Genomic DNA, 72,089 nt, shown 5'->3' on the forward strand with positions numbered 1-72,089 from the left:
AAATTCCCATCATGCCTGGACAGCCAAAGCTTTAGCATGATGGAAATTTTAGTTTTGCAACAGCTGGAGGGCCGCGAGTTTGACACCTGTGGTCTACAATGTTGAGACCATGCATAGTCTGGAACATCAAGCCCAAAAATGGTCAAGAATGTTGGAACCATGAGTGGTCTAGAATGTCAGGACCCAAATTAGTGTAGAATAGGGATGGGGAACCTTTGGCTCTCCAGCTGTTGTAAAACTACAATTCCCATCATGCCTGGACATCCAAAGCTAACGCTTTGGCTGTCCAGGCATGATGGGAATTGTAGTTTTGCAACAACTGGAGAGTCAAGGTTCCTTATCCCTTGTGTAAAACATCAAGACCATTCACTAGTCTGGTGGGCCTATAAATGGTCTAGAACACAGGTGTCAAACTCAGACCCTCCAGCTGTTACAAAACTACAATTACCATCATGCCTGGACAGCCAAAATCTAAAGCGTTGGCTGTCCAGCTGGAGGGTCTGAGTTTGACATCCCTGGTCTAGAATATTGGGAATATGAGTGTTCTAGAAGATGCTGGGAGTTATAGTGGGACCCCGTAGAGGAAACACTGGAGAATGTGATAAACCATAGGAAGAGCCCAGCACCACAACGGCTTAGCGCGGCTTCTCTTGGCCCCTCCTCCTGCGGAATCAAAACTTCATACAAAAAGACAAGTTTCTAGTAAAAATTAATTTAAAGGGAGAATGCAATATCTCAGATTGTTTCCTGTGTACTAAAAACCAAAAATATAAAAATTCATCTGCATAAAAAGGTGGAGCTATAAAGTAACAGAGTATCAAATACAAAAGCAGGGGCGGTCCTTAAAGGGCAATTCCACCTCAAATTAAATTTTTATTTTTTTTGTGCTAATAAGAAAACAACTGGGGGGTGTGACTAGACCGGGATGGTAAGAAGCTGATGGACACACCACCCAGAGCTTAAAGGGGACGAGATCAGTGCAAATCAACAATGTGATATCCTATCAGAACTTTCCTGTTCTGTGTATCAGTGGTGATCCCTGCTTGAGGGTTCTAGAGGGCGGGAGGTGGAATTCCCCTTTAAGTTAGCACTTAGCACTGTCCAGCATATGCACTTCTATATGAAACTTAAAGGGGTTGTCTGCAGATTTTAAAAAAACAATGGTCCGTTTTCTTTTAGAAACATCGCCCCACCTGCCCAAAGGTTGCGTCTGGTATTGCAGCTCCACAGACGTAAATAGGGCTGAGGTGCAATACCGCACACAGCCTGATGGCAGGTGTGGCGCCATATTTTCGTCATCCTGGACAACCCCTCTGGACTTCCCCACAGTAATTTGTGATTGTCGATACCAAAAAACCCATAAAAACAATATATTCAAATATATACAATTACATAAAAAAAAAGCGCCTTATATAAACCATAAATAGTGATACAATGTATAAAATATAGAACACGCTACTGTGCCATTTTATATACATCACAGCTATATACAGGGTGCGGTTAACCCTATCATTGCTGGGGCTAGACCTCCAAGGCAAGGCTAGGGTTAACCGGCTGGTCAGTCTATATACATGATGGAGGAGGAAAGCTGCCGTATTATAGTGGTTACAGTATGTACTGGGCTCTAGGTGGGAGGGGGCCCGTCATACTTAAGCATCAGGTTAAAGGAACGGGCAAAATTGTTGGACAGGGCGCAGTTCTTGGTTTCCTGGAGAAGAGGGAGAAGAAACGCCAAAAGGAGGAGGAGGAGCAGGAGCAACTGCAAAGGCAACGCCGCGCAACACACCCGATGCAGGAAGGAGCAGAGACCCCCCGATGTCTGCAACAAAGAGGACACCGGTTACCAACAACATAGACAATGGATAGGCTGCATACTGAGTGATGTCACCGCTGATCTCTAGTGATGGATAGGCTGTATTCTCAGTGATGTCACTGATCTCTAGTGATGGATAGGCTGTATTCTCAGTGATGTCACTGCTGATCTCTAGTGATGGATAGGCTGCATACTGAGTGATGTCACTGATCTCTAGTGATGGATAGGCTGCATACTGAGTGATGTCACTGCTGATCTCTAGTGATGGATAGGCTGTATTCTCAGTGATGTCACTGCTGATCACTAGTGATGGATAGGCTGTATTCTCAGTGATGTCACTGATCTCTAGTGATGGATAGGCTGTATTCTCAGTGATGTCACTGCTGATCTCTAGTGATGGATAGGCTGCATACTGAGTGATGTCACTGATCTCTAGTGATGGATAGGCTGCATACTGAGTGATGTCACTGCTGATCTCTGGTGATGGATAAGCTGTATTTTCAGTGATGTCACTACTGATCTCTAGTGATGGATAGGCTGTATTCTCAGTGATGTCACTGCTGATCTCTAGTGATGGATAGGCTGTATTCTCAGTGATGTCACTGCTAGTGATGGATAGGCTGTATTCTCAGTGATGTCACTGCTGATCTCTAGTGATGGATAGGCTGTATTCTCAGTGATGTCACCGCTGATCTCTAGTGATGGATAGGCTGTTATCTCAGTGATGTCACCGCTGATCTCTAGTGATGGATAGGCTGTATTCTCAGTGATGTCACCGCTAGTGATGGATAGGCTTTATTCTCAGTGATGTCACTGATCTCTAGTGATGGATAGGCTGTATTCTCAGTGATGTCACTGATCTCTAGTGATGAATAGGCCGCATACTTAGTGATGTCACTGATCACTAGTGATGGATAGGCTGTATTCTCAGTAATGTCACTGATCTCTAGTGATGGATAGGCTGTATTCTCAGTGATGTCACTGATCTCTAGTGATGGATAGGCCGCATACTTAGTGATGTCACAGATCACTAGTGATGGATAGGCTGTATTCTCAGTGATGTCACTGATCTCTAGTGATGGATAGGCCGCATACTTAGTGATGTCACTGATCACTAGTGATGCATAGGCTGTATTCTCAGTGATGTCACTGCTGATCTCTAGTGATGGATAGGCTGTATTCTCAGTGATGTCACTGCTGATCTCTAGTGATGGATAGGCTGTATTCTCAGTGATGTCACTGCTGATCTCTAGTGATGGATAGGCTGTATTCTCAGTGATGTCACTGATCTCTAGTGATGGATAGGCTGTATTCTCAGTGATGTCACTGCTGATCTCTAGTGATGGATAGGCTGTATTCTCAGTGATGTCACTGATCTCTAGTGATGGATAGGCTGTATTCTCAGTGATGTCACCACTGATCTCTAGTGATGGATAGGCTGTATTCTCAGTGATGTCACCGCTGATCTCTAGTGATGGATAGGCTGTATTCTCAGTGATGTCACTGCTTATCACTAGTGATGGATAGGCTGTATTCTCAGTGATGTCACTGATCTCTAGTGATGCATAGGCTGTATTCTCAGTGATGTCACTACTGATCTCTAGTGATGGTTAGGCTGTATACTCAGTAATGTCACTGATCTCTAGTGATGGATAGGCTGTATTCTCAGTGATGTCACTGATCACTAGTGATGGTTAGGCTGTATACTCAGTGATGTCACCGCTGATCTCTAGTGATGCATAGGCTGTATTCTCAGTGATGTCACCGCTGATCACTAGTGATGGATAGGCTGCATACTCAGTGATGTCACTCTTCTCTTACCTTGGATATTCCTCTGGGCTCTTCTGATATTTTAAGATTCTGAAAAGATAATATACAGCAACATAAGCACAGAGAACATCTTCATTTCCTACATCAGAACGTTCCATTACAAATACAATGCAGATAATTCCCATAAATTGCCCATCCACCTTGGTGTCCCGCTGTAATGGGCGGTCATAGAAGGCCCCCATGAAGGCCAGCCGCATCCCTGCAGATGCTCCTTATACATTGTATCACACAGAGCTCATAGATCAGCAGAGAATAATGACATCTCTTACCGCCTGTTTCCCAGAATCCCGCAGCTTGGATTTATATAACATCCAGATGTAGCGGAGCTCTTCCAGTTTGAGGTTCTCAGTCACCGTCATAGATGCTCGTCTGCTTAGAAGAGATTCAAAGAGTCTTTGGCCCTGAGGGACCCGGAGCTGTAATTTCTGAAAAAAGAGAAAGTATAACAATTATTATTTACTTGTAAGAGAATTCCTAACTAAAAACTTAACAAATGTGTAAAAGACAAACTATGTCCACCGGGAAAGGTGCATCAATATACCTACAACACTGAGTCACCCTGTTCATACACTACTGATCCTGTACTGATCCTGAGTTACATCCTGTATTATACCCCAGAGCTGCACTCATTATTCTGCTGGTGAGGTCACTGTGTACATACATTACATTACTTATCCTGTACTGATCCTGAGTTACATCCTGTATTATACTCCAGAGCTGCACTCACTATTCTGCTGGTGGGGTCACTGTGTACATACATTACATTACTGATCCTGAGTTATATCCTGTAATATACTCCAGAGCTGCACTCACTATTCTGCTGGTGGGGTCACTGTGTACATACATTACATTACTGATCCTGAGTTATATCCTGTAATATACTCCAGAGCTGCACTCACTATTCTGCTGGTGGGGTCACTGTGTACATACATTACATTACTGATCCTGAGTTATATCCTGTAATATACTCCAGAGCTGCACTCACTATTCTGCTGGTGAGGTCACTGTGTACATACATTACATTCCTTATACCCAGGCCTGGCATCCCCTCCTGTATTGTATTATACCTGTAGATGGCTCTGCCGTGTTTTTATTCCATCGCTGCTGGAGATGCGAGTTGCACAGATCTGGTTCAGTTTGGCGCCCTCTATCTGCAGCCATTGCTCAAACTCCAGCAACATCGTCATGTGATCGTCACCTTCCTGGTGTAACAAGAAGCTGTGTCATTACCCTGTACCCCCAGTGTCAGCGTGGGTCCAGTATATATATATATGTATAAGGAATTACCTTATTTCCGCCAGTCCTCTGTGCGCTGGGAGAGTCCACCATGTCTACAGACTCTGCCAGGGACACAAGCCCCCGACTCCTCCGGCCTCTCCCAGGATTATTGGGGGATTTTCCTTTGTTCATATTCTCTTCTGCAACAAAACTTTCCAGCAGAGAAGACGCCATCAGTCTATATGTATAATGTAAGGGTATATACACCTCTGCCTCCTCTGTATATCCTATAGCCGGATCATCACTTACCCAGAAGGCATCTGTAATCTACCCGGACTCATCTGGAATCCAGTTCTGTGCTGAAGATCCTCGTCCTGCTGAAGACTGATCCTGGGGGAGACGAGAAAAACATCAGATCCATAGCTGATCCACGCTGATCCATAGAACAGATTTGTCTGTTTGTAGACCAGTAGGGAGCAGTGTACTATGTAGACCAGTAGGGAGCAGTGTACTATGTAGACCAGTAGGGAGCAGTGTACTATGTAGACCAGTAGGGAGCAGTGTACTATGTAGACCAGTAACGGACCATTATACAGTGCAGACCAGTATAAACCAGTAAACTAACCTGGACGTCAGGTCTCCTCTCATCACCGATGGACTCTTGGATTTTGCTGGTGTATGAGAAGGACTCGTTCTATGGCCTCTACTGGAAAACCTAAATGTAGAGAATGAGGGTCTTATTATAAAATGCAGTAAAGACCTTTCTGGCCCCATGGCCTACAGCCTCTAGACAACTACCAGGAATATTCCCCCACCTACCTGGTTGAACCACCGTTAACTCCATGTCCCTGAGTGTCACCAGAATCACCAAGTCCATTAACCTCTTTAGTAACGCTGACAATACAGATGATATGAATTACAGTGTGTAATGTGGAAGCTTTACAGCTGCAGACAGACTCTGAGCTCAACTATCATTTATCAGCTATTATTTATCAGCTTTTATCATTTATCAGCTATATTACTTATGAGCTATCATCATTTATCAGCTAATATTTTTCAGGTATCATCACTTATCAGCTATCATCATTGATCAGCCATCATTATTCAGCTATCATTATTTATCAGCCATCATTTATCAGCTATTACTTATCAGCGATCATCATTTATGAGACGTCATTATTCAGCTATCGGCCATCATTTATCAGGTATCATAATTTATCACCATCATTATTTATCAGCCATCATTTATCAGCTATCATTGATCAGCCATCATTATTCAGCTATTATTTATCAGCTATCATCATTATTCAGCTACCATCATTGATCAGCCATTGTTATTCAGCTATCATCATTTATCAGCTATTATTTATCAGCTATCATCATTTATCAGCCATCAATTATCAGTTATAATAATTTATTGGCTATCATTTATTAGCTGTGATTTACCTTCCTCGTATTTCAATGTACCCGAATCCTCGGCCTCTGGGCATGTTCTTCTTACCACTCTCAGGGTTTCCTATACTTCTGAATGACTGGCCATCACTGTCAGCACTGGAAAATATACAGAGATGTCAGGTATAGTACCTACACACTGCACCTGAAACTAATAGACTGGCTTTACCAGCAGCTGCCTGACACACAGCTATTCTGCCTGGTATATGAATAGAGAGTATATCAGAGACCATTACCTGCCCGGTCGGTCACGCTGCTCATCGTCTTGGCTCCCGTCTTCTCTGTCTATGACTCTGAACCCGAATCTGCTGCCATCAATGCTGAATGACATAAAGAAGTTCAGTATCTCAGTACTGACATATACAGCAATGACCTGTGACCTTCCACCCCAGGACTGACCTGGACGCCCCGTCTATCCTCCTGACCGCCGAACTTTTATCTCTCGTCTTTTTTGAGCTCCTTGGAGAAACATTCCTGCCAAACATTATACCGTATTACATTACATCATCATTATACCGTATCACATCCAGTAACTGTACAGCCCAGATTACATTACACGTCACTATATTACATTACATAACCTTATATTAGATTATGTAACCTTACATCATCATTATGTAAGATTATCATAGATGACATACTTACCTATCTGGGCTGCTTCTGTCCTGTATTCCCATCCCTGGCTCCCTGTCCGCCTTGTCCTTACCACTGATGCTAGGGATGTCATGTTTACCACTGTCAATTATATAATATAGGGTTAGTATATGATATACAAAAATAAATATAATATTACTATGCCCGTCTAGCTGTCAGGGCATGCTGATCAATGTGTGGGTCACCCAGCTTTCCTATACTCCTGAATGTCAAATCTACAGGGATACCACATAACATCCATACTATGCAATGGCTATTCAGGACTATTGGAAAGCTGGGTGACCAATAGAAGCTAGGCTTTCCCAGAAACAGACATTACTATGGTCAGCTATGTACTTACCTGTGGGCGTTTTCAGTATAACCTAATACTTGAGGTGGTTTATTATAACCGGGATGGCCGTCCGGCAGTTGTGTAATACTGTTAGTCATGACATTAGAGCTGATTCTACAAAGAAAAAAAAAATCATCATGTAGAGAAAGCACAGCAAGAACAGCGCCGCCCCTGTCCTCAGGTTATCTGTGGTATTACAATTCAGCTTCATTCACTTCAATGGAACCGAGCTGCAGTACCTCACCCAACCTGAAGGCAAGAGTGGCGCTGTTCCTGCAAGAAAGTGTCTGCGTTCTTTTAAATTTGGACAAACCCCTTATTATATGTAAGACTTTGCCCCATATGAGCAGAGTTCCCCCAACCATTGTCTGTGCAGCAATTGCAATGGGACATGATAGGAGTTGAAGTTTTGCAGCCACAGCTTGGACAACAGATATCCAATGTTATATCTTATTTTAAACCTATATTTTTTTTTACCCGGACGAGCCCCCAATTTGTCGAAATCCTCTGTTTCTGGGAGAGTCGATGATGTCGATGTCACCTAGAGAATTATTGTGGATGACTTGGCCGTCCTGGCTGACACTGGAAAAAAAAAAACGAATACAGGATATTAGGAAATGTTTGTGAGTATATAATAGTATATATTATATCGTTTTATATATATATATATATATATATATATATATATATATATATATATATTATACCACTTCATATCAGCTCGAGATTTGAAATTTACTATTAAAAATATATGCAGTAATCCAGTACTTATCAGCAGGAAGTAATGTATTCTTTCCAGTCTGACACAGTGCTCTCTGCTGCCACCTCTGTCCATGTCAGGAACTGTCCAGAGCAAAACCAAATCCCCATAGAAAACCTTTCCTGACATGGACAGAGGTGGCAGCAGAGAGCACTGTGTCAGACTGGAAAGAATACATCACTTCCTGCAGGACATACAGCATCTGATAAGTACTGGAAGAATGGAGACTTTTTTTAATAGAAGTACATTACAAATCTATGTAACTTTATGGCATCGGTTAATTTGATTTTTTTATGTAGTACCCCTTTAAATCATTAAAATGATATAACATTTTTTACCAGGACGAGCCCCCAATTTGTCGAGATCCTCGGTTACTGGGAGAGTCATTGATAGTGATGTCATCAAGTGATTTATCGTGGGCGGTGTGGCCGTCTCGGCTGACACTGCTCAACAAGGAAAAAAGAGAAAATCAGATATTAGGAAATGTTTGCAGGTATAATAAATTACAATGGGGCTGGGATGTGAGACACATATGAATATATAGAAAGGTGTCAACTGGTATCAGAAAGTTATACATATTTGTAAATGACTTCTATTTAAAAAATCTCCAGTCTTCCAGTACGTATCAGCTGCTGTATGTCCTGCAGGAAGTGGTGTAATCTTGCAGTTTCTTTCCTCCATAAGGAAGCAATGAATTTGCACACTAGTGGCTGTAATGCAGCGAGGAGCACGGACCTTATGGTGGTCTTGCTGGGGGTCAGGGTCCTGTTACTCTGCAGGAAGTCATCTGTATCCATATCTGAGATGAGGCTGAAAGAAGACAGGGCTTATATTACTGGACTATGATGGGGTGAGTACTGTGCAGGTACCATCAAATCTCAATGCAATGATCAGAGGTGGGCACTGTGTCTACAGTCTTCATGCACTAGGGGGCGCCATATACAGTGCTTACCTGGCTGTCTGAGATCTTGTGATGTCCATAGGGTTATGCAGAGATGTCGGGCTCGATCTGTGCTGTTCTTTCTCCATCAAGTCCCTGAAAAGAGTTACCGAAGAGAATTGAGGCTTATCAATACGGAACCTTCCAGATCTGTTCTCTATGTGATTGCACAGGGGACTCCTCACCTGGTTATTTGCTCATAGAGTCGCTGTAAATGTTTCCAGGACTCAGTCAATTGATTGAGCTCTGACTGGATGAGAGCGCCACCCTCTGGTGAAGAGCTGTCAATCACCTGCTTTCCCTGAACCTCCACAAGATGGCACTGCATGTCCTTTTCTGACAATTCAGCTTCCACTGCCTGAGAATAGAGAACAAAGGAAGAGGAACGTTCAGTGCAAACAATTCACCGTCATAAAGAGAAGTAGTAACAGAAAGGAAACAATGCACATAATACTCCAGAGCTGCACTCCCAGTTCTGCTGGTTAATACTGGAAACAGCATGCTTGCTGCAGACACTACCCTTTTACTATCTATAATACAGGATGTAACTCAGGATCAGTACAGGATCAGTAATGTAATGTATGTACACAGTGACCCCCACCAGCAGAATAGTGAGTGAAGCTCTGAAGTATAATACAGGATGCAACTTAGGATCAGTAATGTAATGTATGGACACAGTGAGCTCACCACCAGAATAGTGAATGCAGCTCTGGAGTATAATACATGATGTAACTCGGGATCAGTACAGGATAAGTAATGTAATGTATGGACACAGTGACCCCACCAGCAGAATAGTGAGTGCAGCTCTGGAGTATAATACATGATGTAACTCGGGATCAGTACAGGATAGGTAATGTAATGTATGTACACAGTGACCCCACCAGCAGAATAGTGAGTGCAGCTCTGGAGTATAATACAGGATGTAACTCAGGATCAGTACAGGATAAGTATTGTAATGTATGTACACAGTGACCCCAGCAGCAGACTAGTGAGTGCAGCTCTGGAGTAAAATACAGAATATAACTGCATCAGTACAGAATATGCTGCACATAGTACAGAAATGACATGTACCTCAATCTCCCTTCCCCCCCAGTTCTTGCCGCCATTTTGGCAGGATTCCAGCTTCCGGGTGGTGACCATGATCCAGTGCTGCAGATCTCGGAGATGATCACTGAACATGAGATGGATATTAATATTCTCTTTGCTTTTCCGTATCTTGTTCTAGAAGGAGAAAATCAGTCAGAAAATACACAGATTCTTGACATTTTTTATCCCTGATGGTGACGGACTAGACGATTACCTCTAGAGACCTCTGTAACATCAGGTAGTCGGTGTTCAGCTGCTGGGCTCTGTGTGCGTCGGTGGACTCTGATCTGGTCATTGAGATCAGAGTTTGGATGGGGGAATGGAGGCCCATTAATTCTTCCAGCAGTATCTGCAAAAACATTGTGTCCAATGATTTTTGTAAATAAAGACGAGGACAAAAATATTATTCTGATATCAATGTAATATATAGGTCTCACATCAGGGGGTCTATGGAGTAGCCTCTGCCTGAGGCTATTGTAGAGAACTGACCTGCAACCTCTGAACTTGCGCCTCCTTCCCAATAATATCCGGCTGAGGCTCATTGTCTTTGATGCTTTTCACTCGGATCTGAGATATCTTCTGGTGTAGAGACTTAAATGCAGAATCAAACTCTTGTCTCTGCTCGGCCAAACTCTGAAAAGACACATCAGGAGAATATAATAAACCTCATTTATTATACATGATTACCAACAAACACAAAGAAACATCAAGGTAAATATTTGTATTCTATGTATTGTTCATTGTGCTGGTAATGCTCCTCACAGCCACCAGATGGTGCTGGTACCCTCTCCAGCCATTCTATGTATGGTTTATTGTGCTGTAATGCTCCTCACAGCCACCAGATGGCGCTGTTACCCTCTCCAGCCATTCTATGTATGGTTTATTGTGCTGGTAATCCTCCTCACAGTTACCAGATGGCGCTGTTACCCTCTCCAACCATTCTACTTATGGTTTATTGTGCTGGTAATCCTCCTCACAGCCACCAGATGGCGCTGTTACCCTCTCCAGCCATTCTATGTATGGTTTATTGTGCTGGTAATCCTCCTCACAGCCACCAGATGGCGCTGTTACCGTCTCCAGCCATTGTCCCTGTACATGAAGCTGGTTTATTACCTGAATCCTCTTCTTCCTCTGTAGGAGATCTTGGTGGAGTTCTTCTCTCTCCTTTTCAGCTGTGACTATATCTTGCAGGAGTGTCTTGGATTTATCTTCGCCGAGGACGAGTTGTATTCGTTCCTTCTTCTTCTCCAGAGCCACCAGATTGCCTTTAATTGTGCAGCTTTTTTCAAGTAATTTCTATACGGGAAGATATTACATTAGCAGCTTATAGCTACAAGTAAGCAGCAGAACGATATATAGCAGTACTACAACTCCCAGCATGCCTTAAGAGACGCATACGTATTATCCCTCACATCAGTACAGAGCGGGCCCTAATATCTGACCTCTATTTTATCCAGGGCGTCATCGTTCATGGCGCTATCATTCACAGCGACTGCGGTGGCGTCCAGGACACTCTCAGCAACCGGTTTCCAGTAAAGAAATTCACGTAAAGGGTTCTGGAAGATCTGCTTCAGCTCCGACTCCGTGTCAGTACTCAGCTTGAAAGCCTTACTCTTAGCCCTGTAAGGAGAGACAAGAATGAACGTCACAAAGGGTCCCCTGTATACAGGAAACAATCAGGTTACATATAGGAGCAGTATCATAGTAGTTATATTCTTGTATATAGGAGCAGTGTTATAGTAGTTATATTCTTGTATATAGGGGCAGTATTATAGTAGTTATATTCTTGTATATAGGAGCAGTATTATAGTAGTTATATTCCTGTATATAGTGGGCAGTATTATAGTAGTTATATTCTTGTATATAGGAGCAGTATTATAGTAGTTATATTCCTGTATATAGAGAGCAGTATTATAGTAGTTATATTCTTGTACATAGGAGCAGTATTATAGTAGTTATATTCTTGTATATAGAAGCAGTATTATAGTAGTTATATTCCTGTATATAGGAGCAGTAGTATAGTAGTTATATTCCTGTATATAGGGAGCAGTATTATAGTAGTTATAATTTTGAATATAGTATATTTTTCCCCAAATATAGAGACCATTGGCTTGTGTGCCAGGTGTAGATACCTCTGATAGTCTCTCATGGCTGAGATGACGCCATCAGACAGGGGCTGAACATCCTTGGAGAATTTGAAGAGATCTCTCAGCTGCACCTTCACCCTCTCGGCTTTGGCTTCTTCTGCGGCTAGTGCAGACTTTGTGGCCTAAACAAATACAAACAGAATTAGCATTAAAATAAAATGTAAGAAACCTTGTTTTTCTATCTTTCTACTGTAGGATCTATAGTAAATAACATGTTAGGTGGAGTAGCCCCTTACTACTGTCATAATCATGAGCAATACCCACAGCTGCACAGAGCATTTCAGGAATTATGTGCAGATTGAAGGAAATCCCCCCCGCACTTGGCACTCACATTTAGCGTTGTCCATAGGGCTATTAAGTCGTCTTCGCTCTTCACGCGCTCCCCGCACTCCAGGCTCTCCTCCAGTCTGGCCGTGGCCTTACGGAACTCATTGATGTTGGCTTCCAGTTGGCGGGCCAGCAACAGGAAGGCGTTCTCTGAGTCGTGCGTCTTCATCAGCGTCTCCTCCTCTTCGTCGTTCATCTGTTTTAGCTCATTCAGGGTATTGCGCAGCTCCTCCAGCTCCTTGCAGATCTTCTCGGCTCCCAGAGGAGACGTGTTCCCGATCACCTGAGCGGACCTCTCCTCCAGGGCGTCTAGCTGCTTATTACCGCTCTCCACATCCTTACTGATATCCTACAGGAAGAGAGAAGATCTGGGATAAGATAAGACAGTGCTAAGCGTTCTCTCTGGTGCCCCCTAGTGGAAGTAACTCTCCTCTATGGATTAGTGGCCAAAGCAGAATCTCCAGTCTACAGGGTTCTAGCCCCTCACCACTAGAGACTGGTCTACAATTGGGGGTCTCTTCTATTTGGAGAAGACTTCCATTGGACTGATAATCTCTAGACATGTCTCAAAGCTCTTAAGGATTGGATACTGACTTACAAAGTAGCTACCTATAGGTCATATTAGAGGACTCTCTTCCTTCTGGAGGAAAGCTAATTTGCATAACTTTATTTCCCAGGAAGCATTGCCTGGCCTGTGACATTGGTGGTCTTCACAAGGAGAAACACTGCCGCCCCCCTCCCCCAGACATGTAGAGAGAACACTACAGATCTTACCATCCTCTCCATTGTTGGTAGGTGCCATTTATATATAAATAGATTATTTATTACTCCTGTCTGTACATTGTCAGAGCACACAGCTTTCTTATCGGGTCACTGTCCCTTTAAATTAGACTGAATGAATGCAGAATGTTCAATAATGACAGGGAGTGAGCGGAGATTACACTACAGGCTGGGTGTGACAGTATACAGGCTGCCATAGGGGATCCGTCACTGCAACGTGTCAGCACAATACAGAGGAAGTTACTACATATCTATCCATCTCCTATCTATCTATCTTTCTATCTATCTCCTATATATCTCCTATCTATCTCCTATCTATCTCCTATCATCTATCTCTCTCCTATCTATCTATCTCCTATCTATCTCCTATCTATCTCTCTCCTATCTATCTATCTATCTATCTATCTATCTGCTATCTATCTATCTCTCTCCTATCTATCTCTCTATCTATCTATATATCTATCTCCTATCTATCTATCTATCTATCTATCTATCTATCTCTCTCTCTCTTATCTATCTATCTATCTATCTGCTATCTATCTATCTCCTATCTATCTATCTATCTATCTATCTATCTACTTCCTATCTATCTCTCTCATATCTATCTATCTATCTATCTATCTCTCTCTCTCTTATCTATCTATCTATCTATCTGCTATCTATCTATCTCCTATCTATCTATCTATCTATCTATCTATCTATCTATCTATCTCCTATCTATCTCCTATCTATCTCTCTCATATCTATCTATCTATCTATCTATCTATCTATCTATCTCTCTCCTATCTATCTATCTGCTATCTATCTATCTATCTATCTATCTCTCTCTCTCTTATCTATCTATCTATCTATCTGCTATCTATCTATCTCCTATCTATCTATCTATCTATCTATCTCTCTCCTATCTATCTATCTGCTATCTATCTATCTATCTATCTATCGTCTCACCTGCAGTATATCCAGCCTGTTCTCGGTGGAGTTGGACGCTGCCCCCACATAAACCTTCAGCTTCTCGATCACACTATTCAGCCAGGATTTGAAGCCATTGACGTCCCCCTCATAAGCTTCATGTTCCTTCCAGATCTTCTCTAGATCTTCCACCCGCTCCTAAAACCAGAGAACACCAAGACTGTTAGTATACCGTAAGAAGGCTGGAATTGTTACAATCTGATTGGACAGTACATGGATTATGTTATGGATGGGCTGCGGTGTGGAGAGGGTTAACACCTCCCATATTGCGGTGTGTGGCCTGCAGTTCGGTACGGGACGGTGAGACAATGCGCACAAGCTTCTCATACATTCACTAAACTTAATCCAAACAGACATGAAACTGAGCAAACAGCCCGACAGGTGATTGAACCGAGGCCAAACCCAAGCCGGCGGCTGGCAGCGCTGCCAACTGGATGTGTAACCGCGTCCTCAGGTGGAGGAGAGGAGGCTCAGGTATCGTCAGCTGCTTGTAATACAGGTAGGAATGAGATTCCACCTGATCCCGGTGCCAGGACTCACAGCCAGGGACCTGACATCACCTTACTGTCTACAGCAGAAAGTCATGGATCCAGCAGAGATCTCACTTATGTGTGTGATGCAGAAGTCAAAGTACCCCAAAGGGGGTCACAAGATCACCAGATTATTGAGAGATCACCAGATACAGGTGACCCGATCACTAAACACAAGTCACCAGATTAACTATAGATCACCAGAGACAGGTCACCAGATCAACTACACATCACCAGATACAGGTGACCCGATCACTAAACACAAGTCACCAGATTAACTATAGATCACCAGAGACAGGTCACCAGATCAACTACACATCACCAGATACAGGTGACCCGATCACTAAACACAAGTCACCAGATTAACTATAGATCACCAGAGACAGGTTAACAGATCACACATGACCAGATACAGGTCACCAGATCAACTATAGATCACTAAGCAGGTTCCTAGGTCACCTATAGATCACCAGATAGATCACCAGATAAACAAACACAAGTCACCAGATGAACTACAGATGGGAAAATACAGGTCACCAGATCATCTATAGATCACCAGATCAAGTATAGACCACAGATCATCTATAGATCACCAGATCAAGTATAGACCACAGATCATCTACAGATCACCAGATCAGAAAATACAGGTCACCAGATCATTACTATAAATCACCAGATCATTACTCATAGGTAACAATAAAATCAACTATAGATCATTAAATACAGGTCACCAGATCATTACTATAGATCACTAGATCATTACTCATAGGTAACAATATAATAAACTAAACTATAGATCACCAAATACAGGTCACTAGATCATCCACTATAGGTTACCAGATCATCACTCATAGGTCAATATATGATCCACCATAGATCACCAAATACAGGCCATCAGATCATTACTCACAGGTCACCACAGAGTCAACTATAGATCACTAGATCACCAAATACATGTCACCAGATCATCAACTACAGATCACTATACATCATCAGATCACCATTCACAGATCACCAAATCACAAGAAAACCACTCAGATCCCCATCCCATAGGATAACAGACCAGATCTATAGATCACCAGATCGCCACCCACTGGTCACCACATAAACACCTATACATCACCAGTTCACCACTCACACTCCAGTTACAACCAAAGCTGCACTCCCACTCTGCACTCTGCAGTATATCCTAACTCTAACACTACACTTTCTATTGAGATCCCACAATGCACTGCTCTCTGAAAATATAAAACCAGCAGAATTCTGATTGCAGCTCTGGTGTGAATAGTATATACATGGTTACAGAAGCACAGACCTGGGCCTTCTTCTTTATCTGTTTGTACTCGGCCATCATGGCCCTCTGGACCCCCTCATCCACACTGGGGTCCCCGATGCGGTTATAGAGGGATGAGGCCTCCTCCAGCAGTCTGTCCACCAGCCGGGACTGGTTCAGGACGTCCTTCATCAGCACCAGGGCCTGTTCATACTGCCAGCGCTTCTCCTTCAGGCCCAGCTGCAGCTCCACGTCCGGCTCCAGGGTCAGGGTGACGTTGTGAACCCAAATCGTAAACTCGTCCCGTGCCCGCAGGTATTCGTTCCAGTGCAGCCAGACCCATTCTATGCGGCTGAGGAGACACAGGACAGTACACTAGGATCATCTCCTCATTCACTGACAGCAAGCAGAGGAGCTGACAGCACAGTACATACTGTACAGAGGCATAGAAGATATAATATACACCTGTGACAGTGGATCATGTAGGTGGTGGTCTCCTCGAATAAGCCCTTGATCCTGGCCAGCCTGAGGTGGGTCTCGTGCTTCTCCTCCTCACTGCTCTCACCCAGGAGAATCTCGGCCTTCATCAGGACCTTATCCATCAGCAGCTTCCCGTCTCCTTCCAGGGAGCAGATTCTCTACAGAGAAAGCAACAAACCACTCAGGTCTATGGTGATATAACAGAGGACAGGGAGATGTTATATCATAGTATACAACGTAACAGTATTATATTATATCATAGCACCCTGTATAGTTATATAATGTACTGTAATGTAATATAATATCATGTACGGTTATATAATGTACAGTAATGTCATATGATATCATGTACGGTTATATAATGTACAGTAATGTAATATACCATGTACGGTTATATAATGTACAGTAATGTCATATGATATCATGTACGGTTATATAATGTACAGTAATGTAATATACCATGTATAGATATATAATGTACAGTAATGTAATATACCCTGTATAGTTATATAATGTACAGTAATGTAATATACCCTGTATAGTTATATAATGTACAGTAATGTAATATAATATCATGTACGGTTATATAATGTACAGTAATGTAATATACCATGTATGGTTATATAATGTACAGTAATGTAATATATTATGTATGGTTATATAATGTACAGTAATGTAATATACCATGTACGGTTATATGATGTAATATTATACCATGTATAGTTATATAACGGACAGTAATATAATATACCATGTATAGTTATACAATGTACAGTAATGTAATATACTATGTTTAGTTATATAATGTACAGTAATGTAATATACCATGTATAGATATATAATGTACAGTAATGTAATATACTATGTTTAGTTATATAATGTACAGTAATGTAATATGATACCATGAACGGTTATATAATGTACAGTAATATACCATGTATAGTTATATCCATACATATTATCATATTACATTACTGTCCGTTATTTAACTATAGATGGTATATTACATTACTGTAAATTATATAACCATACATGATATCATATTACATTACATATATCCATACATCTTATTATATTACATTACTGTCCGTTATATATGTAATGTAATATATATTATGTATGGTTATATAATGTACAGTAATGTAATATACCATATATAGTTATATAACGGACAGTAATGTAATAGGATATCATGTATGGTAATGTTTGTGGGGCACTATTGGGGGAAATAAGTGTGTAGGGGCACTATTTTACCACTATTTTGGAAATAAACTGTGGGGAGGGGGCACTACTGGGGGAATTTGTGGAAAAGTACAGTGCCTGAGAAGAACTATGGCATGTGGGGGCAAGTTCTGTGAATAGCCCAGGGTCCTCTAATCCACCCCTGCGTCCATGTCACGGTCGTACATACTGACCATGGCGCTAGATACCATAGAGGAGCCTCCCTAAACTTTCCTACCCAATACTTGCTCTGTACTCTCCTATCCTATACTTATCATTGTACCATCCTCTCCTATCCTATACTTATCATAGTACCATCCTCTCCTATCCTTATCATAGTACCATCTTCTCCTATACTCATTATAGTACCATCCTCTCCTATACTCATTATAGTACCATCCTCTCCTATCCTTATCATAGTACCATCCTCTCCTATCCTTATCATAGTACCATCCTCTCCTATACTCATTATAGTACCATCCTCTCCTATACTCATTATAGTACCATCCTCTCCTATACTCATTATAGTACCATCCTCTCCTATACTCATTATAGTACCATCCTCTCCTATACTCATTATAGTACCATCCTCTCCTATACTCATTATAGTACCATCCTCTCCTATCCTTATCATAGTACCATTCTCTCCTATACTCATTATAGTACCATCCTCTCCTATCCTTATCATAGTACCATCCTCTCCTATACTCATTATAGTACCATCCTCTCCTATCCTTATCATAGTACCATTCTCTCCTATACTCATTATAGTACCATCCTCTCCTATACTCATTATAGGACCATCCTCTCCTACACTCATTATAGTACCATCCTCTCCTATACTTATCATAGTACCATCCTCTCCTATACTTATCATAAATCATCCTCTCCTATACTTATCATAGCACCATCCTCTCCTATCCTTATCATAGTACCATCCTCTCCTATCCTTATCATAGTACCATCCTCTCCTATACTTATCATAAACCATCCTCTCCTATACTCATAGTACCATCCTCTCCTATCCTTATCATAGTACCATCCTCTCCTATTCTCATTATAGTACCATCCTCTCCTATACTCATTATAGTACCATCCTCTCCTATACTTATCATAAACCATCCTCTCCTATCCTTATCATAGTACCATCCTCTCCTATCCTTATCATAGTACCATCCTCTCCTATACTCATAGTACCATCCTCTCCTATCCTTATCATAGTACCATCCTCTCCTATTCTCATTATAGTACCATCCTCTCCTATCCTTATCATAGTACCATTCTCTCCTATACTCATTATAGTACCATCCTCTCCTATACTCATTATAGGACCATCCTCTCCTACACTCATTATAGTACCATCCTCTCCTATCCTTATCATAGTACCATTCTCTCCTATACTCATTATAGTACCATCCTCTCCTATCCTTATCATAGTACCATCCTCTCCTATACTCATTATAGTACCACCCTCTCCTATCCTTATCATAGTACCATCCTCTCCTATCCTTATCATAGTACCATCCTCTCCTATACTCATCATAGTACCATCCTCTCCTATACTCATTATAGTACCATCCTCTCCTATACTCATTATAGTACCATCCTCTCCTATCCTTATCATAGTACCATTCTCTCCTATACTCATTATAGTACCATCCTCTCCTACACTCATTATAGTACCATCCTTTCCTATCCTTATCATAGTACCATCCTCTCCTATACTTATCATAGTACCATCCTCTCCTATACTTATCATAAATCATCCTCTCCTATACTTATCATAGCACCATCCTCTCCTATCCTTATCATAGTACCATCCTCTCCTATACTTATCATAGTACCATCCTCTCCTATCCTTATCATAGTACCATCCTCTAATATCCTTATCATAGTACCATCCTCTCCTATCCTTATCATAGTACCATCCTCTCCTATACTTATCATAGTGTACAGGGGCAGGTGACGGTCACCTCTTTAACAGTGCCAGGAATGGCGCACACACTTTTAATCTAGGTTGGCCCAGGACTTTGTCCAATTTTTTTCCATTTTGGCCCTCTATGTATTTGAATATAACGCCCCTGCTATATATGGTTCTATAACGTACAGTAATGTAATATAATACAATAACACCATATGGTTATATAACAAACAGTCATATCATTTGATTGGACAGAGGGTGCAGCAGAGAGCGCTGTGTTAGACTGGAAAGAATACACCTCTTCCTGCAGGACATACAGCAGCTGGTAAGTACTGGAAGACTGGAGATTTTTAAATAGAAGTAAATTACAAATCTATATAACTTTCTGAAACCAGTTGATCTGAAAGAAAAAGAATTTCGCCGGAGTACCCGTTTAAGGAGGAGGAAACATCCTCAAACACGTCGGTGTATTCAGTGATACTTTTAGAAGACATGAGCTGCAGACTGTGTTAGTGCTCAGATCTAATAACGCAGGAAGGAGTCTGGAACGTGTCGGGGTGTTGTGGCGGTGCCTGGACGGCTGCCCTCCATTGAACTGGGTCATGTATTTGTATACACACTGTGTAATATAGAACACCATATTGATCATAGTCTGTAGATTATATAACATGACAGACAATGGGGGATCAATACATGTCCTAGAAGGCCGATGACATCCTGCCGGCAGCCGGTGATCGATGCCGGGTCTGACCTAGACGCCAGAGCGTCTGCGCCCCGGGGGTAAATACTGACACCTCCCTGCGCTGGTATTACCCCCAAACCAGAGGTGTCAGATAAAGTTATGGGGCATCCAAGACTTTCAGTGGGGGATGGGCCCCAAGGCGCTAAACATGACAGGGCGAGTGGAATGTGAGGAATCTCCGTGAACCTGACAAGTAACAGCATGGAGGATCCTCCCCGCTGTCACTCCGCTCCTTCAATCATCCGGCCACCTTTTACTATGCTTCATAACTGTGACACTCAGCATGACTGCCACTATAGGGTTAATCTGCTGAGTTATGCAATTATGGAGGGGGGGTGGGGTGGGGGGTTCTTGTGCGAGTTCTAATGGCCCCGGCTTCATGGCAATTATTATATAAAAGGCTTATCCCCGTGTAAACATTTATAGCAATGTTGCAGGAAGGCGCAGCTGGCTACAGCAACTTTGAATGAATGATTAGTATGGCTGTACATGATCCGTTGCATCTGAGGTTTTACTAAAATTATTGATGCAAATTGCGATTTTGTTGCTGCAACAAAGTTGCAATAGGGTTCCAATTTAATTAAACAGTAAAAAAAAATCCTTTTGGCCTATCCACAGGATATGTCTGATAGATGTGTGCCCCCTCCATGGGAAGGATCTAGGGCCCCCTGCCCCTATTTGACCTACTTGCGGACTTCGCTTCTTTGGATAAACTTTTAAAATGTCCAGATAAGGATACCCCTTTAAAGTGATTGTACATCGAAAATCTTTTTCTTTCAAATCAACTGGTTTCAGAAAGTTATATAGATTTGTATTTTACTTCTATTTAAAAATCTCCAGTATTTCAGTACTTATCAGCTGCTGTATGTCCTACAGGAAGTGATGCTTTCTTTCCAGTCTGACACATCGCTCTCTGCTGCCACCTCTGTCCATGTCAGGAACTGTCCAGAGCAGTAGCAAAGCCCCATAGAAAATCTTTCCTGCTCTGGACAGTTCCTGACATGGACAGAGGTGGCAGCAGAGAGCACTGTGTCAGACTGGAAAGAAGGCATCACTTTCTGCAGGACATACAGCAGTTGATAAGTACTGGAAGACTGGAGATTGTTAAATAGAAGTAAATTACAAATATATAACTTTCTGAAAGAAAAGGATTTTTGATGGATAACCCCTTTAAGTTTCTCTCCCCCCCCCCCAAGGCAAAAATATGCTTAATTTAAATCTGTTGAAACAATTTTGTCAAGCAAGCTGAACCTTCTTGCGACTTTGTTGCAGCAACAGATCTGCTTGCTGCCTCAGTGACACAAAGTCTCATATTTATTGCAACTATGACACCTCCATGGAACAGATCATGAAAACATACAAAGTCGTCGTGTCAGGCTGCGCCTTCCTGCAACATTGATGGCCCTGGCCTCACCTCTGTCTCTCTGAGCCTGGACTCCAGCGCTGACCGGGGCCCCTGGGTGTTGTCATTCTCCTTCAGCCGCTCGTGTATCTCCTTCATCCAGGCTTCGGCCTTTTCCAGGGACGTCTCAAACTCATCTTGTGGCAGCTGAGTCATCGCATGAGAAAAGCTGAAAGACAACAACAAGGGGGTCACATACTTACTAACACCTGTACATGTGTAAGCCCCGCCCCAAGCAGATCTGCCTCCAGTCTCATTTGCATAGTTTCTCTGAGCAGATCTGGGAAAATCAATATGCACATATCCAATGGGAACCTCTGATCATGTTCATGCTGCCCGAACTGCTTTTCATCAGGGCAGCCCCTGGCATCTTCCCCTCACCCCACCGGCCTCTATAGACTGGTCATGACTATCAATGAGGATTGGTGGGGCAGGAGAAGCTGCCATAGACCACCCTGATGACTTACGGGCAGCATGAAAATGATGGCAGATATGGATGCTGAATTATCAGATATGAGTTCTGGATTACAGGAAACCATAAAAACCTCATATAAAAGTAAACCTTTACACCTCGTCTCCATTCACTTCAATAGATCCGAGTGCCAACCTGAGGACAAGCACTTCTTCCATTGAACCATGAAAATATGTATATAAAATTTATATAAAAATAAAGGTGGGATGCTCCTTTAAGGTCATGCACACTTTTGCCAGAAGAACGCAACTTTGCAAACAGCCCCAACAGAATATTTTATTTAGGTGAGTAGGTGATTATTATTATTTTTTCTCTCTCTCTGGCCATCAGGATTATTACAGTATAGGGGCACAGGGGGCACTATTACCATATGGGGCACTATTACAGTATGGAGGCACAGAGGACACCAGTAGCATGTGTAAGTACAGGGGGCACTATTACAGTATGGGGATACAGTAAGCATTATTACTGTTAGGGGGGGCACTATTAACATATGGGGCACTATTACAGTATGGGGATACAGTAAGCATTATTACTGTTAGGGGGCACTATTACCATATGGGGCACTATTACAGTATGGAGGCACAGAGGACACCAGTAGCATGTTTAGGTACAGGGGGCACTATTACAGTACGGGGATACAGTAACAGGGCTCCAGATGGCGACCAAAATGGTCGCCAATGCGACTGACATTTTGCAAATGGCGCCCAGATTTATTAATCTGGGCGCCATTTGCGACTGGCCCCGTCGGCAGCGCGCTGTCTCTTTAAGATGCGCGGCTGATGCGCGGCTGCCGGGGGTGTCCCGTCCTATCCCCGGCAGCGCGGCGCATCAGTGAGCTGCCTGGGGCCCTGACTTCCGGCACAGGAAGCGCGCGTCAGAGACGCTTCCTGTGTCAGAAGTCACAGCCCCGGCGTACAGGGAGCTCACTGATGCGCCGCGCTGCCGGGGATAGGACGGGACACCCCCGGCAGCCGCGCATCAGCCGGGGACAGCGTCCAAAGAAGAAGAGGATCGCCGGGGGAGCGGGTTGTCAGGTGAGTTTGTGTGTTTGTTTTTTTTAAATATTGCTTAGCATAGAGGAAAGGGGGGGGGGCATCTATAATGGGGGGAGAAGAGGGGCCATCTTCAAGGGGGGGAGAGGGGGCTAGCTATAAGGGGAGGGGGTATCTATAAGGGGGGGAGAAGAGGGGGCATCTATAATGGGGGGGAGAGGGGGCATCTATAAGGGGAGGGGGTATCTATAAGGGGGGGAGAAGAGGGGGCATCTATAATGGGGGGGAGAGGGGGCATCTATAAGGGGAGGGGGTATCTATAAGGGGGGGAGAAGAGGGGGCATCTATAATGGGGGGGGAGAGGGGGCATCTATAAGGGGAGGGGGTATCTATAAGGGGGGGAGAAGAGGGGGCATCTATAATGGGGGGGAGGAGGGGGCATCTATAATGGGGGTAGAGAGGGTCATCTATAAGGGGAGGGGGTATCTATAAGGGGGGGAGAAGAGGGGGCATCTATAATGGGGGGGAGAGGGGGCATCTATAATGGGGGTAGAGAGGGTCATCTATAAGGGGAGGGGGCCATCTATAAGTGTAGGGCAAACTGGCTGCAGACACTGGGAGATAGATATATGCACAATTCTTATTATCAGGGCCCCTCAGGTGTCTGTATTGTAGGGGGTCACTTGCATTAGTCACTAGGTGAGAGATATATCTATCTATATACACATCTTGTGGGGGGTCACTATGGCTGCAGTCAGAAGTCTAGCTCAGTATGTATAGACTGTTGCAAGCTTTTAAAGGGAACCTGTCACCCCCGGTGCCAGGGTGACAGGCTCCCAACCCCCCGTTAGAACCCCCTATACTCACCTCATCGCGCCGGGTCCCGCTTCTGAAGATGGTCTGGTCACGGAGATCTCAGCCGCTGCAGCCCGGCGCGCACACTGAGAGATGAGTCCAATGCTCATAGAGAATGATGGAGCGCTGGACTCTCCCATCATTCTCTATGAGCGTTGGACTCATCTCTCAGCGCACGCCGGGCTGCAGCGGCTGAGATCTCCGTGACCAGACCATCTTCAGAAGCGGGGTGAAGATGAGGTGAGTATAGGGGGTTCTAACGGGGGGTTGGGAGCCTGTCACCCCGGCACGGGGGTCGACAGGTTCCCTTTAAGTTCAAGTTCAGAAGAGTAAGCCTCATTAAAAGGCTAGCCAAGTGAAGCTGAAGTACTGAGTCAGACTGTATATGGTTGTCAGACTGTATATGGTTGTCAGACTGTATATGGTTGTCAAGTTGCAAGTTTCCATGTTGAACGTTTTCAAACTAAGAAAAGAAAGGATCTAAAGGAGGAGGCTGCCGCGGCCTCTGCACACAGTAAGTCCCATTTAACATAACATTAATTTTACATGGTTTAAAATGTTGGCAACCAAATATTCTATTTGGCGCCTAAATTTTTCAGGTTAGGAGCCAATGGCTCCTAGGTAAATTTTTTAGTCTGGAGCCCTGAGTAAGCATTATTACTGTTAGGGGGTACTATACTGTATGGAGACACAAGAGGCAATATTACAGCATGGGGGCACAGAAACACTACTACTATATGGGCACAAGGGGTATTACTGTATTGGGGCACTGAGGCATTATTATGGTATGGGGATAGATAAGAATTTTTTACTGTGGACACAAGGGGGATGATTGACATATGGGGCATAAAATACATTATTACTACATGAGGGCATAGGAGGCATTACAGTATTAGGGCACAGGAGGAATTATTACTGTACAGGGGCACAAGGGGCACTAAGGGTGGTATTACACGGGTCGATGGGGGGGCCCGATAATACCAGTAAATGAGCGCAGATCTGTTAGATCGGCGCTTGTTTACTGGGCCTATTACACGGCCCAATAATCATTTAACAAGGGATGCATGGACATTGTTACCGATGTCCTTGCAGCCCTTGCTTAAACTATATACATTACCTATCCACGCTCCGGGGCTGCTCCTGCAGTCCGCTTCTCCCCGGGTCCCACACGCTCTAGCTTCAAAGCGGCCTGTCAGCTGGCAGGCCGCTCTGAAGCTAGATCGCACGGGACCTGGGGAGAAGCGGACCGCAGGAGCAGCCCTGTAGCATGAATAGGTAAAGTATATCGTCAGTCGCCTGCTGTGCACCGTTATTACACGTAGCGGTGCATTGTCGGCGCCCGACAAATATAGGTTCTAACCTATATCAATGATCAGCCGATGATCGTTGTCATCGGCTGATCGTTGTATTTATTAGACGGAGCGATAATCGGACGAATCAGGCCGATTCGGCCAATTATCGTTCTGTGTAATAGTACTCACAGACCATAAGGGCGGAAAACGGAAAACTGTTTTGAAGCGCTTGAGAAAGGCCCCCCTGAATTTGGTGGCAGAAACGTGTTGCCGCAAATATGGTCTGTGAGTATAGACGCCTTTCATTACCTACAGTGTATGATCGACTCGTCTAGCTGAGACTTGTGGTACCTCTACCTGCGCTCCTTGTATAGAAGTTGGTTTTTTTTCTGCCTGGTCCTGACAGAACACTTTGGCTAAAACTGTATTTGGGCACAGGAGGCATTATTACTGTATGGGGGCACAGGGGGCATTATTACTATATGGGGGCACAGGAGGACATGATTACTATATGATGGCACAGGAGGGCATTATTACTATAAAAGGAGCATTATTACTGTATGGGGGCACAGGGGGCATTATTACTATATGGGGGCATTATTACTGTATGGGGGCACAGGGGGAATTATTACTATATGGGGGCACAGGAGGACATGATTACTATATAATGGCACAGGAGGGCATTTTTACTATAAAAGGAGCATTATTACTGTTTGGGGGAGAAGGGGCATTATTACTATATGGGGGCATCATTACTGTATGGGGGCACAGGGGGAATTATGACTGTAACAATAATTCTGTATTGAGTTAAATGTAAAATAAATGCTTTCCATGAAATCAGAGACCCCAGGTTATAAGAGAAGGCAGATGTCTTTCATATCCATTGTGATACGCTTGTCGTTTGCTGCCTGGCACACAAGAGGTTAAACGTTTGCTGCCCCCCAGTATAATTCAGCAAGCGGGATACTTGACTTCACTCCAAAAACAAATAAAGCTGAATATTTTTGGAGTGGAAAACCCTCCGGGGGAAGCCGCCAGTTTTGCCATTAATTCTTGCAGGTTTTCCTCGCTCCTCCTCCTGGATTTCTGGAGTCTGAGCCAAGAAGTTCCCAGGGAATTCCTGTTCTGTCGCTGCTCCTTGCCCATCTATTCTAGTGACCTCTAGGAATATGAAGGTCAGAGCTGATGCCAGTCCCTGCTCTTGGCACTGGAGGTGTTATGTGCCCTATGACTCCTGTGAGATGCCGCCCTCCCGCTGGGGCCCGGACGGCGGGTGACGCCCTGCAGCTCCTACCCTCCACTGTGGTTTTACTGTTCGCTTTTGGCCGGTAATAACCTCAGTTTTTCCATCTTGTGGTTCACTCCGGAATTTCTTGGAGGTTTGGATGAAATAGGGTAAATGCTGAAGACGTTAAAATATTTTTTCTTGTAGTCAGAGAATTTTTTGGAAGCAGAACTGGGGGCCGCACGCCTTCCCTTATGGGGGAGGGGAGTCCTGCAATGGGCTCTGTTATTGCTACAATGTATCCAAAATATTAAACAAGGACGTTCTTCATTATACACTCCTCTGTTTTGTGTATACGGCGTATACTTGTCTACGGAGGAGAAGGGAAAACGCTCGTGCAAAGGGCGAAACCAATCTGAAAGAGCAGCACTCCCACCTTCCTGACACGCTGCTGAAGATGAGGACTCCCATCATGCATGCAAGCTTTTAGATGGTCACCAACCAGTGACCCTTCAATTGTTGTAAGACTACAACTCCCATCATGAATGCAAGTACTTGCCTGCTACCAAATATGAGGCACTACAACTGCCATCATGAATGCAAGTACTTGCCCGCTCCAAAATATGAGGCACTACAACTAGCATCATGCATGATAACATCTGTAACTTTACAGCTGATAAAAAAAAAACTACAACTCCCATCATGTATGTAAGCAATTGTAAAATTCCCAACGTAAGACTCTCCAGCAGTTGCAAAACTGAAACTCCCATCATCTATGCAAGAACTTGCACGTTCACCAAACTGTTGCACAACTACAGCTCCCATCATGCATGTAAACATCTGCATCATTCCCCAAACTACAACTCTCAATTTTGCAACAGCTGAACAGTCACAGGATGGGAAACATGCAACTATATAAAAAATCATTGCACCTGTCTTCATATCCTTCAAGGCATGGATGGGGAATCTCCAGCCTCCAGCTGTTGCAAAACTACAATACCCATCATAGCTGGAACTTTAGCTTTGGCTGTCCAGGCATGATGGGAGTTGAAGTTTTGCAACAGCTGGAGGGTCAAAAGTTCCAGTTCTAGGAGTACGTTTATTCTACCAATGTAGTAAGAACAGACTACAAATAGACAATGCTTAAGGGTAGGTTCACACAACGGAACCCGAGCTAAGAATTTCCGACAGATTCTGTAGCTCATACCCGTTCACAGCCGCGTGCCTCTCCGCCGGCTCGATAGACACCATTCTATGGGCGGCCTGATTCCACTATCCGCTGAAAGAAATGACATGTCAATTCTTTCGGCGGAATGCGAAATCCGCCCGTGCATAGAATGGAGTCTATGGAGCCGGCGGAGAAGCGTGCGGCCGTGAATGGGTATGAGCTACGGAATCCGTCGGAAATTCTCAGCTCGGGTTCCGTTGTGTGAACCTACCCTCAGACATGTGACATCTCACCATAGACCCTCCATAATACAGACATAAGAGGGGGCCCTCCATAAGTGTAGACACAATAGGGGACCCTCCGCACAGTCTCGGTTACACACGGCGCTGTGCTCACACATAGAGGGAATCCCTCCCGCCAGCCCCGCATCCTGTGACTCAGTTGTGCCGCGCTGCAGCGGTTTCCTCTTATTAGTCACAGACACGAGGATGAAGCTGAGATCCATCTGGGGTCTATTAGAGGAGGGAAACAACTTCTGTCCAAAAAGTACAGCTTGTAAGAACGCTAAGAATGGGGCCGATAGTGTCGCTTACGTCCTCCGAATCAAACAGATATAATACACTTATAAAAGCTTTGTTTCTCATTGATCAAGTGGGGTGACCTAGAAGCAAGAGGACAACTTTTCTGCAGCGCCCCCACGGGGCCCTGCTCTCGGTATATACATTATATGGCGGCCCTGCTCTCAGTATATACATTATATGGCGGCCCTGCTCTCCGTATATGCATTATATGGCAGCCCTGCTCTCAGTATATACATAATATGGCGGCCGTGCTCTCCGTATATGCATTATATGGCGGCCCTGCTCTCAGTATATACATTATATGGCGGCCGTGCTCTCCGTATATAAATTATATGGCGGCCGTGCTCTCCGTATATACATTATATGGCGGCCCTGCTCTCAGTATATACATTATATGGCGGCCCTGCTCTCCGTATATACATTATAGGGCGGCCCTGCTCTCCGTATATACATTATATGGCGGCCCTGCTCTCCGTATATACATTATATGGCGGCCCTGCTCTCCGTATATACATTATATGGTGGCCCTGCTCTCCGTATATGCATTATATGGTTGCCCTGCTCTCCATATATACATTATATGGCAGCCCTGCTCTCGGTATATACATTATATGGTGGCCGTGCTCTTAAGATATACATTATATGGCGGCCCTGCTCTCAGTATATACATTATATGGCAGCCGTGCTCTCCGTATATACATTATATGGCGGCCCTGCTCTCCGTATATACATTATAGGGCGGCCCTGCTCTCCGTATATACATTATATGGCGGCCCTGCTCTCCGTATATACATTATATGGCGACCCTGCTCCTAGTATATACGTTATATGGTGGCCCTGCTCTCCGTATATACATTATATGGCGGCCCTACTCTCCGTATATACATTATATGGTGGCCCTGCTCTCCGTATATACATTATATGGCGACCCTGCTCCTAGTATATACATTATATGGCGGCCCTGCTCTCGGTATATACATTATATTGTGGCCCTGCTCTCAGTACATACATTATATAGCGGCCCTGCTCTCTGTATATACATTGTATGGCGGCCCTGCTCTCTGTATATACATTATATGGCGGCCCTGCTCTCCTTATATACATTATATTGTGGCCCTGCTCTCCGTATATACATTATAGGGTGGCCCTGCTCTCCGTATATACATTATATGGCGGCCCTGCTCTCCGTATATACATTATATTGTGGCCCTGCTCTCTGTATATACATTATATGGCGGCCCTGCTCTCCGTATATACATTATATGGCGGCCCTGCTCTCCGTATATACATTATATGGCGGCCCTGCTCTCAGTATATACATTATCTAGCGGCTGTGCTCTCAGTATATACATTATCTAGCAGTCCTGCTCTTAGTATATACATTATATGGTGGCCCTGCTCCTATTATATACATTATATGGCGGCCGTGCTCTCAGTATATACATTATCTAGCAGTCCTGCTCTCAGTATATACATTATATGGCGGCCCTGCTCTCGGTATATACATTATATGGCGGCCCTGCTTTCCGTATATACATTATATGGCGGCCCTGCTCTTAGTATATACATTAAATGGCAGCCCTGCTCTCAGTATATACATTATCTAGCGGCTGTGCTCTCAGTATATACATTATCTAGCAGTCCTGCTCTTCGTATATACATTATATGGTCATCCTGTCGGATTATTTCAGGACATGTGAGCAGTTGTGCAATTAGAGGACAGAAATCCTGAAACATCAGAGACAGGGAGCAGCACGTGGCCGGACAGCTGGAGGGGCCATAATCTCAGCTGCCGGGGGCCGAGCAGTCAATCCCCCAACGTAGTAATGTCACTGGGCAAGATCCAGTCTGGTTGCCATGATGCTCCGCAGCAGCTGCCGGCTGACATGTGTCGTCACACCCGGCACTGCCTGTCACATGTGCTGCCACATAGTAGACGGTCTTATGGATCAACAACAAGACTACAGCCCAGTCCTCAGGGGAGTCTAGAAATGGCAGCGAAGCCTAAGGATTCTGCTTTGTCAGTCAGTGTAAAAGTGGACCAGTCCTTTCAATTTGCAACTAAGGCCTTATTCACACATTCAGTGATTTTTTTAGGTCCGCTATTTTTACTATGTGATCCTTTAAGTGTGGTCCGCAATCGCATCTGCAAATAAGGTGAACTGGTAAAAAAATAAATAATAGTTTGCGTAGATTTGATTCATGTTTTTCATGGACATGGATATGGCATATGTGACAGCCGTGAAAAACATAGATCCCATAGACTTGTATGGGGGAATCTGTGTCGTGAATGGATTGTGGATCCGTGAAAAAACAGACCACGTGAAAAGCATAGAAAGCAATGGGCTATAAAACTGTCCGGATCCCCCCTGCAGCCTCCTCCATATATCACATATCCCCCCCATAGCCTCCTCTATATAATTTTACATTCCCCCCAGCCTCCTCCATATATCGCATATCCCCGCAGCCTCCTCCATATATCGCATATCCCCCCCATAGCCTCCTCTATATATTTTACATTCCCCCCAGCCTCCTCCATATATCGCATATCCCCGCAGCCTCCTCCATATATCACTCATGCCCTGCAGCCTCCTTCATATATTGCACACCCCCACAGCCTCCTCTATATGTCGCATAGCCCTCCTCTACATATTGCACACCCCCCATGGCCTCCTCCTCCCGGTACCTGCACCATTTCTTATGACAGAATCAATTAAAGATTTATCATAATCCTGGGGATTACAGCAGCTTTTTCTAGGATGTGGAGGAGCCCAGACAGATCAGACGTGTGAGACTGGTTAACAACGTGTCTGCCATCCCCGAGGGAAGACGCCTACATCTGTGATACAGGAGACACCACAGACACAAACACAGAAGACAAAACACTACACATACACAACGCATACTATATATATATATTATACACCACACATACAATATATACTTCATACACAACACATACAGAAAACACAGTCAATATATGCACCATACACAACACAGAGAAAACAGACAATATATACACCACACACACAACACATGCAATATATATTTATTATACACAACATAGACAACATATATACCATACACAACACATACAATTTATACACCACACACAACACATACAGAACACACATACAATATATACACCATACACAACAGATACACCATACACAAAGACATACAATATATACACCATGCACAACAGATACAACATACACAACAGATACAGAAGATACAACATATACAGATGACTCATACAACATATAGACCACACGTGTGATATCCACCATATACAACAGATACATCTGGAAAATATCTCATTGCAATAACACAAAGTACCAGTAATGTCATTCATTCCATTAAGTGATCTATGTGACAGTATGTACAGCGTCCATGCCGCCGCTCTCATCTGTTGTATAGCTCTCCAGCACCGCAGACATGGAGTCCATAACAGTGCACTGGGAGTCCTCCATACTCAGGGATCAGGACATTGAAGGATTGTTCTGAGATAAATCTATTTATGGCCAGTAGCTTGTAGATAAAAGGTTATAGCTGGTAAAAGTACAATAATTAACAATGAAATGCCTTACATGACCTATTACCCCTACAGCAGGAGAGGAGCCATCAGCTATTGTCAAGTATGGGGTCAGGGGATGACCCTCATAAGAGAAACATTTAAATCTACAATGTATACTAACACGTGATTCTCATTACAATATATAATTCTTAACAAACTGCTTCAGACATATATATATATACTAGTAGCTCGTAACTGCTTATGCAAGGCAAAGCCTTCACATGGAAGATTAATGGTTCCTGTCCTGGACAAAGAATGGTATGCTGGTGGTTTGCAGAGGAAGATAGAGGAAGTCACGTCCAGAAGATATGTGAAGATAGAAGACGTTACTACCACAAGAGTCTAAAGGCCTAAGCTACGCAGTAGAAAATGCATAAATTAATAGAGATTTGGTGTAATCCAATTAGATCAAAGAGGAATGTAATAATGTTATATTGTAACCACCCCTATATTCTACCCTATAAATGTATGGATCAAGGAAGTAATAAAGAGGAGTGTATATGGAACTTGGACCAAACTGGTTGTTGGTGTGATTTCCTTACGGCCGACACTTCCCTATTTTACAATTGAGACATAGACAGTCAGTTGAAGCGTGGCAGAATAAATTACCCTAATTACCCCATACCTCCCTGCCACGACACTATAACATTCAAAGAGACAACTCCAAGAGGGTCCGAGGGGTCAATACAAGCCTAGGAGATGACTGCACTGAACACTGCACCTAAGTGACCCATCATCCCAACAGCGATGCATGCCACACCACCCTCACTGCACAGCATGGTAATCTCACTGATCACACTCTAATGCAGAGCATTCTACTGCCGGCAGTCACATGACTCCAATGCTGGCAATCACACAACACCAGTCACATGACTAATGCAGAGCACTCTAATGCTGGCAATCTATAATTAGTATAGCTTCACATGACTCCAAGTGCACAGCACTCTAATGATGCCAATCATGTCATATAATGCACTCTAATGCTGCCAATCACGTCACACAATGCACTCTAATACTGCCATTAACATCACATGGTACCTAATGCTGCCAATCACGTCACATGGCACCTAATGCTGCCAATAGCATATCACACAATGCTGCCAATCGCATGTCACACAATGCACTCTAATGCTGCCAATCACGTCACATGGCACCTAATGCTGCCAATCACATGTCACACAATGCACTCTAATGCTGCCAATCACATCACATGGCACCTAATGCTGCCAATCACATGTCACACAATGCACTGTTATGCTGCCAATCCCACTCTGCACAGCGCTCTAGTACTGGGTGACCCGTAGCAAGTCATATAACTGTACAGCACTCTATTAGGAATCACGGGACAGACGTAGCATAACTCCACTGCAAATCATCAAATGAATAACTACACAGCACTCTAAAGCCACAGAATGACTGACTGACTGCAAAGCACTCTAAAGCCACAGAATGACTGACTACACAGCACTCTAAAGCTAGAGTATGAATGACTGCACAGCACACAGTACTCTCAGGGATAGGTACCTGCTATTTAACCTGCCAGATATATGCTAAGTGTAGAAGAGGAACCTAGAGGGCCCCTTTAAGGTTGTTCCTAGGCAGCCATGCTTTACCCTTCACCTAGAGTCCTCAGACACCGTGTAACACAGCAGAGCGTGTGCGGAGACTGGAGCTCAGCAGCTTCCTATGAGCCCGACCACTTCCTGAGTTATTTTAGGGTTGAGAGAAGCAGAGAAACATTTATCATCATGGAAACAGATGTAACATCAGTGAAAGCAACGGCCGCCCAGTCACAACGGATGATATATTATAACAGTGTAAGGGGGGTGAAGGTGCTACAGGTGGAGCAGATCTATAGGTGCGTCTATAGGTGTGTGTCCCCCCCCCCCCCATCATAGGCATCAGTCCTATTAGACAAAGGATTTTTTATTTCATTTTCTCTGATAAAATAGCAACGGAGCGCTTTTGTGAACGGCCTGAAATCACTGATCACAATACACGCAACGACAGTCATTGGTTACGATCATAAATACAATAGTTGACATACTCTAGTATCCTAACGATCATAATAATAGACAATGTGTACATACAGCGAAAAATTGGAGAACGATAAAAAAATCTCAAGTCTTCTCATACTTATCAGCTGCTGTATGTCCTGCAGGAAGTGTTGTTTTATTTTCAGCCTGACACAGTGTTCGCTGCTGCCACCTGTGTCCAAAACAGGAACTGTCCAGAGCAGGAGAGGTTTTCTATGGAGATTTGCTACTGCTCTGCACAGTTCCTGTCTCAGGGGCCTATTCCACGGGAGCGATAATCGGCCCGATTCGGCCGATTATCGCTCGGTGGAATAGAGAAAAAGATCAGCCGATGATCGTGTCATGGGCTGATCATTTATTTAGGGCCAGACCTAAAATCATCGGTCCCCCATCGCGCATTGATACGGTGGAATAGCGGTGCGTGGCGGGCGAAAGACGATTTGAGAAGCAGCAGCATACATTACCTGGCAGGACTTCTCCTCCGCTCCGTCTTCCTCCCCGGGTCCCGCAGCGCAGCATCAGCAGCTCCGGAGCGGCCTGACTGAGCGGCCAATCACAGGCCAGGACCGCCGCGGGACCCGGGGAGGAAGACGGAGCCGAGGAGAAGTCCTGCCAGGTAATGTATGGTGCAAGGGCTGCAAGGACATCGGTAAAGCTTATCGGCCCTCACTTAACGATCATCGGGCCGTGGAATAGGCCCAGTAAACATTGTTACATCGTTATCGGGCCCCCATCGGCCCGTGAAATAGGACCCTCAGACAGAGGTGGCAGCAGAGAGCACTGTGTCATACTAGAAAGAAAACACCATTTCCTGCAGAACATACAGCAGCTGATAAGTACTGGAAGACTTAGGATTTTTTTAATAGAAGTAAATTACTTTAATTCTATTAATTTACTTCTATTTACTTTAATAGAAGTAACTTTCTGACACCAGTGGTATTAAAGAAAAAGATTTTCGCTGGAGTACCCCTTTAACAATGATTTTATGGCCCACTCATAAGATGCGATTGACATATGAAGAAATTTTCGTTAGTCGTTCGATCATCACCTGCATACACATGGAAAGATTATCGATTGAATTTGAACGATATAACGATTTTCCGCTTGATAATCTTGCCCTCACTCTCCCAGTCCTATATCTTCTCCCTGTCCAGCTGACATTGGATGCAAATACAGCGTGGCGGCCCACACCCTTGTGTACACATCTCGTCTTCGTTCTCATGAAATATTTGTTTACATTTTTTATGTTTGTATAAGGTGAAGGTAAATGCAAAACGAATATATAGAAAGGGAGGGGCTGAGGAGGGCGGGAGAGGGTCCGAAAAATGCTGCAGAACAAGAAGATTTATCTGCTGCTCAATGAACACGATTTACACACAGGCGATGGCGGTATTTTAGGCACGTCCCTCGTAAAAGAGAAAAAAAGAAACAACCAAAACAAGTTAGAAGCCGACTCACGGCTGAGGAATGTGCTGGGAAAATATAGGTTTTCATTTCAATTTTTATTATTTTTACGCTCAACAATTAAATGAATGAAGCCAATCCCCTCCCAGCTAGAGGAGCTCCTGTGGCATCCCAGAGAGGGTGGCAGCAGATGAAATACCAAACCTCCCACAATAAGCCACATAAAGATGAGAAGCGTCAGCGCCCCAGACAAAAACAGCCCGGCCTGCCAGCTCGCTCTGGGGTTTAAAGGGGCAGTACACAAAATGGATGATACAGGAGCAGCCACAGGTAAACAGGCCTTCTCCATCAAATCTGCACCATCAAATCTGCTGCGGATCCTGTAGGTGTGAACGCACCCTTAGTGGGAAAAGAAGTACAGTAATGGGTCAAACAAATCTTAAAGAGATATTCCCATTTCAACTGATATTTATGCTTGTAGGACTCGTCAAACTATATATTTTTACAAATTTATTTAGCAAACTTGACGCTATTTACTTCCTATTGTTGACAGTTCGTTGTCTAGGTTACCAACCACCACTCTGCTCTAAAAGCAGTGGTCTGGCTGGTGTACATGTAGATATAGTACACATATATATTATACAGTATATATACACTATGGGGGAGATTAATCAAATATGGTGTAAAGTGAAACTGGCCCAGTTGACCCTAGCAACCAATCAGATTCCATCTTTCATTTTTCAAAGAGTCTGTGAGGAATGAAAGGTGGAATCTGATTGGTTGCTAGGGGCAACTGAGCCAGTTTCACTTTACACCATGTTTTATTAATCTCCCCTATATTTCTATACATCTACATTATAGCTTTATATGCTCTAGCCAGACCACAGCTTTCCCATATAGAATAACTGGAACGGTGACCTACATTCTAATGGGAGGCAGGGGTCCCCGTTCCCAAGATCAGATGTGGTTAGCAGATAACTTTACAAAATGGTACAATCCATTTAAAGGGGTACTCCTATGATTTTTTGTTTTTCGAATCAACTGGCATCACAAAGTTATACAGATTTGTAATTTACTTCTATTTAAAAATTTCCAATCTTCCAGTACTTATCAGCTGCTGTATGTCCTGCAGGAAGTGGTGCATTCTTTCCAGTCTAACACAGTGCTCCCTGCTGCCACCTCTGTCCATGTCAGGAACTTTTCAAAGCAGGAGAGGTTTTCTATGGGGATTTGCTGCTGCTCTGGACATTTCCTGACATAGGGCGGGTTCTGACTGAGGAATTCTCGCGGAAAATGTCTGCGGAATTCCGTCAGCTGTCCGCCCGCACATCTGGGCGCTTTTCCGCCGGTCCCATAGACACCATTCTATGGGCCGGCGTATTCCGCTATACGCTGAAAGAAGTGACATCGGATCGCGGAATACGCCGGCCTATAGAATGGTGTCTATGGAGCCGGCGGAAAAGCGCCCAGATGTGCGGGCGGACAGCCGACGGAATTCCGCTGACATTTTCCGCGAGAATTCCTCGCGGATAAGGTCTGTGGAATTCCACTGTCTAGCCGCGCGCCTTTCTGCCGGATCCATAAGCACCATTCTATAGGCCGGCGTATTCCGCTATCCGCCGAAAGAACTGTGAGTTCTTTCGGCGGATAGCGGAATACGCTGGCCCAAAGAATGGTGTCTATGGAGCCGGAGGAAAGGTGCGCGGCTGAGCGCGCGGACAGGCAGCGAAATTCCGCGGATATTATCCGCGTGAATTCCTCAGTATGAACCCACCCATACAGGCGGCAGCAGAGAGCTCTATGTTAATCTGCAAATAATACTCCACTTCCTGCAGGACATACAGCAGCTGATAAGTACTGGAAATGGAAGTAAATTACAAAGCTATACAACTTTCTGAATCCCTTTAACATGTTTAGTCTCCTACACCAGACAGAACAATGGGGGAGAGCTCCTGCTACAGGCAGTAGCCTTACAGCAAGTGACACATTTCATCTTAAGGGTACGTTCACACTTACCGCAGCAGATTTCATTTAAATAACTGAACACAGCATCAAATCTGCTGCGGATCTGTTGCAGATCTGCTGGGGATCCTGTAGGTGTGAACGCACCCAAAATCAAGATATCTTAAAACTCCTCCCATTTTCATCTGTTTTGAGGCGGGGCTAATTTTTTTTTTGTCTCCTATTGCAGACAGAACAGTGGGGGAGAGCTCCTGCCGCTGCCAGCTGCCTTACAGCCAGACACAAGGCTGATCTGATACTTGTAGGACGGACTAGATGCTGTGCTTTTCATGCATTGGCCACATGTACTGTTCCTTTAATAACAGGCCTTCAGTCCGCAGCTTCACACACAGCCCTGGAGTCAATGGGCAGCAACAATTGAGCAGCGAGCGGAGGATTTGCACGCTATAATTACGCAGCTCAGACGCGTCTCGCTGTGTTGTGACGGGATGTGAGAAGTGACAGCTGCTCCCTACATGACTAATTAAATACACAATGAATTATTAATACACCTGCAATCAGGACAGACGCAGGAGGCGTGCGCACAGGCCGCCACACAGCTATCTGCTTCCAGAATACGGCTGGCAACAGACGGACCATCTAATGTTTCCATAACAATAGACTCAAACATATCCGCTCCTACTGCACAGCGCACATCTATAAGTGGGGTGTATCTCTATACCAGCGCAAGGGATCTGATATAAAAAACAGGCCTGAATTATTCACTATGGCGGTTCTCTAGCTGCTGCAGAACTACAACTCCCAGCATGCGTGGTGAACTTGCAGATTTTAGACTTTGAAGTCATATAGCTGGAATTTCTTAAAGGGGTATTCCAGACAATTTTTTAACTGGTGCCAGATTTGTAATTTACTCCTATTAAAAAATCCAGTACTTATCAGCTGCTGTATGTCCTAAAGGAAGTGGTGTATTCTTTTCAGTCTGACACAGTGCTCTCTGCTGCCACCTCTGTCCATGTCAGGAACTGTCCAGAGCAGCAGCAAATCCTCATAGAAAACCTCTGCTGCTCTGGACAGTTCCTGACATGGACAGAGGTGGCAGCAGAGAGCACTGTGTCAGATTGGAAAGAATACACCACTTCCTGCAGGATATACACCAGCTGATAAGTACTGGAAGACTGGAGATTTTTAAATAGAAATAAATTACAAATCTATATAAAACTTTCTCATGCCAGCTGATTTAAAAGTAAAAAAAAAATTATCCGGGGTATCCCTTTAATATTTAACTTCAGTGATAATGTGGTGTCCCACCACGGGTGTTGCTAGTAGCTTTTTTTAATAGAAGTAAATTACAAATCCCTGGCACTTTCTGACACCAGCTGATTTGAGAGAACGGTACCTTCCAGCATCGCCAAGAGGATATCAGTCATATAATATGTAAATGTCTCTGATCAAGGAGGAGGGGTTCCACATTTCCTAACACTCCACACATTGAAGAACACTCGCTTTTTTATAATCTGTTTCTATTTCCTGATTGTTTTAACAGCATTTAAAAATAGGCTTCACCGCGCACCTCATGGACCACAGAACACAATAGACAGGACCTGTCCCATTCAGATGAATGAGAAAGGATAGTGGGCGTGCTCGGTGACCTTCATAAAAGACCTTCATTCTAGCTGGGAGCAGCAGCTATTGTGTGCCTCTGTTACCTATATACACCAAAAGGGTCAAAGTTTTATTTGTAAATATATGTAAATACTTCCAAACAAATTGAAACAAATAAATATAAATAAATAAATATGGTTGGGTGATACCATTTTGGTAAAAAGTGAGCCCCCCCCCTGCTGTGTAACCCCAGTGGATGAGTCCTGATAGAGATGAAAAGATCATTGTTTCCGAGAACTGATGTTCTTTTTCAGTATTTTTCGGTTTCTGTAGCGATTACTATGCAGATCTGATGAATGGAGCATCTTATCCTAATACCAGAAGGAGGGGGAGGGGGGGGACTGATGCCAAACACCATCAAACTGGGGAATCGAGAGATTATTACGATTTATTCCATGAACCAATTTAATCTGCTTCTATGTAGAAATAGTGATGGATGATTCCAAATTAAAAAATGCCGCCAGTCTGTTGTCACCCAGAGCTGCGCTCAACATTCAGCTGACTTCCTTTAGGATTAGACAGCGGTTTAATTGCTCTCTGCTGTCAGTCATGTGACCTGATGGCCCGGCTTAGTGCAACTCCATAATGTTCTCCTCCCTGATAAGAGGAAAGCAGCAGAATTGTGAATGCAGCTCTGAATGTGACCAAAGATAAGTAAAGCAAAATACGTGAAAAGGTGCTCAACGTCTTATAGAGTCTATTAGTATCACTGTTATACAAATGTGGGCAGTCACATCAGGTTATGGACTGTCATATAGTTATGGACTGCCAAAGCGAGTGGTGGACTGTGGGCAGCAAGTGGTGGGATATCGCAGCAAGCGGTGGACTGTGGCAGCAAGCGGTGGGATATCGCAGCAAGTGGCGGACTGTTATAGTAGGTTATAGACTGTTGCAGCACAATTCACAGCCCTGCCCTAGACTATGTGTAGACATAGCAAGAATACAGTCACTGTCCTGAGGAGAATGGGGCCCCTGCATGTGGAGTAACTAATAAGTACTCTATGGACTCTTTAAGATCATTAGGAGAACAGGAAGTCTCAGCTTAGCTTTATAACTAGTGGCCAGAATGGAAACTGCAACATACCAGGATTGTTTTATAATTTGGACACTGAGATGAAAAATTAGGAAAAACAGCACCAAAAAGTGAGTACAACAAAAACGTAGGTCACACTCCCTTAAAAGGTCCCCAATACAGTCTGCACTGGGGGCCCCTATAAGAAGGTGTTCACGGTAAGCTGCAGCAGAACACTTGTACCTGTACAGACCCTCTCTGGTGTCTATGCCCTGGTGGACACTGAAGTGAACTGGTTTAGGTAAAGCACAGACACTTTCTTCCAGAAACAGCGCCACCCCTGTCCTCAGGCTGTGTGTGGTATTAGAATCCGGCACCATTCACTTCGATGGAACTGAGCTGCAATACCACACCCAAACTGAGGCGCTGTTTCTGGAAGAAAGCAGACAATGTTTTGTAACCCTGTATAATCCCTTTAAGCCTTTTTACACCCTATAATGTGGGATAGGGCGCCCATAAGGGGCAGGTATTCACATACAATGGTGAGGTTAATGTAAGATCCGGGAAATGACAGTAAATGCAGAATGTGGAGGGACAAGCGCAGAGATCTTTGGGGGTCTACAGTCCTCTGGAGCTAAAATGATTAGTTCTGGGCATAAGCAGATTATTCCACAGACTTTGCCCCCATAGAGAACCATGGGCAACTCTCCAAAAGCAAAGCTCTAGAAATGCAATGCAAGCCTATGGCAGAGGGATTCTGGATCAATCCATGATTCCTAAACATGCCTGGGGGTCTGTCAATGCTGGAAGCTGAGGTAACTCGCTGGATCAATCGCATCATGACTGAGTCACCCGAAATTTCATGGTGTATTGCGTTCTGCAGCACATGATTCATCTAAAGCACATGTGGAACTACAAGTCACAGCATGTCTTCCCAGGCTGACTACATCTACTCTGTGTTACACGGACTGCGGTGTCACTTTGCTCTCTACCAGCCATAAACAGGAGCACAACACCCGGCTGACATGACACTCAGGAATGTTACCTATTTTGCCCAGAGCGTGGCACCCCCCCCCCCCCCCCCCCCGCCACATACACAAACTCCATATGGAGAGCAGACCCCCCCTTTATGGAGAGCGGACAGCTGGATTCCTCCACTATATCCCCCCCATCCAGGCTACAACCACACACACAGCTCCTAGTAACCTCACAAACACTGAACTACTTCAAGACTATGAAATATTAGCAGAGGTACATGGGGGTTATGGCTGCTGATGCAGGGGAGATGTCATGTATAAGTACAGGTTTCAGATGCAGGAAGAGGTTCTGCAGCAGCTAAAAACTGTAATATTGTGCAGAAAAAGCTCAACTTTTTTATTGTTGATAAACCTCCAGGGTCATGTTTTGGATAGAATCCCGAAAAGGCCAAATAAACCCCATATATTATTCATATCCATTATACCCCAATACAGTGTCTGGAGTACACCCTATATATTACATCCCCACAATACAGTATACAAGCCCAGCACACCCCATAACCCTGCATCTACCTGTACTACAGCCCAACACACCTCACCAATCCTACAGCTAAATGTAGTACAGCTCAGTACTCCATACACACTACATATACCTGTACTACAGCCACAGTACTCCATACACACTACATATACCTGTACTACAGCCACAGTACCCCATACACACTACATATACCTGTACTACAGCCACAGTACACCATACACACTACATATACCTGTACTACAGCCCCAGTACCCCATACACACTACATATACCTGTACTACAGACACAGCACACCATACACACTACATATACCGGTACTACAGCCCCAGTACACCCCATACACACTACATATACCCGTACTACAGCCACAGTACACCATACACACTACATATACCTGTACTACAGCCCCAGTACACCATACACACTACATATACCTGTACTACAGCCCCAGTACACCCCATACACACTACATATACCTGTACTACAGACACAGTACACCCCATACACACTACACATACCTGTACTACAGCCACAGTACACCCCATGTACACTACATATACCTGTACTACAGCCACAGTACACCATACACACTACATATACCTGTACTACAGCAACAGTACACCCCATACACACTACATATACCTGTACTACAGCCACAGTACTCCATACACACTACATATACCTGTACTACAGCCACAGTACCCCATACACACTACATATACCTGTACTACAGCCACAGTACACCATACACACTACATATACCTGTACTACAGACACAGCACACCATACACACTACATATACCGGTACTACAGCCCCAGTACACCCCATACACACTACATATACCCGTACTACAGCCACAGTACACCATACACACTACATATACCTGTACTACAGACACAGTACACCATACACACTACATATACCTGTACTACAGCCCCAGTACACCCCATACACACTACATATACCTGTACTACAGCCCCAGTACACCCCATACACACTACACATACCTGTACTACAGCCACAGTACACCCCATGTACACTACATATACCTGTACTACAGCCACAGTACACCATACACACTACATATACCTGTACTAAAGCCACAGTACACCCCATACACACTACATATACCCGTACTACAGCCCCAGTACACCATACACACTACATATACCTGTACTACAGCCCCAGTACACCCCATACACACTACATATACCTGTACTACAGCCCCAGTACACCCCATGTACACTACATATACCTGTACTACAGCCACAGTACACCATACACACTACATATACCTGTACTAAAGCCACAGTAACCCCATACACACTACATATACCCGTACTACAGCCACAGTACACCATACACACTACATATACCTATACTACAGCCACAATACACCCCATACACACTACATATACCAGTACTACAGCCACAGTACACCCCATGTACACTACATATACCTGTACTACAGCCACAGTACACCATACACACTACATATACCTATACTACAGCCACAATACACCCCATACACACTACATATACCTGTACTACAGCCACAGTACACCCCATACACACTACATATACCTGTACTACAGCCACAGTACCCCATAGACACTATATATACCTGTACTACAGCCACAGTACCCCATACACACTACATATACCTGTACTAAAGCCACAGTACACCCCATACACACTACATATACCGGTACTACAGCCACAGTACACCATACACACTACATATACCTGTACTACAGCCACAATACACCATACACACTACACATACCTGTACTACAGCCACAGTACACCACACACACTACATATACCTGTACTACAGCCACAGTACACCATACACACTACATATACCTGTACTACAGCCACAGTACACCATACATACTACATATACCTGTACTACAGCCACAGTACCCCATACACACTACATATACCTGTACTACAGCCACAGTACACCATACATACTACATATACCTGTACTACAGCCACTACAATAAAAACACCACCCCCCTAAATCCAGCAGTACTGCCTGAGTATCCTCTGTATTACACCCCCTATATCTACTACTTCATCCTGTACACCTCATCACCCACATGTATCCATGACTACTGCCCGGTATCCTCTGTATTACACCCCAATGCTACAGGTAGAGTCCACTATCCATCCCCCCCTATACCCAGTGGTACTGTCCCCAGTGTAGTCTCCAGCCCATATACAGCCCCGCACACAGGGCACAGTCACCTCCCCCCGGGGTATCCAGCAGTGTACTCACTACCACAGCACCACCTCCCCCCGCGGTCCCGGGGCTCTCGGTACCTGCAGGCTCCGGGCTCGGTGCTCGGGGACCGGATTTGCAGCGCTGCGCACACAGGAACCTCCCGTCTTCCTGACACTGAGCGGGGACTGGAGGCGGCGACTGCGCGGCGGCTCTATAAGGGCAGAGCGCCAGCGGGCAGGGGAGAAGCGGCGGCCACACGGGGGCGCTCACCTCACCGCGCCTGGATACCGCTATTATACCAGTAGTATCAGTCCTGCTATTATCTGTATATAACAACTTCCGTCTATTGTGTGAAGCGCAGAAGAGCTGAGGAGTCTGGCAGCTGCGCTATTTATATTCTATGCTGTACACACAGTGCGATCTCCTTCCGCTGAAGAGACCAGCGATTGTACCAGAGCAGTGCTCCCCAAAGCAGAACTACAACTCCCAGCATGCACTGAGCATTCCCTGTATTATAACTCCCATCATGCACTGAGCATTCCTTGTATTATAACTCCCATCATGCACTGAGCATTCCCTGTATTATAACTCCCATCATGCACTGAGCATTCCCTGTATTATAACTCCCATCATGCACTGATCATTCCCTGTATATAACTCCCATCATGCAGTAATCATTCCCTGTATATAACTCCCATCATGCAGTAATCATTCCCTGTATATAACTCCCAGCATGCATGCTGGGAGTAGTAGTTTTGCATACATATAGCTGTTAGGGCATGCTGGGGGTTGTACATATGCAAACTTTTCAGTGGTAGTACTGGAGCCACAGGTTGGGATCATGCTGGGGTCTGTATATAACTCCCAGCATGCACTGATAACTACCTGTATCTCCAGCTGTTGCAGAACTACAACTCCAATCATAGTGGCAGAGACAGTATAGGCGGCATAGGACAGCTGGAGGGTCCTGATCCTAGTGAGCCATTAGGCCTAAGTGGTTGATGTCCCACCTCCACCAGTTGTCCCCAGTGCCTACCTCTATAGTGTGTGCTGCCCTTTAAGAGGGGGCTCCCTATAAATTACAGCAATAAACAGAAGCTACACACTGGGCTCCGATTAGATGCTGCGTGTACATGGAATGATTATCGTGTGAATTCGAACGATAATCGTAAACGCTGCGAACGATCATACGACGAACGAGAAATCGTTCATTTTGATCTTACAACATGTTCTAAAATCGTCGTTCGTAAAAAATTTGCAGATCGTTCCGTGTAAACAGTCGTTCGCCGATTTAACCAATGTGTGAGATAGGCTTAAGTGATCGCAAAGCGAATTTCCGTACGATATATCGTACGTCTAAACGCTGACCGTTAGGAAAAAAAAATCGTTACTCCAACATCGTACGATCAGGCCAATTATCGTTTCGTGTAAACGCAGCATTATATGGTGAACGATTTCAGGTTAAAGATAAACAATCTCGTTTGCTACCCTAAGCCAAAGCAGCCGGAGGCAGAGTCCTTCATTACAGCAACAGCACAGATTAGTCCAGGGATAGGGAACCTTGGCACTCCAGCTGATGCAAAACTACAACTCCCATCATGCCTGGACAGCCAAAGCTTTGGCTGTCCAGGCATGATGGGAGTAGCAGTTTTGCAACAGCCAAGATTCCCTACCCCTGGATTAGTCACTGACTATCTGCAAGAAATCCTGCAGTGTATAGCCACTGATCTCATAGTAGGTGGGCATGGTTGACCTGATGCCAATCTTAGAGATAGTAGCACCGTGTACCTGGTCTCATCTGCCATTCAGGGTCTTTGGAAAGCCTGGTGACAACTTACAGTTAAAGGGAACGTCTACACAATGATGCCTGTTGGCAGGATGCAGCATGGCCGCTATATGACTGCAGTGGGAAAGCATGGATACTGAACATATGCTCCGACTCTGAACAATCAGAGGGGAAAAGTGATGAGGGTGACATCAGTATGTGATAGTGGCAGACGACAGATGTCCCCCTCCCCCCCATACAGATCCTGTATTAATGCGACCAGACATCCATATGTCTGACATGGCTCATCTCATACAATACGCCTCATATATTCAAAAGTTTACTTATTTTATACCACTTTCTGACTATATTCAAGTCCTGATCACAGTGCTGGTTACCATTGTACAATGCTCTGCGAGCTAAACCCATCAGCAGCACATCCACAGAACAGATTGTCCTTTAAGGCGAGAGATGTCCCAGCTCACACCCGGTGATCCCCTGCAGACTTAGCTGTGACCTCAGGTAACTCCCCGGAGTGTCCTCAGCCAGCTTCTCTATGATCACAGGGTAACAGGTCAAAGCGACGCCTATAAGTAAGGCAAAAAACTTATTAAAAAATTAATAAACTTAATAAGGCGGAGGTTAACAAGGTAATAAATCAGCCAGCAAAGCCTGGAGGTGATTGGTTTATATACTGTCCTGTAAGACAGTGACCATAGAGCACCACCTAGTGGCAGATGGGTAGATCTGTAGAGATCTAATACAATTTTAGTTATTAGGTCAGAGGTCAGCCATTAGGCTGAATGGAGAAACTGAAGGAGTGTGTTATGGACAGGAAAACCTTATACTACAGCTACACAGGCCGCAGCTTACCCCACTCCGTACGAATGTTTGCATGTGCCAAGATGTAAGGCCGCCTTTAGGAGATGAATTTCAATGTAGAACACAGCAGCCAAACCGACCGCTGCTGATAAACTACAATTCCCATCATGCCTGGACAGCCTAAAGCTAATGTGTCAGCTGCCCAGGAATGATAACACCCGGAGGGCCATTAGGAGGACACCTGTGATGTAGAAGGACGCTGTTTGTACCTCCCATAAGACTCACATGGCGAATTTGTATTTGGTCTGCAGTAAACTCCTCCTACCATCAGGGTAACCCAGTGAGCTTACACAGTTTAAGGATAGTTTCACACACACCGTAGCGCAGCGTATTTTATGCTGCGGATCCATTGCTGCGGATTTGATCTAAATAACTGAACACAGCATCAAATCTGCTGCAGATCCTGTACGTGTGAACACACCCTAAGGGTACAAACACACACAGCAGATACTGTGTTCAGTTATTTAGATCTAATCTGCTGCGTATCGCAGCAGTAAATATGCAGCGTATAAGCCGTGTGTGTTTGTACCCTAAGGATCAAAAAAAGGGTCAATTTACACAGAGATTATCTGCCAAAGATTTGAAGCCAAAGCCAGAAACAGACTATAGACAGAGATCAGATCAAAAGGAAAGACTGAAATTTCTCCTCTTTTCCAATCCATTTCTGGCTTTGGCTTCAAATAATCTTTGTGTAAATGGACCCTTAGCCAAGCTGGAATTTGATACTACTCTGGACAGTTCATGACATGGACAGAGGGGGCAGCAGAGAGCACTGTGTCAAATTAAGGGTGCCTTCACATGTACCTTATCGCTGTGAGTTTCTCGCACATAAATCCACAGTGATACTGATTGCTATCAAGTCAATGTATGCGTATTCTCATTGCGTATTTGATGCTATTTTTACATGCGAGTTTTGATTTTCACAGGCGAGTTCAACATCACAAAAAAAGCAGCTACAGTTTGATGTGAAAAATACGCAGCAATATGGTACGGGTGAAGGCACACTGAAAGGATATTCAGGACACACAGCAGCTGATAAGTACTGAAAGACTGGAGATTTTTTTTTTGTAATAGCAGTAAATTACAAGTCTCTGACACCAGTTTATTTGAAGAAAAAAAAAAATTGCAGGAGTGCCCCTTTAAGTTCTTCTCCCCATTTGTTCTTCTGTTGAGTGGGGGGAGCCATACACCAACTGATCATGACGTACGGCATGTCTTTATGATAGGTCAAAGGGTTATTTTACAGACAGAACTCTTGCCACCTTTCCGGCATTAAGAAGTCACTCACCCACTGGTCATTCAGCCAGACCCTCATATAGATTAGGTAACAGTCACATTCACCGCTGTCTAATAGGTGTGCCTTTCTCCTAGCACATGTAATACCTCACCCCTTTGGTCTTTGAGAAGAAGCCAGCAGAATCTCTTCTCCCCATTGACAATACATGAATGGTCAGGGCAGCTGAGGGTGCATAAGCACCAGGATATACTATATACACATGAGCTCACAGCCACTGTATTCATCCCCACACACAGATTCTTCTCATAATTCACATAAATCAAAGCAGCCAAAAGTAACAGAAGAAATCGCTTTATTGTGAGACTGTGTCCGGCCTGGAGAACGGCCAACACCTCTCTATCCACTGTTCTCTCGCTCTGAGAAAGTAGATCAGAACACACAGCAATGCCAGAAACCCGCTTTACCTGTCTGGCTCCTTCTAAGTCAGACACATTAAGAGCCTGTTCACACTTGAGTAAAACATTTGGAAATTCTGAGCAGAATCCCACCTGCCTCACTGTCTCAATGTGATCTCACATGTCAAATCTGGAGTATAATACAGGATGTAACTCAGGATCAGTAATGTAATGTGTGTACACAGTGAACCCACCAGCAGAATAGTGAGTGCAGCTCTGGAGCATAATACAGGATGTAACTCAGGATCAGTAATGTAATGTATGTACACAGTGACCTCACCAGCAGAATAGTGAGTGCAGCTCTGGAGTATAATACAGGATGTAACTCAGGATCAGTAATGTAATGTATGTACACAGTGACCTCACCAGCAGAATAGTTAGTGCAGCTCTGGAGTATAATACAGGATGTAACTCAGGATCAGTAATGTATGTACATAGTGACTCCCACCAGCAGAATAGTGAGTGCACCTCTGGAGTATATTACAGGATATAATTAGCATTTTTTAGATTGATCTTGATAATGCTGGGTTTATACGGAACGATTATCATCCAAACTTGCACGATAACAATCGAATTAGAACGATAATCGTACGTGTAAACGCAGCGAACGATCAAGCGATGAGCGGGAAAACGTTTATTTCGATTTTTGAACATGTTCTCAAATCGTCGTTGGTCGTTCGCAAAAAAAATTCGCAGGAGAGAGACAGCAGCAGATTAGATCTAAATAACTGAACACAGCATCAAACCTGCACCACCAAATCTGCTGCAGATCTGCTGCGTATACGGTGTGTGTGTTTGTACCCTGAGGCTAGGTTCACACTGCGTTTTCAGCATCCGTTTAACGGATCCGTTTTTTTTAACGTCCAGAAAAATAGGGTCAGCAACGTTTTTTGGTCCGTTTTGGTCCGCCAAAAAAAACGGATCCGTTTTTTTTAATAATGGAAGTCAATGGAAAAACGGATGCACACAAATAAATCCGTTTTTTGCAATCCGTTTTTCATGCGTTTTTTGCAAAAAACGGATGTGTTAAACAAATGCTGAAAACGCAGTGTGAACCTAGCCTTAGCATCAGTCTCTATTACAATCTGATGCACCTGGCAGCACTAATCACATGTGGAGACAGCCTGATGGGGCTGACCACAAGTGTCAGACATCTACCTCAATTAGACAATCAAGTGCTGCCTATTGGGGGAGATTAATCAAACATGGAGTAAAGTGAAACTGGCTCAGTTGCCCCTAGCAACCAATCAGATTCCATCTTTCATTTTCCAAAGAGTCTGTAATGAATGAAAGGTGGAATCTGATTGGTTGCTAGGGGCAACTGGGCCAGTCTCACTTTACACCATGTTTAATAAATCTCCCCAATTGTATTTAAATACTGATCCAGAGTTACCAGTGATCACACATGGCTTTCAATTAGTGCTATTCTGTCCTGGAATTTGCATCACAGTAGCACTGATCATACACTATGGCCCTGATTCACCAAAGGGTGTACAATACAGACTGGTGTAAACTGCCCAAAGAAACCAATCACAGCTCAGCTTTCATTTCAAATCTCCCCCTGTTCAAACATAGCCAGGAGGCTTGGTAAATAGGAAATTGAACACAGCACTGAGTATCACAGAGAAAGCAACAGAAAACATATTACAGAAAGTGCACTCACTATTCTGCTGGTGGGATCACCATGTACATACATTACTTATCCTGTACTGATCCTGAGTTACATCCTGTATTATACTCCAGAGCTGCACTCCCTATTCTGCTGGTGGGGTCACTGAGTATATACAATACATTACTGATCCTGAGTTACATCCTGTATTATACTCCAGAGCTGCACTCACTATTCTGCTGGTGGGGTCACTGTGTACATACATTACATTACTTATCCTGTACTGATCCTGAGTTACATCCTGTATTATACTCCAGAGCTGCACTCACTATTCTGCTGGTGGGGTCACTGTGTACATACATTACTGATCCTGAGTTACATCCTGTATTATACCCCAGAGCTGCACTCACTATTCTGCTGGTGGGGTCACTGTGTACATACATTACATTACTTATCCTGTACTGATCCTGAGTTACATTCTGTATTATACCTCAGAGCTGCACTCACTATTCTGCTGGTGGGGTCACTGTGTGCATACATTACATTACTGATCCTGTACTGATCCTGAGTTACATCCTGTATTATACCCCAGAGCTGCACTCACTATTCTGCTGGTGGGGTCACTGTGTACATACATTACTGATCCTGAGTTACATCCTGTATTATACTCCAGAGCTGCACTCACTATTCTGCTGGTGGGGTCACTGTGTACATACATTACTGATCCTGAGTTACATCCTGTATTATACTCCAGAGCTGCACTCACTATTCTGCTGGTGGGGTCACTATGTACATACATTACTATTATACTCCATACTTTTACATTTTCCTCTTCGATCTTTTCCAGAATCAGCAATTACCACCTGTAACAAAAGAGAATAGTTAGATCCTGTAGATCACTATGTGGCAGGTTCATTATTTAGCAGGCTCACTATGTGGCAGGTTCATTATTAAGCAGGCTCACTATGTGGCAGGTTCAGTATTTAGCAGAGAGCTTCACTCTGTAAATAATATCACGCTGCGTTTCTCTATCTGTTGGCGGATAGATAATAACACGGTGACGTCATCATCTCCGTGGCAACAGAAGCGGAATATGCAAGGAACATAGCACATCCTCCTGCCGGTGCTCGGGCAGCGATGTCTCGGCTTCCTTACAGCTATAGTGTGTGCAGCTCCAGAAGCCCCAAGTACAAACAACACGAGGCCTGAGAGGAGACTGCAGAGTATGAAGCATCATCAGCACATAGCACAGCGACAATGTATAATGCTATACATTACCTCTACCAACATGGCGGCATGGACCTCATTCAGGCCCATCTCTATCCGTCTTCAACATGGCTACCACAGCAAATACACGCTTGCCAACCGTTACAGGACATAAGCAGAAGTTAACCCCGCCCTTTACATGACGTTTTGCTCACTCATTGGAGGGTTGCTGAACATCTAACCAATAGACGTACAATATTTCCACCCCGCCTCTTTAGGGTTTTAGCCAACCAGAGTCGGGCAGTGGGCGGGGTTAGCTTGGTAACGGATGCCGCGCCGTGCCAAAAAGGTTGTGAGAAAGGTCGTCGCGTTTGTGTGACGGCAGCGACTGTCAACCATGAGCTGGTGTGTGTCCCGAGTGTCCGCCGCTCTCCGGAGCCCCGTTATCCGCCGTCTGCTTAGCCAGAGCAGCAGCAGCTCCCCGGAGTATGTGGGCGGGCTGGTGAAGAAGGACAAGGTGGTGGTGTTCATGAAGGGGACGCCGGCGCAGCCTCTGTGCGGCTTCAGTAACGCCGTAGTGCAGATTCTGCGGATGCACGGGGTGGACGAGTACGCGGCTTATAACGTGCTGGAGGACCAGGACCTCAGACAGGGTCAGTACCAGCGGGGACTGTGGGGGAGGAGTATGCTGGGAGTTATAGAGGGTTTACACTACAACTCCCAGCATGCACCGGCACCTACAGAGTGTCTACACTACAACTCCCAGCATGCACTGCCACCTACAGAGCATATACACTACAACTCCCAGCATGCACTGGCACCTACAGAGTGTCTACACTACAGCTCCCAGCATGCACTGCCACCTCCAGAGCATATACACTACAACTCCCAGCATGCACTGCCACCTCCAGAGCATATACACTACAACTCCCAGCATGCACTGCCACCTACAGAGCATATACACTACAACTCCCAGCATGCACTACCACCTACAGAGCATATACACTACAACTCCCAGCATGCACTACCACCTACAGAGCATATACACTACAACTCCCAGCATGCACTACCACCTACAGAGCATATACACTACAACTCCCAGCATGCACTGCCACCTACAGAGCATATACACTACAACTCCCAGCATGCACCTACAGAGCATATACACTACAACTCCCAGCATGCACCTACAGAGCATATACACTACAACTCCCAGCATGCACCTACAGAGCATATACACTACAACTCCCAGCATGCACCTACAGAGCATATACACTACAACTCCCAGCATGCACCTACAGAGCATATACACTACAACTCCCAGCATGCACCTACAGAGCATATACACTACAACTCCCAGCATGCACCTACAGAGCATATACACTACAACTCCCAGCATGCACCTACAGAGCATATACACTACAACTCCCAGCATGCACCTACAGAGCATATACACTACAACTCCCAGCATGCACCTACAGAGCATATACACTACAACTCCCAGCATGCACCTACAGAGCATATACACTACAACTCCCAGCATGCACCTACAGAGCATATACACTACAACTCCCAGCATGCACCTACAGAGCATATACACTACAACTCCCAGCATGCACCTACAGAGCATATACACTACAACTCCCAGCATGCACCTACAGAGCATATACACTACAACTCCCAGCATGCACCTACAGAGCATATACACTACAACTCCCAGCATGCACCTACAGAGCATATACACTACAACTCCCAGCATGCACCTACAGAGCATATACACTACAACTCCCAGCATGCACCTACAGAGCATATACACTACAACTCCCAGCATGCACCTACAGAGCATATACACTACAACTCCCAGCATGCACCTACAGAGCATATACACTACAACTCCCAGCATGCACCTACAGAGCATATACACTACAACTCCCAGCATGCACCTACAGAGCATATACACTACAACTCCCAGCATGCACCTACAGAGCATATACACTACAACTCCCAGCATGCACCTACAGAGCATATACACTACAACTCCCAGCATGCACCTACAGAGCATATACACTACAACTCCCAGCATGCACCTACAGAGCATATACACTACAACTCCCAGCATGCACCTACAGAGCATATACACTACAACTCCCAGCATGCACCTACAGAGCATATACACTACAACTCCCAGCATGCACCTACAGAGCATATACACTACAACTCCCAGCATGCACCTACAGAGCATATACACTACAACTCCCAGCATGCACCTACAGAGCATATACACTACAACTCCCAGCATGCACCTACAGAGCATATACACTACAACTCCCAGCATGCACCTACAGAGCATATACACTACAACTCCCAGCATGCACCTACAGAGCATATACACTACAACTCCCAGCATGCACCTACAGAGCATATACACTACAACTCCCAGCATGCACCTACAGAGCATATACACTACAACTCCCAGCATGCACCTACAGAGCATATACACTACAACTCCCAGCATGCACCTACAGAGCATATACACTAGAACTCCCAGCATGCACAACTATGTCCTGCAGAACTATGCTTCTCAGCATGCCCTGACTCCCAATGTGAACACAACTACAACTCCCAGTATGCACTGTCAGGTTTCAGCTATCAGGGCATGCTGGGAGTTTTAGTTCAGCTTTGATAAATAATAGCATGAATGAGATTGAACACCTCTTATTTTTTGCCCCTTTTTAAGGCTCTGTACACGTCGCCCTATAGCATGGGTCTCTAAACTGCGGCCCTCCAGCTGTTGCAAAACTACATTTCCCATCATGCCCAGACAGCCAAATACAAAGCTTTAGTTGTCCAGGCCGCAGTTTGGAGACCCATGCCCTATAGGATCCATAGGCTTTGTATAACACTTAGTCTGATGCCCAGGACTCCTCCAGTGTGTGTAGTGATGTAGCAGATCTTTGTGTATAATGTTGTAGCAGAGCTGTGTGTGTGGTGATGTAGCAGAGCTGTGTGTGTGGTGATGTAGCAGAGCTGTGTGTGTGTGTGTGTGTGTGTGTGTGTGTGTGTGTGTGTGTGTGTGTGTGTGTGTGTGTGTGTGTGTGTGTGTTTGGTGATGTAACAGAGCTGTGTGTGTGTGTGTGTGTGTGTGTGTGTGTGGTGATGTAGCAGAGCTGTGTGTGTGTAGGACAGTGGGCCCAGTCTCCTATCTCTCCAGATCTGCCTGTAGCAGCTCATGGTGACGGAGCAGTTTTATTACTGACACAGCTGAAGTTGCGTCCCTGTGTTGTCCCTTTAAATCTACTGCAAGAAGTAAGTCAAAAGTTGATGGGGAGCGCCTAATAGTTATAACTGCTGAGGAGGTGTCTATGGGGGGGAAACTTCTATACAATTAGAGGGAATTCACATGAAGATTACTGCACCAGCCATGTGCATCAGCTTTTACAAATCTGCACACACTATGGAATTGTTCTGCTCCTGTAATGCGGATTATGTATAGGAAGTACTACCCAGACAGCCAGTGTGTGCAAAACTACAACTCCCAGCATGTCCAGACAGCCAGCGTGTGCAAAACTATGATTCCCAATATTCCCAGACAAGCAACGCGTAAAGAACTATGACTCCCAGCATGCCCAGACACTGACCATGTACAAAACTACAACTCCCAGTGTGCCCAGACAGGTAGAGTTTACAAAGATAGGAGAATAAGGTTGCGTGTTGTGGTTTTTGCAATGTTTAGCAGTTGGGGCATGCTGGGAGTTGCAGTTCAACAATAGTTTGCATAACTACGTTAGCAAACTTTGCTTTTGCACAACTACGATCCCCATCATGCTTGGACAGCTGATGCTAGAGCTGTCACCTTGTAGTTGAAGGCCGGTTCTTGCCCTTGATGTATTCCTATTTGTTATGGTCCAGATCATGTTACAATGTAACACAAGGGCATGTATCCTCTGTATGGAAAACAAGGCTCTGTGGGGGCAGTTAAAGGGGTATTCTGCTTACAGTAAACTCTTAATATGTTGCTGCCCTTGGCGGACGGGGGTCGACACGAGATGCGGTAAATATAATGCACCCCTAGCTTGGGTGGGGGGAAATACTGGGAAGGGAGTTGTATGACTTTGTAATGTGTTATTTTGTGAATTGTTTAGCGCCGCACTACCCCTTTAAATTGTGCCTCTTTAACTATGTGTCATGTGATTTATGATGTCATCAACCCTCCCTGCTCCAATGACATCCTGTATGCAAAGAGGATAAGATTCCTTAGTATAGTACAGTGATGGGCAACCTTTTCAGCTTGATGTGTCAGAAATTAGCAAAAAACTAGCAGAACTCGGGTGGTGTCACTTTAAAAAACAAACATAATTTCATGATTTTTATAATTTAAATAACAATATACACCCCTAGTCCCCCCTGCCTCCCCATCTCTTCACCAGCATACACCCCCAGTCCCCATCTTTTCACCAGCATACACTTAGTCCCCCTGGCCCCTGATGTCTTCACCAGCATACACCCCCCGTCCCCCTGGCCCTTAACCAGCACCCACCCTCAGTCCCCTGCCCCATCCCTTCACAGGTCACATGACATACGACTGAAGCAGGAAACTGGTGAGCTGTCAAGATGTACATCCAAAACAAGCAGGAAGTTGTCAAAGTTCCTTAACCTGTATTTGTTGCAAAACTGCATGCTGGAAGTTGACATTTTGCAACAGCTGCTGTACAGGGATTGGGAGACCCCTGTGGCAATAGCATATCCCCCTGAAAATAGAAGGATCAGACATGTTGCAATCCAGCATGTCTGATCCTTCTATCATTTGGGGGTTGCTGTCATTAATTTTGCCTTCGTCTCCTCTCTATGGCTGATACCAGGGAGTAATAGATGTGTATGGTGTACTTATAACATGATATCTTTAAGCTGACTCCTTCTCCTTATCTCTTAGGGGTGAAGAATTACTCCAACTGGCCGACAATCCCTCAGGTGTACCTGAACGGAGACTTTGTGGGGGGCTGCGACATCCTCCTCCAGATGCATCAGAACGGAGACCTGGTGGAGGAGCTGAAGAAGCTGGGGATCCGCTCCGCACTGCTGGACGTAGAACCAAGCCAAGAGAAGAAGTAACTGGGGGGGCTCCGTCTGTGCTGTGAACTCTTTATACCGACCCCCTGAGGCGGCCACGTCCCGTCCGCACCGGAGAAGCCTTATGCTACCGCAACAAACTGTTCTGCCGATCCTCCGCCCAGCAGGGAGCCAATCTGGCTGGTCCCTTCTCCCCCTGAACCTGTAGCGGAGGATTGTATGAATGTTAGACAATGACCACTGATTCAAAGAGGAATATAATGATAGAGTGGAAATAAAATTAATTGTGTAGAGAATGGCCGCCCGTCTATCACTATAACTTTCTATGGAAGGAGGAGAAGTTGGCTACTTCCTCCCATACAGATTTAACTTTGCAAATCAATCCAGCCATTTAAAGGGGTCTATCTACAGTAGACAACTAGCTGACCCCCACCCCCTGGTGAGTCACATGTTCATTTTATGTAGGAGCTGCTGGAAATGACTAAACACCATACAAAGCAGCTTCTAAGGCTCCCATAGAGAGTGATGGTGTGCACATGTGACCCAGGAGATGGGAATACCCCTTTAACCCATTATATTTAGTCCTTAGTGGCATCTAGGTGGTCAGATGGGAGTGTGGCTCTGCCGGTTCTAGAAGAAAATAAAAAAAAAAATTAACCCAGAAATTTAAAAGTTCTGGTTCACTATGGGGGTGACTTCCTCTTTAAGTTTCCTCTCGCTCCTCACAGCTATTCCCAGATCCCTCTCAATCAGATGCAGATTGTGTGGATGTTGTGGCTGCATTTTTTTTTTCTTGTTCCCTGAAAGTTATACCAATTTGTAATTTGCTTCTACTTAAAAATCTTCAGTTTTCCAGTACTTATCAGCTACTGTATGTACTGCAGGAAGTGGTGTATTCTTTCCAGTTTGACACAATGCTCTCTGCTGCCACCTCTGTCCATGTCAGGAACTGTCCAGAGCAGTAGCAAATCCCCATAGAAAACCTTTCCTGCTCTGGACAGTTCCTGACATGAACAGAGGTGGCAGCAGAGAGCATTGTGTCAAACTGGAAAGAATACACCACTTCCTGCAGTACATACAGTAGCTGATAAGTACTGGAAAACTAAGATTTTTAAGTAGAAGCAAATTACAAATTGGTAAAACTTTCTATAACTAGTTGATTTGAAGATGGCCGACTCGCTGCTGCTCCAATAGGTGGAAGGGATATTTGAGAGGAGGATTGAGGGCTTTGGAGGGGATAGTGAAGTCTAGGTGTACAGGGACAAAGGATTTTGGAGGGGGCAAGGAGTTTTGTGTAATACAGACCTATGAGAAGTGTGTAATACTATATCTGCCATTCAGATGTCTGGGAAAGTTGGGTAAGGATCTGTGTCATAGAAATCTGATTGCCACCCATCCTGCAAGTAAATTTAATGACAACCAAGAATCTTGAATTCCGTTTCCCCTCCCCCGGAAATACTTTATCTTGTCCTCTCCTGAGTCCTGCACCCTTGGCTCTCGTCCTACACACCCTGACTGCTCATGGGAGATAGCGACGCTCCATCAAGATAATTACCACTGCGGGGAAGAAGGTACCACGTGTCAGTTATGGAGCTTGGAGAGGTGACTGCAGTGTCCAGGACTGGCCTTAAAGGGGAATTACACCTAAAACTACTAGTGGATTTGTTAGGGAGTATAGCGGGTGGGAGCAGTGATGATCTATGGACTCCTGGATAGATGGATCCATCTCTACTGTAGTTGTATACAGTAATCAATAAGGAAATGTACCTAAAAGATGTGTTTTGGGTGTAATAGTCTGAGGTATCACAGTCCTGAGAGCTGGTGTGGGCAGGAGTGAGAGGTGCGGATACTGGAGGATGTAAGATCACTGGCAGAATGGGGGTAAATAAATGTGAATTGTGTTCTTTAGTGTACATGTGGGGGTAATCAGTGACTGTACAGGTAGAGGTATATGTGTAGTGACTGGCACAGAGTGGAGGTATATGTGTAGTGACTAGCACAGAGTGGAGGTATATGTGCAGTGACTGGCACAGGGGTAGGCATATGTGCAGTGACTGGCACAGGGGTAGGCATCAGTGTATTGACTGGCACAGAGTGGAGGTATATGTGTAGGGACTGGCACAGGGGAAGGCATCGGTGTAGTGACTGGCACAGGGGGAGGCATCTGTGTAGTGACTGGCACAGGGGGAGGTATAGGTGTAGTGACTGGCACAGGGGGAGGTATAGGTGTAGTGACTGGCACAGGGGGTGGTATAGGTGTAGTGACTGGCACAGGGGGCGGTATAGGTGTAGTGACTGGCACAGGGGGAGGTATATGTATAGTGACTGGCACAGGAGGAGGTATAGGTGTAGTGACTGACACAGGGGGAGGCATTGGTGTAGTGACTGGCACAGAGGGAGGTATAGGTGTAGTGACTGGCACAGGGGGAGGTATAATGTATAGTGACTGGTACAGGGGGTGGTATAGGTGTAGTGACTGGTACAGGGGGCGGTATAGGTGTAGTGACTGGCACAGGGGGAGGCATTGGTGTAGTAGATGGACAGAGAGATGAGTTGTTGCTGCATTCAGAATGGACTGGAGAGAGGAAGGTTTGTAGAAGAGAAAATTATTAGTGACAAATTACACTAAGTAGGACAAATATACAGCAGGAGTGACAAGGACGGATTGTGGAGAAGTTTCTGAGGAGTAGAACTGTCCTTAATCAATGACTCTACAGCACGGGTATCAAACTCACGGTACTCCAGCCGCTGCAAAACTACAATTCCCATCATGCCTGTAGTGCTGTGAGTTTAACACGTTCTAGTGGGTCATCCATGGGGCCGAGTGCGCTCTAGTGACTCTCAGGGATCATGTCACATAGGCATAGCCATACACCATCCCTATTTGTACTCTAAAAAAAAAAAAAACACTTTAAAATGATATAAACCTTTCTTTATGAAATATTTTTGCATTATTTTGTGCTGCCATTGGGTGTTCTGCACAGACCTTCCTGCAGGTGGCGCTGTTGTTGCATTAGTCTATGGAAGAGATTTGCTGCCAGCTCTGGAGAAAAGCAGTATAGGACTGAATAAAATTGGCGTCAAATCATTGATCATCAACCTTTGCTTCTCTAATAGTTAAAATAAATTACAACTCCCAGCATGCTCTCTGTAGGAATACTGTTAAAGTAGTAATTTTTACGCTAGCTGGATTAAAATTGAATGTCAGAAACGCCACATATATTGTATAGACTCACAGAACTGATAGATGAAAATAGTTGATACTTCCCCTTTAAGAAGCTTGTTTGCTGTTCAGGAGTCTGGAAAAGCTGTGACCCGTCTGGTAGGGTAACACTGGCCGCCTGCGTGCCTCCGGCAGGGATTTACTCACTAAATCTCTGGTCTCTATGATGAATTGGAGAATTGATCCGGTGTCTCGGGGGTGCGGCCGAATCAATGGAAACGACTGGAAAAATCTGACAGAGGCTTAAATATTTAAAGTGACAGCGCGTATCTAATACTTCTCCCAGATTATTGTATCAAGTCTACACAATCGTCTGTGACTCCAGATGGATACATTTTACCTGCACTGACACATTGTAGCGAACCCCCCACCTAAATCATAGGGTCAGGATAAGAATTTCATCAATTTACAGCAGAGATTTGTGAAACTAAGTCCTATAAGAAAGCTAGTAGAAGGATTTAATGGCATTTACATAAAAGCAGCCGTCAGATCTGATGTCTAGGAGGGCCGAGTCGGGGCCAGGCAGGGCTGATTTCTGGGACACAGTTTAACGGATGCAAATACGCTGAATTAAGCTGATTGACAAGTGACAGGACATTGCCTGAAGCTGAGAATATACACACCAGACGCTGCGCCACTCCACGAGAAATGAGTCCTCTTATTGTTCGTATTCTGCAATTAAGTTACATTGTATACGGTATATGACTGTGAGTACAATCTATAACAGGTATAATACCCATACAGGAGGGGGGGGATTCCACATGCCCAGAACACCCACCCCCAATCATCACTACCCCCCAAGATGTGCAGCCCAGAGAATATGGCTGCTCGCCTATCCCCTCCCTGCACTCATCTATAGAGAGAACTGTGTGGTTACACAGTTACAGCTGCACAGTCCTCTCTATCCCCTCCCTGCACTCATCTTTTAGATTATAGAGAGGACTGTGCAGTTGTAACTGTATAAACACACAGTTCTATAATCATAGAGTTAAGTGCAGGGAGGGGATAGAGAAGACTGTGCAACTGTACCTGTATAAACACATTGGGGGAGATTTATCAAACATCATGTAAAGTGAAACTGGCTCAGTTGCCCCTAGCAACCAATCAGATTCCATCTTTCATTCCTTACAGACTCTTTGGAAAATGAAAGGTGGAATCTGATTGGTTGATAGGGGCAACTGAGCCAGTTTCACTTTACACCATGTTTGATAAATCTCTTCCATTGGTTTACAGTTGTAACTGTATAACCACGCAGTCCTCTCTATGATCATAGAGATGAGTGCAGGGATGGGATGGAGAGGACTGTGAAGATATAACTGTATGGTACACAGCCCTCTCTATGATCATATGGATGATGAGTACAGGGAGGAGATACAGAGGACTGTGCAACTGTAACTGTATGATCATAAAGATGAGTGCAAGGAGGGGATAGAGAGGACTGTGCCGCTGTAACTGTATGACCACACACTTCTCTTTATAATACACCATGTTTGATAAATCTCCCCTAATATTTTCAGACCTACTGGTTTGTAAAGTTTGCAAAACTACAACTCCCAGCATGCCCTAACAGCCAAAGTTTGCCCAACTAACAGAGAAATAGGGAGATTTATCAAACTGGTGTTAAGTAGAATTGGCTCAGTTGCCCCTAGCAACCAATCAGATTCCACCTTTCATTTTCTAAAGACAGTGTGAGGAAAGAAAAAATGGAATCTGATTGGTTGCTAGGGGCAACTGGGCCATCTCTACTTTATACCATGTTTGATAAATCTCCCCCAAAATGTTAAAAACTACAACTCCCAGTTTTCTTGGGAGTTGTAGTTTTGTAACAGCCCATGAGCCCCCGGTTTGGGAATGCTGCTATACACAATTACCTCCGTATACCTTGCCCCATATAACAGCGCCATATAGTGCTACATATGTAATAGTGCCCTGGGCTATTGTACACTGTCTGCTGTAAACACTATGGGAGGGAATTTATCAAGGCTTTCAATACTCAGGAACTCAGCAGAATTCTGAGTGCAGCTCTGGATGGAGCTGAAGCCCTGCTGTAGCCCCTTCTATATCAGGGTGACTAGTGTTTAGCGGATATTTCTCTGTTCTCCGCTGGATACAGCGCGGTCTCCAGAATGGCGCAGGTGACAGATGTGCTGTCTCAGCGCTCTGATCGCTCCCTGGACAATATCCGGGAGTAAATGACTGGTTAAGCCTCCGTTATTGGCTCCAGTATTGAAGGGTTTTTATCGGGGGCCGTATAACTTTATTAGTCTGATTATGGATTGTGCACAGTGCTCACTCTAAGTAGCTCGCCCCGCAGCAGCGCACGTACAGAGATCAGTCACCGGGTGAGACACGGGATCAGAATGAGAGACACACATATATATATATATATAACCATCCCTGTATATGGAGAAGGTATACAGCTGAAAATGGCGCCATCACCTGCCTTTATTTATATCGCCTCTGGTCTATGCTATCTCCATCAGCCCCATACACCTTGCACCTGCATCACCGTCATTCACATCCCTCCTCAGTGTAGACCCCAAATCTATCAGAAACCTTATACTTATCACATATTCTTCATACTGCCATATGTGTTATTACTTGTTTTACCTCTATTATAGCACTATATGGTAGCACTATGTGAGCACTGTATAGTGGTACTATATCATTCAGGCACTGTGTGGCGGTAATATTCGGTACTGATTATGGTTGTCTAATTTGACACTGTATTGTGATATTATATTACTCAAGCAGTATGTGGTGGTATTATTCAGCACTGGTAGCCTTACTTGACACAGCAGGGTGATCTTATATTGTTCAGGCATTATGTGGCAGTATTATTCCGTATTAGTAGTCTTTTTTAACACTATAGGGTGATCTTATATTGTTCAGGCATTATGTGGCAGTATTATTCCGTATCAGTAGTCTTTTTTTGACACTATAGGGTGATATTGTATTGCTCAGGCACTATGTGGCAGTATTATTCAGTATCAGTAGTCTTATTTGTCACTGCAGGATGATACTGTATTGCTCGGGCACTCTGTGGCAGTATTATTCAGTATTGGTATTGGTAGTCTTATATGACACAGGGTGATACTGTATTATTGTGGTTCTATGTGGCGGTATTATTTGCTATTGGTAGTCCTATTTGACACAGCAGTGTAATATACTTCTCACGCGCTATGTGGCAGTATTCATTAATAAGGCAGTTGTATTTAGCTCTGTGATGGTGCCAGTATTCAGATAGAATAACATATCTTGCTTAATCCTCCACAAACCTGAGGCCAATAAAGTGTTAACCTAAGGGGTCTTAAGCCCCCCCCTCCTCCATGCATTTGCCTGTCTATTATTAGCTGCATATCAATATGTCCAATTCATTGTAATAACAGGTGCACACGCTTCACAAACCCCGGCTTTGAGGGTTATAGTATGGATAATGTATAGACCCCCTGAGTCCAGGATCCACTGTGGATAGTTTACACACATCTATATAACAGTATATGATGGTACTACATAGATAGAGCTAAATACATACAATGGGCCTGTAAAGCTCCAGTGACCTGTATCCCTGCTACTTTACCTAGGTTGTCATGTTGCTGAGGAATACTTTGGTTATTGTGTATACTTTGTATGTATTGCTATCATCGGCGCAAGGTTTAACATTACTGCTGTGTCACATGTATGGAAGTAAGATGCTTTGGTCACATAAATACCTCAAGCAATAAGTGAAGCCTCTTTTAATCTGGAAAGCCGGTCTGAGCGTAGCCTTTGGTCATGTCTGCTATATATAGCTGATATTGTCCCTGAGCTCAGCCTGATCACCTACAAATGTTAAGCCAAAGGAGATTTTTCCTCCGCGTTAAGAGAATTAGGCCTCGAACCTTCTACAAGCAAGTCAATTCTCCAGTCCACACTTTGAGGATATGATCTAAAACCTTCTTCTTCTAGTCCAGGGATGGAGAATCCGTTCAAGGACCCAATGGCATTCACTGTTCTCTTAGAATGCCTCCGTCTGAAATTGGTGTTGATGGGCTTCCATGTCCTGCATACATCCCTCAAGGTTTCACATGACTTATGTGAGTACCAATGTCTTTTCTTAGCCACAGTCAGCCTCCTCATAAGCAGAGTCTCATCTAACTAGACTGAGTTCCCTTTAAGTAGATTCCTAACTCATAGCAATCCAGTTATATATCTACCTAAGTGTCACCCTGCCAGCTAACATAATACCAGCCGCCACCCCTTGGTTATTACAGAGTCTGTTACAAACATGCAATGCATGCTGGGATCTCTGATCAATACAATACTAGACTGGTACCTTGTCTCTAAGCACATACAGGAAGGATCATGGTGGCTCTTGCGCTAGGCCTCAAGCTGTATCCATGTTTTGGTGCGGCATCCAACTTTAGCTGCCACGTTTGATCTTGAAGAACGTTGCATATCCCGAACAGTTCTGCCTCTCCGCTCAACACTACCCTCCAACCATGTATAACACTGTTACCATCTTATGGGGTACGAGGGTGTTCAGCTTTACTGTAGCTCACCGAAGAGCCTGTAGGGCCCTGAAAATGTCCTAAGATGGGGCTCAGTCATCTCTAATGGTGGCCCAGCTTGCAGTCTCATGACATGCACCAGGTCCTCCTGGACATCCTCTAGGTGGCAGTATACAGGCAGGCACCATACACTTGGAGCATGGACCTTCATTTTGCATCCGCTGATTGACGGACTTGTGTATTTCCCAGAGCTGACAGATCTCTTCAGACAACCCCTCCGTGAACGGCTCAACAAATCCCCCGGAAGATGAATAAATGATGACGATTCCCCCCTGGAGGTCTGCAACTTATTTTGTCAGGACTGACCCCAGAACACCCCTCCTGGGGCTGACCACGGAGCATTCATGTTCATTACAGCAATTTATTGGGAGTGATTAGCGGATAGCTGGATCGTCCCATTGGTGAAGTCAGCAGGGAGAAGACTATAGGGGATGGAGGCCATGACGCACTTTAAGGGTTCAGATTGTTACTGCAATAGGTTCCTATAGGCTAAAAACTTTAAAGCCACCTGACTCCTATAAGTGCCGCTACATCTGCACACAGCTCCTTTCTCATTAGAAGAAATCCGTCTTGGAAGGAAGAGCCGGGAAGGATTTCGAGGCTGCGTTCAGTCGCTCACATCTTATTACTACAGGGGTCGCTCCTTGAGACCTGTAGAACAGAGAGAGAAAAGAAGGCGGCTTTAAGTACGGCCAGAAGTGAAACCGCATCAGCTCGATAATAGGGAGCGGGATGAGAAGTGCCAGTCTCGGAAAAGAAAATCCTGGTGTGCTTCAAGCTACAAGAACAAATAATACCATTGATCCGGGCTACAGGAAGCGTGCAGCAGTCCCTATGGGCTTAAGGCGCTTACATGGTATCGATACAGCAAAGTTTAAAGGAGCAAACAATGTGTTGTTCTCAGTTGGAGGAAAGTTTGGGTAGAAAATATTTGGATCTGGTACATACAAAGGAGGGAGGCTCAAGGTGTTCTCCCCTGCTTGTGTTGGTTCATAACATCATCTATCTCAGTCTAGGCCCCCCGTAAAATAAAGGAATGGCATGATCCTTAAAGGGGTACTTTATCTTTCAAATCGACTGGTGTCGGAAAGTTATACAAATTTGTAATTTATTTCTATTTTAAAGAATCTGCAGTCTTCCACTACTTATCAGCTGCTGTATGTCCGGCAAAAAGTGGTGTATTCTTTCCAGTCTGACACAGTGCTCTCTGCTGCCACCTCTGTCCATGTCAGGAACTGTCCAGAGCAGCAGCAAATCCCCATAGAAAACCTCTCCTGCTTTGGACAGTTCCTGACATGGACAAAGGTGGCAGCAGAGAGCACTGTGTCAGACTGGAAACAATACACCACTTACTGCAGGACATACAGAAGCTGATAAATACTGGAAGACTGGAGATTTTTGAATAGAAGTAAGGTACAAATCTGTATAACTTTCTGACACCAGTTGATTTGAAAGAACAAAAAAACAAACAAACTGGAGTATCCATTTAAAGTGGTTTTCTGCAATCTTCTGCTACCAAGGGGAACAAGAGTTCTAGAGGAGGAAAGAGAAATGTAATGGGGGCAGAGGTAATTGAGAAGTCAAGAGGAGGACAGAGAAAGCTGAAGTGGACCTGGAGAGAACTGAATAATCATGAGGGGTACTGAGGAGACACAGGAATCTGAAGGAGGGCAGAAGAGTCAGCAGAGGGAGTCTGGAGGGAAACTGATAAGTCTGGAGAAGACAAAGCAGTCCAGAGGGGAACTGGGGGGTCTGGAGGAGACAAAGCAGTCCAGAGGGGAACTGGGGGGTCTGGAGGAGACAAAGCAGTCCAGAGGGGAACTGGGGGTCTGGAGGAGACAAAGCAGTCCACAGGGGAGACATAGAAGTCTGGAGAAAGGAGTACTTAGGATGGTTCAGGAGGGGATGAAGGAGTCTAAAGGAGGACAGAGAAGTCTAGAGAGGATAGACGAATCAAAAAGAGATGAAGGAGTCTAGAGGAGTCTGACGAGGATAGAGGGGTCAGGAGGAGATGAAGGAGTCTATAGGAGGACAGAGGAGTAGGGAGAGGATAAAGAGACAGCACTGGGGGGGACAGAGTAGTCTGAATGGGATAAAGGAGTTTGGAGAAGACAGAAGGGTCTGGGGTAGGGGTAGATAGGAGAATCTGGAGGAGACAAGGGGTCTGGAGGGGATAGAGGAGTCTGGAGACAAGTGTCTGACAGTCTGGATTAGGAAGAATCTCAGAGAGAACTCACATCTATGGGGTCTGATGGATTCCTACATTTATAATTCTGCTGTTTTCCCTGAGATGATGGGCTCCCACGCCAGAAGTATATATATATACATATATATATATATATATATATATATATATATATACACACACACACCCTCCCCTCCTCCGCCATCTCCTGCTGTCAGTGAATCAGCTATCAGAATCATTCGAGGGCACGTTCAGCCATGGCTTTTGTCATTATCAGGCAGATGAATGCTCCGCGTTTGGCTTTGACAGAATTTAGCATTTAGGGTTGAGATCCAAATGAAGCTGGGAGTGAGCGGCTGCCAGCTCCATCCTGCACTGGGAGTGAGCGGCTGCCAGCTCCATCCTGCAGACGCAACCAAAATAGTTCTTACCTGCAGCAACAATGTTCTATTTCAGCTCTCATTCCTCTGAGGCAAAGGGAGACGCCTGAGGGGTGACCGGGGGTCTCAGCCAGAGACAGTGACATGTATTGGAGAGGTATTGTGTGTCACTGTGCATAGAATGGAGATACAGGGCTCATAGCATGGGGGGCAGGGACCCAGAAAGAGGTTATTGAAGCTTTGCTTTTATCATTCAACATCAATTGAGTCAATTGTCATGTTTGTGGCCTGTGGACATTGTATGGATATTGTTCTATCTGGGCAGGCTTATTTCTGTATAATATCTATGTTCTGTGTGTGCTATAGATCACTGATGTAATGGGAGGGAGGCAGCATGCTGCAGCAATAACATCTCCCTATTATAAAAGCAAGCTTAGCCCCGCCTCTTTAGACAAGCTCCACCCCTAGTTCCAAAATGATCCTCAGGGGTGGAGCCTTTACACATAGCAAAATAGGTGTTTGTGGGTGTAGCTGGGATGACTGGGTCTGGATAGGGCTGGGGGTCTGATCGGCACCCTATGTATTACCAGATCTTCTCATATTGTCTGCCGCAGGCAGGCTGTACTAGAAGGGAATTGATTACAATATTCAGTGCATTGCAATCAGTATAATATAATCTAACGATTACCTAAAAATGTCTCCCCTAGGAGTAAAAACGTAAAGAAATTTTTATAAAAAAATCAAAATATAAAAAAACACTATAATAGAAAATAGAAAAAGTCTCAAAAACACCAAAAACATATATACAGTCCCTTCACTGACCGTATACTGCGGATAGGACCTGAAAACTCATTACAATGCAAGATCTCCAAAACTGTTGAATGTCCGCGCTACATTACGGTACAGTGGCCTCCCCGCAAAAAGAAAACAAGGAAAAGGCCTGATCCTTGGCTGATCACATCTTTTGTTCAGAATTTTAAGGGGTACTCCAGCGGAAAAAAAAATTCTTTCAAATCGAGTGGTCTCAGAGAGTTATATAGATTTGTTATTTACTTCTATTTAAAAATCTCCAGTCTTCCAGTACTTATCAGCTGCTGTATGTCCTGCAGGAAGAGGTGTAAACATTCCAGTCTGACACTGTGTTCTCTGCTGCCATTTCTGTCCATGTCAGGAACTGTCCAGAGCAGGAGAGGTTTTCTATGGGGATTTGCTACTGCTCTGGACAGTTCTTGAGATGAACAGAGGTGGCAGCAGAGAGCACTGTGTCAGACTGGAAAGAATACACCACTTCCTGCAGGACATACAGCAGCTGATAAGTACTGGAAGACTTGAGATTTTTAAATAGAAGAAGATGGCAAATCTATATAACTTTCTGAAACCAGTCGATTTGAAAGAGTACCCCTTTAAAATCTATCCCTACGGCCACACAAGATCCTGTGTAAGCAGGGGATATGTGGCCGATACAAATAGATTTAAAGCGACTCTTTACCCACAATCTGTCCCCCCCCCCCCCCCCCCCCCAAACCACTTGTACCTTCGGATACCTTTTTTAATCCAAGATCTGTCCTGGGGTCCGTTCGGCAGGTGATGCAGTTATTGTCCTAAAAAACAACTTTTAAACTTGCAGCACCGTGCCCAACGGCTGTGGCTTCGATTGTGTATGCATTAGGCTGGCACAACCTCTCTGTCCCTCCTCCCCACCCTCCTCATCATTAGGAATGATCCAGGCAGATTGTCTCCTATTCCTCACCTGTGTGAATACTGAACATGGGCTGGATCGTTAAGACAGCTGTGGAATGTTCAGACCGGAGTAAATGTTTCAAAGGCATTCCTAATGATGGAGAGGGTGGGGAGGAGGGACGGAGGGGTGGTGCAAAGTTAGGGCACAGATACTCCCATTGGGCACGGGGCTGCAAGTTTAAAAGTTGTTTTTTAGGACAATAAGTGCATCACCTGCCGAATGGACCCCAGGACAGATCTTGCATTAAAAGCAGCTATCCGAAGGTACAAGTGGTTTGGGGGGGGGATAGATTATGGGTACAGAGTCTCTTTAACTGAAACAGAAAAATCACTAAGTAGCTGATATAAAACCACACCCCTCAAGTGTAAAAAAAAAAAATTAAAAAGGCGCAAATTTTTATGCACTTGCAATGATGTAGTTGGCCTCTTGAATGGAGCTGAGTTGTAATTCCAAAAACAACCAGAGGACAAAGGTGGGGCTGTTTTTTTTAAATTTTATTTATGTATTTATTTTTTAAATGCTGGCTAATCCCTTTAAGAAAACCTGAGTGTTTAAGAGAAGGTGCACATGATTCAGAGCTTCTCTATATGACAGCACACAGGAGGGCATTCATCCTTTGTCCTCGGAAGGCATGCCCGGCAGCTGCGCTAAATGTCAGCCCTGCATGCTCCAGCTGACAAACACATGAAATCAATAGGAAGGAACACACAGAGGGATCTGGGGCTATAATAAGGAGACCATGGTAGGATAGAGCCCTGACCCTAAGTGTCCTGCTATCCTACCTGACACCATAGAGCAGGGATTCCTAAGCTGACTCTCCAGGTAGCCTGCTGGGAGTTGTAGTTTTGAACAGGTTAGGGATGACTGTCCATGGTATTTCTGACCATATGTTTTACAGTCAGTATTTTCAACCAAAATCAGAGATGGAACTAAAAGGGCAAAATTATAATGAAAAAATGGGCCCAGTTTCTGTGTTTTTAACTCGCCCCTGGTTTTGATTGAAAAAAAAAAAGACTGACAGAAATACTGTGTGTGAACATAGCCTAAAAGTTATCACATCTACTTTCTTGCAAAAACAGCGCCACCCCTGTGCTCAGGTTGTGTGTGGTATTACAGTTCAGTTCCATTCACTTCAGTGGAACTGAGCTGCAAAACCCCACACCCAACAGGAGTCATGCTGCTTCTGGAAGAAAGTGTACAATCCCTTTAAATAAAAGTTGGTTGCTTGTTCAGTAAAAAAAACAACAACTTTAAATACAATTATATATATATATTGGTCCAAAACAGGGAGATTTATCAAACATGGTGTAAAGTGAAACTGGCTCAGTTGCTCCTAGCAACCAATCAGATTCCACCTTTCATTCCTCACAGACGCTTTGTAAAATGAAAGGTGGAATCTGATTGGTTACTAGGGGCAACTGAGCCAGAGGGGTTACAGCTATGAAGAGATTACCTCCACAGTCCTGTCCCCTGATGTAAGCCCCAGCTTGCAGTGGATCTGCTATGATTTGGAAGGTGAGGGAGACTTCCTGGGTCAGAGTACAGGGCTGTAGACCCCGCTATGCAGACCGTGTCCCTCCCCCACTCGCGCTCCCACCCAGTACAGAGAGATCTTACACCAAAGCAATGCTCTTACACCAAGTCACAATTTTGAAAAACTGTGAGCTCTTCTTGCACGCTCTTAAACCAAGTTACTCTTAAACCAAGGTACCACTGTATACATATACTTAGTTAAGCTGAGCATGCATGTGTTCTCAATGAGGGATGAAAACAACTGCTCTCTGGTGGCAGCTTATCCCTTCAAGAACAAAAGGGTCAAAACACATCATGCTCTATTGCTCTTCACCCCCAACATCATGTCTATGGACAGTTGGGAAGACCCCAACCACATTAGATCACTGGTATGGACATATACATGCTTTAGTGCCCCATAATAAATCTATGAACTAGGTTTAGCTGCAGTCCTATGGAGAACCCACTGATAAAGAGGGTGATGGATGAGTTGTGGTAAATCGCTTACACGGCTCTGCTACATCTGTGCGTTTTTTTAGGTAACATGATTTGTAATACTCGGCAGCTTGCATGTATGTGTTGCTCTCACTGGTTGTAGTACCATCTCTTTGAATCACTATGTCTCCCGGATGCCCCTTATAGGCCCGGACTGCTTTTCAGGCAGGATTACAAGCCTTGCCTTTATTTGTTATTATTGTCTGTCTCAAGCAATTCATAGAAAAGTCAAGAAGGATTCACACCACGATGACACGTGACGCCGCACCGCCTATGACTTGTGCTAAAAACAGAAAACGTTGGGTGGTGATTCATACATGGCCTGGGTTATTGAGCAGTGGCCCAAATAATGTGACAAGACTGTGCCAATACCGAGGCTGGTGAGCCATGAAGAGGAGGCCACGGAGGCCCGGCCTGATGCCTGGGAACGGCGGCTAAAGGGTTAAAGCTCCATCTAAAGAGTGCTATATATATATATATATATATATATATATATATATATATATATATATATATATATATATATATTAGTCTACACATGAGACTGAGCCACGCCATGTCTACCCTTCCCTCTCTATATCCTGCTGGTTCACTCCCCCTATACTCTGCTGCTATGCATGGTGAGAGATGTAGTGAAGCATAGAGAAATCTACTATAATACGATACAGCAGAGTGCATAAGATTTCTGCTATCATCATAGAACATATCAAAGAGCAGAACTGTGAATTCAGCTCTGGAGGCAACAGTATATTGTAAAACCAATGATTGCTAGTAAAAGGAAGTTCAGCTCTGGAGGTGACAGTATATTGTAAAACCAATGAGTACTTATGAAAGGGAGTTCTGCTATGGAGGTAACAGTATTTTGTAGTCTAATGACTGCTATTGAAAGGGAGTTCTGCTCTGGAGGTAACAGTATTTTGTAGTCCAATGACTGCTAATGAAAGGGAGTTCAGTTCTGGAGGTAACATCATATTGTAAAACCAATAACTGCTAATGAAAGAGAGTTCAGCTCTGGAGGTGACAGTATATAGCAGACTAATGACTGCAAATGAAAGGGAGTTCAGCTCTGGAGGTTACAGTATATTGTAGAGCAATGACTGCTAATGAAAGGGAGTTCTGCTCTGGAGGTAACAGTATATTGTAATACAACGACTGCTACTGAAAGGGAGTTCAGCTCTGGAGGTAACATCATATTGTAAAACCAATAACTGCTAATGAAAGGGAGTTCAGCTCTGGAGGTGACAGTATATAGCAGACTAATGACTGCAAATGAAAGGAAGTTCAGCTCTGGAGGTTACAGTATATTGTAGAGCAATGACTGCTAATGAAAGGGAGTTCAGCTCTGGAGGTGACAGTATATAGCAGACTAATGACTGCAAATGAAAGGGAGTTCAGCTCTGGAGGTTACAGTATATTGTAGAGCAATGACTGCTAATGAAAGGGAGTTCAGCTCTGGAGGTGACAGTATATGGTAGTCCAATGACAAACAGCAAATGCAATATGGCGCCATCTCATGGATTTCTGGCGACTATCAGGTCTTGGTCATAGCATTTGCAGCGTGATTCGGGCAGCGTTATATGGTGATGTCATGGCCAGAGTCTCCAGGAACTCCAGCACTTCTGCGTTACTGACAGCTTGATAAACTTTACATGATCTATGATGCAATAAACCTATAGAAATCCCCTTCTATCCACCAGTATGGCCGACTCCTCGGCACTCATCACCCCCCATAGTCTTCATCATATTTAGAGCGGGATGAAATCCCCGGCCTGGTAGTCAGCGGAGCCCATCAGATAATAATCAGAATTACAGCCGGATGGAGGGAACAGACTAATTGCTTTTATAGGAAATAATTATGGCTGGAGCGTTGTGGAGGAAGATTAAAGTTTATTAAAACTCGAGGTCAATAATAAATC

At 44.5% G+C, this 72,089-nt stretch overlaps 2 protein-coding genes and 1 non-coding gene across 3 annotated transcripts; 1 reads left to right on the forward strand and 2 right to left on the reverse strand.

Moving 5' to 3' along the window:
* Positions 1–295: 295 nt before the first annotated feature.
* SYNE3 (spectrin repeat containing nuclear envelope family member 3) lies at positions 296–51,020 on the reverse strand. The gene is made up of 29 exons (XM_069951304.1): positions 50,612–51,020; positions 21,889–22,045; positions 16,576–16,748; positions 16,153–16,462; positions 14,287–14,445; positions 12,563–12,907; positions 12,217–12,353; positions 11,527–11,704; positions 11,198–11,380; positions 10,574–10,717; positions 10,299–10,433; positions 10,070–10,219; positions 9,184–9,356; positions 9,011–9,094; positions 8,794–8,868; positions 7,776–7,880; positions 7,308–7,412; positions 6,959–7,048; positions 6,713–6,787; positions 6,550–6,633; positions 6,308–6,412; positions 5,681–5,755; positions 5,487–5,576; positions 5,171–5,251; positions 4,931–5,072; positions 4,711–4,845; positions 3,913–4,068; positions 3,635–3,673; positions 296–1,819 (listed from the first exon to the last, which is right to left on the reverse strand). Exons 2-29 carry the CDS (start codon positions 22,030–22,032, stop codon positions 1,625–1,627), a joined length of 3,867 nt encoding a protein of 1,288 aa, XP_069807405.1. The 5' UTR covers positions 22,033–22,045; positions 50,612–51,020; the 3' UTR covers positions 296–1,624.
* On the reverse strand, positions 50,778–51,037 carry LOC138771607 (small Cajal body-specific RNA 13). The gene has a single exon (XR_011359655.1). It is a non-coding gene; the product is annotated as a small Cajal body-specific RNA 13 (non-coding RNA).
* A 283-nt stretch (positions 51,038–51,320) lies between these two features.
* GLRX5 (glutaredoxin 5) lies at positions 51,321–56,850 on the forward strand. Its single transcript, XM_069951303.1, has 2 exons — positions 51,321–51,673; positions 55,951–56,850. Exons 1-2 carry the CDS (start codon positions 51,418–51,420, stop codon positions 56,127–56,129), a joined length of 435 nt encoding a protein of 144 aa, XP_069807404.1. The 5' UTR covers positions 51,321–51,417; the 3' UTR covers positions 56,130–56,850.
* The last annotated feature ends 15,239 nt before the right edge of the window (positions 56,851–72,089 follow it).

This window comes from Dendropsophus ebraccatus, chromosome 13 (assembly GCF_027789765.1).
Source record: "Dendropsophus ebraccatus isolate aDenEbr1 chromosome 13, aDenEbr1.pat, whole genome shotgun sequence".
Taxonomy (NCBI): Eukaryota; Metazoa; Chordata; class Amphibia; order Anura; family Hylidae; genus Dendropsophus; species Dendropsophus ebraccatus.

Coding starts and splice junctions, on each gene's coding strand:
- SYNE3 (XM_069951304.1), bottom strand. CDS start 22,032: ATGACTCAGCTGCCACAAGATGAGTTTGAGACGTCCCTGGAAAAGGCC. Junction 10,718..11,197: donor AGAGGAAGAAGAGGATTCAG/GTAATAAACCAG, acceptor GTGTCTTTTCAG/AGTTTGGCCGAGCAGAGACA. Junction 6,413..6,549: donor CAGCGTGACCGACCGGGCAG/GTAATGGTCTCT, acceptor TATATTTTCCAG/TGCTGACAGTGATGGCCAGT.
- GLRX5 (XM_069951303.1), top strand. CDS start 51,418: ATGAGCTGGTGTGTGTCCCGAGTGTCCGCCGCTCTCCGGAGCCCCGTT. Junction 51,674..55,950: donor GGACCAGGACCTCAGACAGG/GTCAGTACCAGC, acceptor CTTATCTCTTAG/GGGTGAAGAATTACTCCAAC.